Source organism: Sprattus sprattus (assembly GCF_963457725.1).
Source record: "Sprattus sprattus genome assembly, chromosome: 6".
Lineage (NCBI taxonomy): Eukaryota > Metazoa > Chordata > Actinopteri > Clupeiformes > Clupeidae > Sprattus > Sprattus sprattus.
This window is the reverse complement of record NC_137925.1, coordinates 16827650-16890149: the sequence shown is the minus strand read 5'-3', so window position 1 is coordinate 16890149 and position 62500 is coordinate 16827650. Positions and strand designations below refer to the sequence as shown.

General features: G+C 44.2%; 3 protein-coding genes across 5 annotated transcripts; 1 reads left to right on the top strand and 2 right to left on the bottom strand.

The window, feature by feature from the left end:
* Positions 1 to 8626: 8626 nt before the first annotated feature.
* On the top strand, positions 8627 to 17427 carry fgf18a (fibroblast growth factor 18a; the record flags this gene model as incomplete). The annotated part of the gene is made up of 5 exons (XM_080840747.1): positions 8627 to 8658; positions 13505 to 13544; positions 13865 to 14042; positions 15750 to 15856; positions 16812 to 17427. The coding sequence occupies 5 exons, from the start codon at positions 8627 to 8629 to the stop codon at positions 17079 to 17081; spliced, it is 627 nt and encodes a 208-aa protein (XP_080696873.1). The 3' UTR covers positions 17082 to 17427.
* A 3091-nt stretch (positions 17428 to 20518) lies between these two features.
* On the bottom strand, positions 20519 to 37476 carry fbxw11a (F-box and WD repeat domain containing 11a). Its single transcript, XM_080840745.1, has 13 exons — positions 37421 to 37476; positions 32690 to 32758; positions 32267 to 32486; positions 31424 to 31610; positions 29229 to 29319; positions 28053 to 28190; positions 27773 to 27891; positions 25561 to 25810; positions 24468 to 24586; positions 24165 to 24275; positions 23908 to 23986; positions 23327 to 23491; positions 20519 to 21804 (listed from the first exon to the last, which is right to left on the bottom strand). Exons 1-12 carry the CDS (start codon positions 37457 to 37459, stop codon positions 23330 to 23332), a joined length of 1584 nt encoding a protein of 527 aa, XP_080696871.1. The 5' UTR covers positions 37460 to 37476; the 3' UTR covers positions 20519 to 21804; positions 23327 to 23329.
* Positions 37477 to 38421: 945 nt separating this feature from the next.
* Positions 38422 to 48686, bottom strand: etf1a (eukaryotic translation termination factor 1a). Of its 3 annotated transcripts, none has more exons than XM_080840742.1 (11): positions 48544 to 48686; positions 48055 to 48157; positions 45411 to 45586; positions 44466 to 44605; positions 44156 to 44294; positions 42623 to 42813; positions 41653 to 41782; positions 41025 to 41198; positions 39629 to 39693; positions 39380 to 39527; positions 38422 to 39141 (listed from the first exon to the last, which is right to left on the bottom strand). In XM_080840742.1, the coding sequence occupies exons 2-11, from the start codon at positions 48138 to 48140 to the stop codon at positions 39059 to 39061; spliced, it is 1332 nt and encodes a 443-aa protein (XP_080696868.1). In that variant the 5' UTR covers positions 48141 to 48157; positions 48544 to 48686; the 3' UTR covers positions 38422 to 39058. The 3 variants fall into 3 exon arrangements, with proteins under 3 accessions (XP_080696868.1, XP_080696870.1, XP_080696869.1); XM_080840744.1 differs by having other exon boundaries at positions 48548 to 48622; XM_080840743.1 differs by lacking the exon at positions 48544 to 48686 and adding an exon at positions 48320 to 48346.
* Between the last annotated feature and the right edge of the window lie 13814 nt (positions 48687 to 62500).

The following is a 62500-nucleotide window of genomic DNA, read 5'->3' as shown; positions in this document are numbered from 1 at the left end:
AGAGGTAGGGAGAGCGGGAAGGCTTGGCTTTAGCCTAAGCGGGGGAACGAGGTGGGCTTTTTATGGAGGAGTAAGCCCGCTCCTTTGTAGAGTGGGGAACAGAATCAGGGCCGAGGAAGGAACTGCATTAACAGCACAGGGTGTAAGTGGGGTGAGGATTGGGAGCAAGCCTCCGATTGGGAGTTTTTGCGGAGTGGCTGCCCTAGCGTTAGCCGCTACGTGCAAAGAGAGGTACGTGCAGAAGAACAGATTTGGTTTCATGGCGAGCAGGACGGATACAGGTTTATGCCAAGGCTCTTGTGGTACAAGAGGGGAGTTCGGAAGCTTCTTTTGGCTTGCGGTGACTTTGTTTGGAAAGAGGTGAATCAAGCTCCAGTGGTACTTGTTATCATTTTGAGACTCTTATTTCAGTAAATCCCTACCTCTTAAATTTTATTATTATTTTTTCTTTACTGTCTATTGTAAATAAATTCCCCCTCTCTCTCTCTCTCTCTCTCTCGCTCTTCACCCCCCCTCTCTCTCCTCCCTATTTCATTCATCGACTGTACAGACAGGCCTTCCCGAAATAGTCTCACTGGACCAGGCGAAAGAATGCTTTTGTTTTTCCAAAAAGCAATGTGCTGTAATTGACTACCACCTGGGCAGCTGGCAGAGAGGAGAGCGAGAGTGGGAGAAAGAGAGAGGGAGGAGGGGGGGGGGGGGGGGGGGGGGGGGGGGGGTAAGGAATGGAGGCAGAGAGGGACAAAGTCATATTAAACTAAGACGAGTACGGAGAGACAACACTCACAAAAGAAAAAATGAAGGAACCTGCAAGGTGTAGGAGAGTTTGGAAAGTTTGAGAAAGATTTTTATGTCTTCCTCTCACCTTTTTAACTCCCTCTGTTTCCCTCTAACATGTCAGATTGTAAGGTGCTTTATTGGTGTGAGTAATGATTGGAGGTGTTGCCAAGGTAATTATAGCACATTAAAGACTTTCATAAACATTACAGTTCCTCTTCGGCCCGGTGGTACAGAGAGAGTTTAGGGAGCCCATGCGAAGGGGGCAGAACGACATGGATGGAGGAAGGAGAGAATGGAGGAGAGGAGAGGAGAGGAGAGAAGGAGAGGTAGAGAGACATGGAGAGGAGACGAGGGGAGCTTTTAAATGAGTACATGAACAAAAAGAAGAAGAGAGGGGGGGGGGAATCAACTAGGATTGGGATCCAATGCAAACCACATCTGTTTTTCACATCAGCAGACGTGCATCGTGCATGAAGCGCAAAACGTGTGCACTGACCTCATCCACTGTATATACAAAGCTCTGAACACAGAAGCCATGCAGATGCCACATAACATACCATACATTTGCACCAGCTCACCCATTCACCACTTGGGAAGATTTACTTAAAAAGGGCCTCGACACTGAGGCTGGTGTAAAACCCATAGCATGCTTCATGGTGCAAGACTAATACCACAGGCAATTATAGATCATGTTAATGGTTTTGCATGGGCTGAGACTATACACCCATATTGAAGGATTTAATGCATGAAGCCCTCCTAAGTGTGCCTGTACACACGTTCAGATATTCCAGAGTGGAAAATGACGAGTGTCTGTATCACAAGGATGACAATAGAGGAGTCTTGTGCAGTTCTCCGTCTAAGAAAAACATGTGAAGCACCCGTGATTGATGTGAGTGAAATGTGGAAGGTAATTCAACATTGTGCTTTGGATGTGCTGATGTGTTAGTAGCTTCCATTTGATGGAAGGGCAAATACGTGGACGGCTGAACAGTTTGAGAGACTACTGCCTCCTACACAAGACTTTTGGAACGCACCGACGCTTGGTCCTATATAAGCGCATAGATTAGGCCAGTGGTTCTCAACCTTTTTTCAGTGATGTACCCCCTGTGAAATATTTTTTCAGCCAAGTACCCCCTAACCAGCGCATAGCATTTTTGATTGAAAAGAATATGTAATTCACAGCGCTTATTAAACTGTCAACACTGAATATTGAACATGGAACATTGTTGCATTGAACTGAATGCGTTTGCAATTACATTTTAGTAAGACCCTTGTGCTTGTGCTTCACTGAAAATCTTTGTCAGTCTTGGTGGCAGGAAGGCAACTGCTGGAATCAAGCTCTTCTCCAGACACAGTCTGTTTCTCTGCTTTGTTGTGATCACAGTCATTGCAGAGAAGGAGGCCTCACATAAATATAAGGAGTAAAAGGGTAGTAGCTGCTCCAAAGCTTTCTCTCCCAGGTCAGGGTGCTCCTGCTTCTCACACATCCAAAACTGTGTAAGTGTTGATTTGGCAAACTTCCTCTGGAGGCCAGTCAGATTACAATCTCCAGGAATCTTTCCTGATTAGTGACAGGTAGCTTGCTTCCGTATGCTTTGGACAAGAGAAATGGGTATCTCACCAAATCCAGCTGTGTAGATTTCTCCTCCATGTCAGGAAAGTAAGACATTCGAACATTTAAATTTCGAATCAAATTGGTCAAATGTCCCACGATGACCAACTTGACAGGAGCTCTGTCCACATCCTCACTAGAGAGAAAATCATCCACCTGAGGAAAGCAGTTGAAATTCCCCTGTTAAATATCCCTGGCTCTTCTCCACAGCTCTGCTTTCTTCAGGAAACCTCCCACCTTGTCATACAGGTTTAAAATGCTGGTGTCCTTTCCCTGCAGACATATTCAGTTCGTTCAATTTGCTAAATATATCTGCCAGATAGCACATATTTGCAAGCCAGTCTGTGTGGCATGCATGGGGAGATTTGTGCTCAATCAGAAAGGTGTGTACTCAGATCGTAATTTCAACAGCCGGTAAAGTATTCTCCCTCGAGACAGCCATCGCATATCTGTGTGCAGCAGCAGTTGTGTGTGTTCAGCTTCCATGTTTTCGCGAACAAATCGCGCTTATTATAGGCTACAGTTACTTGCCAAAACGATAGAAGACATTCCTCTGTGATTTCCCTAAGAAAAAAATAGTTCTTGCGTAGCAACCCGCATTCTGACTTCAAGTTTCAATGACTTTCCGTTACGTTCAATTACCGGAATACTTGCGGACTGATATGAAAGATGTGAATTAGAAGCACAAAAGCCGTTGCCAATGACAGCGGATATAAACTTTTCGCAGCAGTGAAAATCAAGGAACTACAAACCTGCGAACGCAGACATTTAACCCACATAGGCTAGCTTTGGCCCATACAAATCAACTGAACATTCTGAATAGCCGTATAATAACTATTTTTAAAGGATTTTTGAATGGAGGCTAATTTGGAATATATCTTTTAAAAATCTCACGTACCCCCTGGACTACCTTCACGTACCCCCAGGGGTACGCGTACCCCCGGTTGAGAACCACTGGATTAGGCCATACATGGAAAATCCTACTCAACACGTCATGAAGTGGCTTAGGCTGCTCGCCAATGTTGGAGTTGTCACTTAGCCTCGCATTTTTGAACAAAGTCAAAGGGAAGAAAAAGCAAAGTGAGAAACTTTAAGTTATCCCTGATCCCAGCAGTCCCACTGCGGCTCCAGGACAGCTGTGACGGATTCCAAACATGGAACGAGAACTCAGTTTCGGCAGATTAATCTTTGCAAAAGGTCCCGGCAATCCGCCACCAACATCGCCTCTAATAAAAACAATATTTTATTTCTTATTCTTTCTCTCCCTCCCCCTCGTCGCTCCTTCATCTTATCATACACAAACGAACAGTCACACACTTTTAACACATATACACACGTCTATCCCTAATTAATTCCTGATCTTGCAGGTTGCAGCTGTCCGTGTTCTCATCTGCCAAAACTATACAAGTGGCTAGCAGGCTCTCATTTCAAAGCGTGGCGCAGAACACATACCGCCGCTCAAATGTTCAACGCTTCGTCGGGATCAGTCATCAAAGACACTTAATAATGTGTCTCACACACTTACACTATGGGGAACGGTTTAGATTTAGCAGATTTTATTGATAAAAGGGATTTTCATTGCAGATAACGACTTTATGATGAGATGTGACTATCTGGTTCAACAGTCGTTTTATCAAGTGGGGTTCTAATGAAAACCACAGGTCCTTCCTTGTGCAGAGCAGAAAGTGTGGTGGGCAGGCCAACCATCTGCAGTCCACAGACCACCTCTCTAGCCTCTGCTTCAGCATTGCCCAGCCTATGTTATCCAATGCAGGCCCCAGACATGATGCACCACCACAATTGCCTCAAAGCACCACTGGCAGAATCACTCTGCCTTTGGTATGGGTTGGTTCAGAACGTAGTTCACAGCACTTCTAAATCCGTTGCCCCCTAACCACGGCACCTAGGTCCACAGCCCCAACCCCCCCCCCCCCCCCCCCCCCCCCCCTTTGCCCAAACCAATAATCCTTACCGCAGTCCTAAATCCATCAGCCGTAAACCACGGCACCCTCTTGAGCTACAGTCCTCTTTGCCCAGACCAATACCCCACAAGAGCAGGCCCAAATCCTTTTGCCCTAACCACAAGCGCCCCTCCCTCCCTCCTTTCCAGCTGCAGGTCTTAAGTCCGGCGCTTTAACCATGCTGACCTTCAGTTAAGCTGCGAATGCCCTGACGTAATGACAGCACGCCTGGGGATTTGGCAGGCCCTGAGATGAAGGGGTGGACCGGTTCACACAAAAGCGCCATGGGGCCTTTGTTGCCAGAGCCCAGTATTGACCAGGGCTGATCGATGTTAATTGCAGGACAGAATAGCGGTATTGAACCGGCTTTGGAAGAGCCTGCAGGGGCTGGCCGCTTCTTTTTCCCTGAGCGCACAGACCGCCTTGCTGAAGCCAAAGACAGCAAGAGTCAGACTCAACAATCCACACCTCTGCCGATACAATGGAAGGGAGGGCAGCTGAGAGAAAGACAGAAGAGAGAGAGAGGGAGTGAGAGAGAGGATAGGGAGAAAGAATAGACTAGAGAGGGACAGATTAGAGATAATATGTACAAAGAAAGAGAACTAGAATGGGAGAAACATTTGTGATCAGTGTGTATGTGTGTGTGTGTGTATTTCAGATGTCTTTTGTCAAGAATCAATAGCCAGGAGCTGCAAAAGCAAAGACATGGGCAATCAATACGCTGTCCAGAAAACATTGCAAAGGGAGAGAAGGAGATAAAAAAGACAAGGGGAAGAATTATAGAGGGGGGGGGGGGGGGGGGGATAAAAGGGGAATGGGAAGAGATGGGAAGGAACAACAGACCCAATACAAAAAATGGATCAAGAACACATGAGGGGAAGGCTCTGTTTAAAATTAGACCACAGTATAGCAGGGTTGCTTCAGGCAATCAGCTTTCAGACATTCGTTCAGTGGCTTCAACACCCACCCACCCAAAAATACATATGCTCGATGTTTCCCCAATGTGAACAGAGAAACAACACCTTTCAGTGGCCTGAGATGATGGTGATGTGAATTACATACATATAACAGTCATAAGTCATTTACGTCCAGTAACGAATGAATGCCCAAATAAAACACATAAACAAAAAGGGGAACTGTAGGGGCATAAACTGAATCCATGTATGGCTTAATGGCAAATAGGTGTCTGCGGCTTGACAAGCTAGCCTGCCTTTGGTAAGTCTACCTGCTCACACTTGACCGCATGTTATTTTCAGTGCCCTGTGCCTAACAGCACTGCAGTGGCTATTTGCTATGATGATTTATGTGGGTACGCTCAGCCTCTTCCTTCCCTACTCCTTTCCCCTGTCATTCTTAAACAAACACCATCTCTCTATGTGCTGGCGAGTATTGTTTTTTATCGGGTGGGAAAGGTCAGTCTCAGAACAGTTTGAGTCACCATGTGGAGACTGACCCCAGGGCCCACTGGCAGATCTCAGATCAGCCTGTAACAACAAGACTCTACTAAAGGCAGGGCAATGTCATTCTGGGTGGAGGAACAACTCAATGGAAAGCAAAGCGAAGAGGCCAGATCTCTGACTAACTACTGTCCTTCCTTGATACCACTGCGCCCCCCCCCCCCCCCCCACCTCCCCTCAGTGAATAGTCTGCATACACACAAACACACACACACACACACACACACACACACACACACACACGCACACTATTCTCCGTCACAAACACACAAATACCTTAAAGCATTCTCAAACACAGTAAAATAAGCTGCTTAAAAAAAATTGTGAGTATGAGAGAGAGGAAGAAAGCACGGGGCGGGGGTGGGGGGTAAACTGGAGAGGGATAGCGAGTGTTGGCTTGGCTGACCGTCTGCGGTTCTGTCGCGGTAAGGGGGGTGGGAGGGTTGGGAGCGTAGAGCGGGCGTTGCTGCCGAATTCCCTGAGAAATGTTCGTTTTGGATCCGTCCCTATGCTTACATACCTCCCTCCCGCTTTTAAGCGAACTGTCTCCCGTTCCCTCCACTCTCCCCTCTTGAGTTTGAAGTTATGAAACGCCGAGTCAAAATACATCACTTTCAAAAGCATTTACCTCGCGCACCGATGAAGTGAAGTCCGTAACCCCCTTTCCACCGCTTGTCTCGGTGTAACGGTGTGTGGTAAAGTTAAGGATTGGAATGGTAGCCCTTCCCCTACCCCCCACCCCCGAACGTACTAACAAAGTCGGGAAACCGTCGTGTCTGTCGTTTCTCCCATTATACCAGGTGACGTTAACTATTAGAACACACACACACACACACACACACACACACACACACACTCTCTCGCTCTCTTTCTCTCACTCACACTTTCTCTCACTCAAACACACACACACACACACACACACACACACACACACACACACCTTGCTACCTACTGCGCTCAAATGGCCACAACACACTGTGACATTATGGTATTTTATTTTTGGTGAAGTGGGCAAATCTAATTTGTATCCAATACGTGTGTGGTGTGTGTATGGGAGAGGGAGAGAGAGAGTTGGGGAAAGTGAGGGACAGGGATAGAGGGGGTTGGGGAGGGAGGGTGGATTGATCTGCCGCTGTTAAAATCTTGTTCTGTTTTTTCTTGGAGTGAGATTTCTGCTCTCGCTGACTCGCCTCTCCCGTGTAGATTCTCATCAGCGCGAAGAGGAAAAACGGTTGCGGAAGGAACCCTGGGCATTTTTCAAAGAGTACATTCTCATATTTTCATCGGACGAGGCTCAGTTGGCTTTTATCTGTTTGCTTTTCCTGTAGCCTGCTCTCTTTTTCTCATGTGAGAGAAAGAAACACAGAACGGAGACGTTGAAGGTTCGATCTGTCAACCTGATAAAGTGGACCCTCTTCAAGAAGGAGAACTTCGAAATTACATACAGAGAGACCTGGAATAGAGGAGGTACTTTTCACGTATCTGTAACGTGTGTTGTCTTTAATCTATCTAGCATCTGGTCTTGTTTTGAGTGAACTACTAACTTTCACCATTTAAGAATAATTTTAAAAAGCTCGGATTGCATTTCCCCCTTCAAAGATTTTTGAGGTGATGTCATCTTCCCATGTTTTGGCTGGTATTGTGTCGGGACTTTGGATGAACGAAGCAGCCAGCGGCTAAGACGCCTGGGGAAATCCGGGAAATCAGGTGCAGAGCGCGGCTGTCATTTCTGCGCTGTCGCGGGTGGCTGGGTTCGCCCCTCAGTCACAGCTGTTCCCATTCTCTGCTGCTCTCCCCCACCCCCTCTGTCTGTCCCTCTCACCCTCTGCTTTTCATTCAACTCTTCCCCCCATCTTCTGAGCTGGACCGCTTCGGGCTCTCCTCCAGTCAAGCGGACACTGTCGGTCAGTGTCCCACAGGCCACAGACCCTTTAACCCCGTCAGGAGGTGCAGCCATGACCGAGCCTACAGTGCAGCATCCGGAGTCTGCCAAGCCGCCGCGTCCATATCGCCCTCATCACCCCGCCCAGGTATCCTGCCTCCCGCGGCGCATGACCTTGCCTCGTACGGACTAGAGCTGAAGCTCCCGCCTCCGTTCGCACTACTCCTCCCTTCTCCCCTTACCGACCCATCCCTCAGTCCATCGCTCATGCCCGTTCTTTTCCATCCAAGGGAATTTATTCGTAAAAGGACGTATTTGCGGATCAAAAGATCAACTAGTAACTAAGAAGGCTATCCTAGATGTTCCACGACGCCTGGAAAATAGGTTTTAACTGTATGATCGAGCGAAGTTAACTGCAACAGACAGTGAACAGGTTGACAGACAACGAAGTCCACCAGGATTATTTTGATAGAAATCTATTTTATCCTTGACTATTCTGTACCTCAGGACCTGCGTATCAGATCGGATTTTTGGATCTTGACAGTGGCTGAACTTCGTTTCACCTGTCCCTGCAGCTCCAAGAATACTGCTGTTGAATGACCTGACCCCCGCCCCCCTCCAGTCCTCATATTGCCCCGCCCCTGTTTGCTGCTAACCGCGCACCACCACGACCACCGTGACAGCCGCGAACGGTCACAGTGGCACTCACACCGCGGGTTCCCCCGTCCTCCCCCCGTACCCTCAGCCGCTGGGGGACGCGATGCTCACCGCCGATGCCAACGGGAGTGTCCGCTGACCCCACGACCATTCATCGGATTACAAAGACAGACATAAACCTACCATCATCACCGGCGTGTTACCGGTACGCAGAGAGCAGCTCGGAACAGCCGAGGAGACAGACTTGGAGCGACGTTTCGTCGCGGTGGGGGAAGCGATGTGGTCCCTTCTCTCCACGCTGACTGTCTTGTAAGTTTATATAACTACTATTAAATGAACTCCACCATATGTCTTCCCACTGTTTGCAAGGAGTGGATCTATACACGGAGGAGTTTTATAGAGCAGCTGCGTTTATTTGCTAATGGAATTGTTATTGTGACGTTTACTGTTAGCCTTCGTGCATTGTGACATCTCCATTGCAGGATCACCATAGAGACAGGTGCCAGTGTCTCAAGAGTAATGTCAGGTTAGGCTATCTGGCGAACTATCCAACGCAAACAAACCAGAAATATGCTCGCAGTTGACTCCCTAAGGTGTGTCTGGTTCAAAAAATGTCTGTCTTTATTTTTCTTTTCCTTTTTGTCAACCCTGGTTTGCACACATGGCAGTCATCTTGAGATAGTTATCATTCCTTTCCCAACCTGTGGATAGAGCTGTGAGAGAGATAATCCATATTCTGCCCAGACCACAGTCTCTTGCACTGGCTCACTGGCTGGGTGAAGGAGCATTATCTCAATTATCTAATAATTCTCAAGGATGTCGGAATTAATGGCCGTGAAACTGGTACTTTATCATCTGTCTGTGGTACTTGGCTCTCCTTTTAAGCAAAGGGATTCAGCTCTTTTAATACTTTAACCACTACTCCATGTTTATTAGGCCTGTATAGTGCCACCACGGTCCAAATGGCAGTAGAGTTGCTGTAGTATTCCAGTTTAGATAACACACACAAACACACTCACATACACTCACGCACACACAGGCTTGGGTTGAAGGCCCAGAGGTGTATCAAGTCAGCACTGGTAGATATTTACCTTCAACCAGCAACATTAGATTCCAGTGCCCAAACTGCTGCTCTACGCACTGCTGCAGGAAGAGGTAGTCACAGGTTGATGATGTCAGGCTACTGCTTGTTTTGGCTCCAGACCACAGAACAGTGAGAAGTTAGAGCTCCCGGCTACTTGCATTCTCTCCCTTTCTTTCCTTCCCCTCCTCTATTTCTCTCTTTACCTCCCTCCCCCATGTCCTCTTCTCTCTCTCCCTCTCTCCCTCTCTCTCACTCTCACTCTGGCAGGCTTCAGGCCCACTGTGGTTTGGGAGGGATAGGGAGAATCCAAAGCCTCAGCCCGAATCATGTTTTTTTCCCCACTCCGCGCTAAGCGTGGTGTTTGAACAGCTGAGAGTCCTCAAAGCGCCCAGACGCACTCTCACCTGTGCGGGGCTGTGTGCATAGGTACGGGGCCAGTGAGCAGCAGATGCGTTGCTGCTGCCAGAGTGAGCGCTGATACGGAGGGTGACGGCGGTGGCGGCGGCATGCACAGTCGCACAGGCGGAATGCGCCGATACTGTACGGAGGCGGCGTTCTTTGGGGCGCAGCCACTGCTTTGGCAGCCAGCAAGTGCAGATTTCCAAACCATATGTACAGATGTGTCGGGCACAGGGCACATACCCACAGGATGGGGGCATGGACGTTGAGACAGTGTACACAGAGTTGCAGGTGGTGAGCCCAGGAGGTGTTTTGGGTGTACTGCTACTGTTTGATGGTCCAGAGGCAGCGAGCCTGTGTACCCAGAACAAACCCGTGTGCACACGGCCAATGAAAGCGTTCCCCAGTTCACTTTGGCTGTGAATTCAAACCCCATTCAGGTCATTTGCATGGGAGAGGATTTTATTTGCTGGCTGCACGTGGTGTGGTGTGGAGCGTGGGTGAGTCCTCATGGCCGAGTTCACAACCGCTAATAGAGCCGTGCCGCCTCCTTCTTCCAGGGCTGAGGTACGGCGACTGATGAAGGACAGAGCCTCTCTCTCTCTCACTCCCTCACTCCCTCTCTCAGTCTTTCTTTATCATGCAGTGGTTTGAAGTTGAGTTGCGTGCATCTGTGTCTGCTTTGGACCAGCTGTCAGCTGCCGATACCTCCCCTCCCCTCTCTCTCCATCTTTCTGCTCTCTCTCTCTCGCTCCCTCTCTCCTCTCTCCCTCTCTCTCTCTCTCTGTCTCTCCCCCATATCTTTGCTGGAGACTGGGACGATGTGGGGGAGTCACCCCCTTCCCAAGACAGGGAATGAGCAGAGAAGTACAGAGACAGGGAGTGAGAAAAGCAGTTTTGACTGTTTCCACATTCTCATCCTACCCTGCGTGTGTAGTGTGTGTATGTGTGTGTGTGTGTGTGTGTGTGTGTGTGTGTGTGTGTGTGTGTGTGTGTGTGTGTGTGTGTGTGTGTGTGTGTGTGTGTGTGTGTGTGTCTGTGTGTGTTTTCACCACTCTTCTATCCCTGTCTGTCTCCTGTCTTAAAATCCATTAGGCCTGAGTGGTGGTGCCAGTGGAACTCCGACAGACTTATTTTTTTTTTCTTTCGAAAAGAGAGAGAGTTCACCAGAAATTCAACAGACTACAGACAATTACCAAATTTAGCCAGATGCATAAGGGGAAAAAAAAAGCAGGCAAGGAGCACTTCAGCTGAGAGGAAACAATAAGCTCACCACCAGACCCAGCCTGTGCACTGCACCATCATCTGGCTACAGTGTTGCGTTTGGCTTGGGGCGCTGTGGCTGGGAGCATGTGGGGAATGACTGCTCCTCCTCTTCCTCCTCCCCCTCCTCCTCCTCTTCCTACTCCCCCCCCCCTCCTCCTCATCCTCGCCATTGCGTGACTCAAATGGGACGGCCCCTGTTGTTTTGACTGCTTGTTTGGAGGATGTCTCAATTCCTCCCTCCTGGCCCCCTGAAACAAAGGGTCACGAGGTCACCCCGTTTAGAGAGGAGTGGCTTGGAGAGAGAGGGCCTGGCATCGCCGTGGGGACACACCCTGCCTCGCGATGAGCCAGCCGCCTCTCCGCCATCAAGTGTGTGTGAGTGGTCGCCCCGGCATGCAGAACACCACGAGGCCTGGGAGCGATCAAACCCCCTGTCACTCACTCCAACTGAGAGGAGAAGAAGGGAGAGGAAGGGTGAGAGAGAAGAGAAAGAGTGAGAGAGAGAGAGAAATGGAGGTAGATAGACATCTTACGTTACCAGTAAAGCTCTGTGTTCTAATGCCAAAAGCAGGGTGTAAGGATTACATGATCAGACTTCAGGTTTTTTCCCCCCTTTCTCACCCCAGCAATTTGGCAGGTTTGTGCAGATCAGTAGAGAGGGGCACACCCATGTGTAGGGCAGTAGTTGGTGTGCTGGGCTACAGACTGGGACGTTTGATTTTATTTAATACTGCGTTGTTCTGTTGGACTCTGAGGAGTGTACATATACACATACACACACAGAGACATATACACACACATGTGTGCACACACACACACACACACACACACACACACACACACACACACACACACACACACACACACACACACACACACACACACACACACACACACACACACACACACACACACTCACACATATAGACATATACATGCACTCATACACTCTCTCATTCTCTCTCTCTCTCGCTCTCTCTTTCTGACTCTTTCACACACACACAGGCATATTCACACACACATGCACACACACACATACATAGACATATACATGTACACTCTCTTTCTCTCGTGCTCTCTCACTTTCACACACACACACACACACACACACACACACACACACACACACACACACACACACACACACACACACACACACACACACACACACACACACACCACAGCAAGCTGCCAAAACATACACACTGAACTCACTGACCACACCAACATCTTTGTGGGTTGACACAGAGGTTGCCTCGAGGTGCGGCTAACAGACAGACAGACACACACACACACACACACACATAACACACCCACACACGCCCATGCGTACACACCTTGACTTCATCAAACTGGACAGTCTTGCAGCATCAGGCCTTGCGGTCAGGCTTGGGTTGAGCAGCGTGACCGTTTAAGGAGAAGTCTGGAGGGAAATGTGCTTAGCATTGCCGAGATGGGCTCGAAAAGTATTTCAGAGGAGGAAAGGTTTTTTTTTCTCTCTTCCTTTATTTTCCTCTTTCTTTCTCTCTTTCTTTGGACATTATGCTATTCTCATGGAAGAACTGCCCGCAGCCCTCCTTTCCAGAAGAATGAGAATGGGAACAGCTCAGTGGCATTGGGAGCCAGAGGGAATCCAATTTCAAGTACAATTGGAATGGAAACACAGAAGTCCTTTGCGACTGCCATGTCTACGTTTTAAGCTTCCCTTATGACATAACTGTCACTTCCTTTGTTATGTTTTCTGAAGGGTTGTATTAGTACAGACAGATTTATGTCAGGGTTTCGCTCTGGCCCACGGTCCCCTCTCTCCTGGATGCCTTGTACATGCACTGTGCAGGTGGTGGCATCGCTACTTGGTCAGGGTTCCTGCCGTAGAATTCCCACAGCTTGAAATACTTCAGATGTTGGGGTGCGGGATAACCGTGAGCCAAGAAGGACATGGGGGTTAGTCCTGAACTGCTGGCAAAAAGAGCACCACAAAAGGAAGGGGCTGATTTAAGGTCTAAGACCTGATGTTGCAGAAATCCCTACAGGAGCATAGTCAACAAAGAGGAAAGACCCCAGGAAATCATTCTCATACACCATAAGACCACAGCGTTTCTTTTTTTTGTATTCATTTGTTATTTACATTTTGAATTCCTATTCTTGTAGTTACCCATTGCATTCCTGTGCTGATTTTTACCCATTACATTCCTATTCTGAATGGAACTCTAACAGGCTCCGTATACAGCCCCCTCCAACCCTTCGTTTCACAGCACTGCCCAGAACAGCTTTCATTCTGTAAATTCCACTTAACCACCACTCAATAATATAATATCATTCGAAGCAGAGTGCAAGCAGTGCAACACTTCCATGCATCAGTATTAATTTTTTCCTCTCCCTCTTCTGCTTTCCTTCCTCCCCCAGATGTGTCCAGATGTTGCTGGTGATGTGCAATCCTTTGCAGGTGAGTTTCAGCGAGCCCAAGAGGAAAACAGAGACAGACGAGGAAGTGGTATAGTGTATAGTGTGTAGTGATAGAGCATGAGAAGGCAAGTCAATGGGAAAATGGGAAAAGTGAAAAAGAGGGATACAGAGAGAGGGGGAAAGATAGAGAGACAGATAGCCCAGGGTCAGCCGTGAAGAGAGCCAAGAGTCCTGCAGAAACCCACACAGGGAGAGAGACAGAGAGAGAGAGAGAGTCAGACAGACAGAGGGAGAGAGCAAGAGATAATACACTTCAACAGTGAAACTGACACCTCCCTCTCGCCTGCCTGGGCCCAGCAGGTGTTCGGGGTCGATGGGGTAAATTTCAGCGTGCATGTGGAGAACCAGACTCGGGTGCGAGACGCTATGAGTCGCCGGCATCACAGAGTCTACCAGCTCTACAGCAGGACCAGCGGAAAACACGTCCAAGTGCTGGGCCGCCGGATCAGTGCCCGCGGAGATGATGGAGACAAATATGGTAAGGACACACACAAACACACACACACAGACACACACACACACACTCATACACACACACACACACACACACACACACACACACACACACACACACACACACACACACAGAGGGACAGACAGACAGACAGACAGACAATGGGAAAATATGCACACCCTGAGGGAGGACATAGGCATTTGTATATGGTGATATAGGCATGGCGTGATTGTTGGCAACATGACATGGTTGACAATTTATACATCCATTCTCACACAAATGCGTCCATCCCTGTATGTAATACTCCTACAGAATCCGTGATAAATGTAGTGCAGGCAGACATCTACATGAATACAGAAAAGGGGGCAGCTGAACTTGCCTGGAGGAAACAAAGACCTCAGTGACTGCTGACACAATGATTCACAAGCAGACAGCCCGAGACAAAAGGCAGAGTGGGAGCGAGCAGTCAGGCTTGGTGTTAGACATAGTGTTAGAATCTCATCTTCCCATTGATCCAGCTATTGATTTCTCATTCACCCTGTTGTCTTCTCCTGTGGGTTCAGAATAGCCGGCTGTTTCCCTCGCCCCCTCTCTCTCGCCCCCTCTCTCTCTCTCTCTCTCTCTCTCTTTCTCTCACACACACACACACACACACACACACACACACACACACACACACACACACACACACACATATATATCTACCCACCTACCCACCCACACACAGATGCACACGTACACAGACACACACTCACACATATATACCTACCCACCCACACACACACACACACACACACATACACACACACATATATATATATTTATAGTCCTCCTCCTTCTTCTCCTCTCTCTCTGAATGGTGTCTAAGGTATTGTAAAAAAAATGTCATGAAATTTGAAACCAGAAAGCATTTTTTGTTCTGAGAACAAAAGTTCAGTATTGTTGGTTAATTACATTAATATACGATAGCAGCCACACTCTGTCCAATAGTATTGAAGCATTATCTAGTGTGCCCAGTTATATCTCCCCATAGCTCGCTGTGGGGTTAGGTTATCAAAGGAAAACAGGAGAAAAATACAGAATAAGAACACAGCTCAGAGGGGGGGATTAAAAGAAACGTATTTACACAGCAAGTAGAGGAACATGGATGGAGAGATTAGGAAGTGTGTGTGTGTGGGGGGGGGGGGATGGAGAAGAGAGTGAAAATATTGATTTTAACTGACCCTCCTGTTGACAAAGGTCACTAGGAACCATTTCAAGGGTTTATTTTTAAACAAGCATGGCCCCTTTCCTTCCAAGAGGCCTTTCACTCAGCAGAGGGTGGGTAAGCAAAGAAAGGAGATACGGCATGAATTACTAGCGGTGTAGATGGTGATCTACAGGGATAAGGGAGGACAACATCTAACACTAGTCAGAGAGAGGTAAAAAAAAAAGAGAGAGAAAACACAATTTCCTTCTTTCGATCGGCAAAGCTCACACTCTTGCCCATCAGCCGAAATGGATTGACATGGGCAAACAGGGTAGTTATCTGTTCTGTGTAATCGTTTCAAACAAAGACTTTAGTGGCAGAGGCCACACTGATCAATTCTCTTGCACAATACATAGTCTGTGTGTGTGTGTCTATCTAGATATATTGTTAGCCTTGATTTAAATAGGCTTTAAGAAAGCCTCTCCGTCCCTTGTTCATACGTTTTAATAACTCTCTCGTTCGTCTGCCTGTCCCTTCACAAGCCCAGCTCGTAGTGGAGGCCGACACCTTTGGCAGCCAGGTGCGAATCCGGGGGAAAGAGACCAACTACTACCTGTGCATGAACCGCAGGGGGAAGCTGGTGGGCAAGGTGAGTCATGTGGGCTCAACACTCATTTTCAGTTAAGGTCAGTTGATGCTGATAGGTTAAACTGACTGGTATATACGTATATTTATATATAGAGAGAGATAGAGAGACAGAGAGAGAGAGAGAAATATTCTCTCTCTGATGCATATTATCACGATATCAAATCATAAAGGAAGTTCGATTTAAACACCACCAAAAAAAAAAATCACCTTTAAATGACCATTAAGGAAGTCATATGTTGTGCATAATGGCTTCCTTCTAGATGAATCTGCAACCAAGAATAAGAGTTATGTACTTGTTATGTCTGTCAGTTTATTGCCTTGTGAGAACAATACAAGCAAGTACAGGAAAATTGAATTTAAGGGCCGTGGGGGTGAGTTTCAACCATATATCATGATCCTCCTCAGCCGAACAAAACCATTCAGATTTTAAAGAAACAGATTCTGGAGCCATTCTGAAAAAAGTTAGTCTGTTAGTCTGAGTTCTCCATCGCTGGCGTAAAGTATATGGATGTTTGGCCAGCAGACGGGAAAACATGGAAGTAAAAATAGGATGTTATTTTATTAAAATAAATGAGTTACAGACCACATTCTTACCATAAAACAATTCACAAGGCAACCATTAGCAATTCTGAGACCAAATTATATAATGGCATTTAGTAAAAAAGCCTTTTCCCCCAAGAGAATTACTAGGAGTTTCTCCAAATTGGATCTTTTATTTCTATAAACTGAATAGCTTTTCTTTTGTTGAAAACAAGTGAAAAATAAAGACATGAATGATACACGGCTAAAGATTCCTCTTCAAATCTTTGTTCCGAAGCAAAAATAGGCCTCCTCATTCCTTATCTATCACATGCTGTGTGTAAAACAATCGTTTTGTTTTGTTTTGTTGTTCTGTCTGTCTGTCACTTTGTGTCTTGTTTCTGTCCATCCATCTTTGTTTGTCTGTGTTCTCCCAGAAGGCCAGTAACCGCAGCTCAGATTGCGTCTTCGTGGAGAAGGTCCTGGAGAACAACTACACAGCGCTGATGTCGGCGAAATACAACGGGTGGTACGTGGGTTTCACCAAGAGGGGGCGCCCTCGGCGTGGCCCTCACACACTACCCAACCAGCAGGACGTGCACTTCATGAAGCGTTTCCCGCCCGGAGAGCAGCCAGATGTGACGCCTTTCCGCTTCACCACAGTCAGCAAGCGGAGCAAGCGAGTTCGAGCCGCTCGACCACGTTAACCCTGCTAACGCTCTCTCCCCATCTCCTGTAAAAGGCCACTAAAGTCCTGTTTTTTGGGACCAAGCTAAATGTTACCCCGGGACTTGCTAATCAGACTGACAGTCCCTCTCCTTTGCAGCCGTGTAAAAATGACTGGATCGTTTAAGGGAGACATGCTAACTCGGCCAAAAGCTGTTTAAAACAACTAGCCTAGCATGGGCTAATCCTGTTTAATGCTAAACTGTGCTAAAAAAAGAGGACATGTCTGACTCTGACAAAGGACTGACTTTGACTAGCAGCTGTCTGACTGAAGGACTGCCAGACATCATCTCATCAATCCTTCCAGTAGGGTCAACACTGACACACCTGCCCTTTTTTTTGGTCTGTTCTTGGATATTGAACCAGACAGACCACACAACGACAGGCTCCCTACACATATGGAGAAGCCTAGAGACTAGCCGACAGATGGTGACCCAGAAGAGGTGGGTGGAGTTGGGCCATCGCCGACCATCTTGCCCTGTGTTTGGGACCAGGTTTCTTCATGGAACTATCGCAGAGCACAACCAGCTTTAGGACTGGACTCTTGACCGGATCAGATACTGCAAACTCAGATCAGCCCCAGGCCCAGGTAGACATTGTCCTGGAACTTCAGGACAAGGCAACCAAAAAAAAAAGGACTAAATCCCAACTTGGGGGGGTAAATGTGATCCCCTGGCACCCAAAGACATGATGTTAAGGTGTGTGTGTGTCTGTGTGTGTGTGTGTGTGTGTGTGTGTGTGTGTGTGTATGTGTGTGTGTGTGTGTGTGTGTGTGTGGTGGAGTAAGAGGAGGATCTCAAAGGGAAGGACAGAACGAGTGGCAGATGTTTTGACTTGCTGTCTTTGTGATGTTCTATTCCGCTCTGTGCTTTGAGAAGTGAGCTCACGTGCAACGCTCGTGTGTAAGTGAGCGGGTTCAGTGAATGAGTGTCCACGAGGAGGTGCACCAGAGGCCACACTTGGACACTATGACAAGGACACTTTGAGGAGGACTACTGGTGGTCATCTCACCACTCATTCTCTCCCTTGAAGGACAGAAACCCTACGAGAACTGGAATGTACAAATGAATAAAAAACGGTAAGCACGCAAAATATCAGCTGCACCAAAAAATTATCCAATGACCAAAGACAACTGGAGACCAATGATGGACAAGATAGCCACACCCCCTTTTTCAACCCTGCAACCAATAGCAAGCACTCAAACACAGGGCAAAGGGGGTGGAGGCACATTCTCTTTGCATTTGCATCGCTATAGAAACGACACAGGGAACAATATTCCCAATTTTGAGACAGTATGGAATGCTGCTACCCGGACATTATGGAATAACCAAAGTCTCATACACAAATATTAAAGGGAACCCATTAAAAAACTATATAAAGATTATATATATATATAAAGAGTAAAGGCTAAATAAGCAATATTATTATGATTGCTTCTATAATTGTTGTTATTATTATGAAATGATTTCACTTATTTATTTCATCTCAGTGTATGGCAGCCTTTCTACAAGCCAGTAAATCTTCCAGAAAAACTGTGCATCAGAAAATGTCGCTCTTTTTTCCCCTTCTTCCTTCACCATCTTCACAGACACAACTACCACCCTCATCTTTCTTCTATCCTACCCTTATTTTACAACATTTATTAGAAAATCCCTAAAAAATCCACTCCCTCATGGTTCAACAGCATTAGTTCACCCAGCAGGTTCTGCGTGTACTGAATAAGTCTTTGTTACCAGCAGGGTAGACGAAAAATCCCCCATCCATTTTCCTCTACAGTTTCAGACACTTGTCTCGCGAGGAGGAGTGCTATGGCTCACCACTTAATTGTCCCCCCCCCCTCCTGTGGTGGTAACTGTAGATCTGTCACTTGAGGATGGGCCAATAGGATCTGCAAAGGGCACAAACAGCTGACTCAGTGGGAAAAAGCTGTAGGATTTTTCTCGATTCCGAAGGCAGGGATCCGGAGCAAGGGGGTTCTGGAAAGGCGGCGCTGGCGGAATGGTGGAAAGATTCTGGAGCCAAACCCAGGGTGGAAGGTGTATGGTAATGGCGTGGAGGAAGGAATTTGAAAAATGTGCGTGAGAACCGAGTAGTGACCTGAGACTTGCAGGAATTATGGGAAAAATCCCACAGACCCACAGGAAGCATACACACCCAGCAGACACATGCACTCAGAGACACACACCACACGTCTGCCTAAGAGCAGACACACACACACTAGGAGCAGACAAACACACACAAATATCTCTACAGATAGATGCCTCTGATTGGATGTGTGCATCAACCATATACATACAGACAGTCACTGATTTAGTCATACAATCTTTTATCTACAGCCTGCTACCAAAAACAATTTTGACCCTAGTGCTGACATGCTCCGAAAAACAGCTGAACACAAACTCAGCCTTGGAGCGCAAGTCCAGCGAGGAATTCCAGTGCCGTCTCAGGGTGACACAAAACTGCACTAACACAGCACAGCACAGCCTGCAAATCTTAAAATGCGCCGACTGTGCCAACTTCACAAGCAGTGCCAGTCCAACACAGGCCACTCATTCACAAAAGAGTCGAGGCAGCCAGGCTATCTCCCGCTTCAGGTCTTTATTTCAGTCATTATGGGAATTGATACAGACATCCCAAAACATATGGCTTTGGACTAAATATCTTCAAAATTCTAGATGCCCTTGAGAGTAAACAGTCCAGCTCTGTTCAGGCATGCAAGGCCTTGGTTTGACTCAACTGCTCTTAACAAGCCTCACGGATAAAACTGAGGTTCTGGCACCATCTGGTGGACAAAAAGAGAAGCACTGCAGACAGCAAGGTTCGGCCATGTATACTGAACATACATACATACATTGTATACTGCTGACAGAAATGTAGCTTCCAAAAGGTAAGCTAGGTCTACTGAAGCTTTTGGAACATTTAATCAAGAATGGCCGGTTATTGTGAAAAGGCCAGTGGTGGCTAATCATATTTGAGCAGTTATGCTGATTTACACTGATCCCCAGCACGCACGCGCGCTCACGCACAAGTTCACTCAGCTTCACAAATATGTTTACATTCATATAATTAATCCCCTCAATAATCAAAACCCCCATGGAGAAAATTAAACACAAGACAGCTTACACACCAATGTCACAGACACGCGCGCGCTCTCTCGCACGCACGCACACACACACACACACACACACACACACACACACACACACACACACACACACACACACACACACACACACACACACACACACACACACACACACACACACACACACACACAGATTATATGACAAACACTCTTTCACAGTAAAGTGTTTTATTCACAATAAGGTTTTTTTCATCTTTTAAAAAATCTTTTTAATATACAACACAGTTTTTTGACAAGACAGTTTTGTTTACAGATAAACTCAGTTTCAAGACACAGGACCCTTAGAACAAAAGAAAAAAGCAGGCAAGTACACGAGAGAGAGAGAGAAAACAATTGACACTGAATGAAGAGAGTTACAACGTCTAGCACAATCTCAGCAAGAAAGAAATAACTTGTCCAATTTTAAAAATGGGGTGAAATATGGGGAGAAAACAGTATGAAAGAAACGGAGTTAAAAAGAAAGAAGAGGCTTGGCAGAAAACAGCTTCTCCCTTTGGCCTCACATGCAGAGCAATCTCCTTGATGAAAAAACAAAACAAAAACAACAAAATAAAACAAAACAACAACACATTCACAAACATACATACATACATACAAGTGACGAGACACAGTGAAGGGCCCACCCCCACCTGACGTCAGTCACTGCAGTTCGGTGCTGCGGGCTTGTCAATCAACAAGTCTGGCTAGCACTAAGTGTGTCCTGTGCCCTGAAGAAAAGGCACCACAGGGAACAGGGAACAGGGAACTGGGAAGCCCCCCCCCCTCCGCAACCCCAAAAACAAGGGGAGGGGGGGGTGGGGGAGGCTGACGGAGAAAGACTCCCTTTCCTCCATTTCCCTACTTCCTCACTCGTTCCTCAAAATTGTCATCCCATTTATGAATCCGTCAATCAACCAACCAACCAATCAGGTCTTCATGCCCCGAGGCTTGCACAGAGTCTCTGTCTCTGATTTGCGATCATGTCGTGTGTCCGTCTGTAAGCGTCCATCGGTCCCGTCCATCAGAAAAAGAAAAAGGGATGGGAAGTGCAGCGGGAGAGAGAGAGAGAGAGAGAACGCAAAGAACGAGTGCCTCTGCAATATGGCTAGTGTCCTGTAAGTGTTAAGTAGTAGTAGACTTGGATGCTGTTTGCGTTACCGCTAGGCTTATTAGCGTATCTACAGTAGCATGTCTGTGTTTAAGACCAAACAGGCTGGACATAGAAGAAGAACCCCACCCCGAGAACTGGTCAGGGCTAGTGGTTAGGAGAGTTAGGGGGAAGAGTGCAAGTATGTGCTTTTCAGGACTTTTGTTTAAATAGAGCTGGCTTAAAAAGAACTGGATCGAGGGCTGTGCACCAACAGTGATGGGGGTGGGGGCTTTCCGGGTGAACGTGGTTGAAAGTACAGGTCAGCGTCGTAAAGTGCTGTTTCAGATTGAGGAGTCGCTGCGGGGATGAATGCACAGCAGTGAGGATGAAAATGAGGAGGAGGAGGAGGGTCCCTGGGCTCCTCTCTGGGACAGCCACAGCCAATCAGCTCTCAGCTTTTCCAGGACACACTGCCACAGAGGAGAGGCACCTGGAGGAAGAGAAGACAGACCAGATCACACACCATGCAGATTTTGTGTGTGTGTGTGTGTGTGTGTGTGTGTGTGTGTGTGTGAGAGAGAGAGTGAATAAGTGACATCTATGCCTGTATCTCCTTACTCAGTACGGGGAGAGGTTCTCTTTTCTCTGCTAGGGGTGAGCTGACTCCACTTCCCTACGCAGCAGTGCTGAACACACATGTGGATTATGCTTCAGGCAGCGAGACCACAGCTATTTTTATGGGCTGCTGGGGATGACCTTGGTTGGTCTGTGGTATCTCACCATAGACATATTTAACTGGGTGCTCCAGACCCATCTTTTGACCTCCCAAGCTCTATATGGGGTTGTAAACGGCGGTCAATTTAAGACCTCCATTATAGCAGTCCTACCGAGAACATCTCTCTTGTCATGTGTGAAGCACAGATCCCCTATGAATCCCTGTTCTACAGAAAAAAAAAAATGTAATGTGGTGCCAGAAAAGCAATACAACACTGTAGCAAATAGCGCAGCTGACAGCAAAGCTCATATTGAATGAAGACCCTTACAGGCGGTGTTGTAAGCTCAAAGCACAACCACATCTATAAAATGGGCCGGGATAACACGAATTTTCCATGTCTTTTCCAACACCACAGCATTCAAGCCAAAAGATTCACACCTACATGTAAATAGGTGTGTGTATTTTTTCCAGTTCTCCAGCCAGAGTTTAAACCATGAGGTGATTTATCAGTGTCATTTCAAATGGTATTTTGCACAGTAGCCCAGAGCTATTGCATTAGGTGGTGTAGAGTTTCAGAATGTTCCCTGCATACAGTGAGTATGCAGGGGAGCCTCAGAATGATTTTCTAAGAAGAATGTATTTTTAATGATTCGTAGCTCCCTGTATGTGGTTGGCCATGTGTAGTATACATAAAGGCAGTATGCAACACCGATGGAGGGATGTTATTGTGTTTTGACCCCAGGTTGAGTGTGGTGATACGATGTGACTACAGTGACGATTGCTGCGTTCCAATCAATGGAGGATCTTATGCTCTGAATCAGTAGAGGCGCATAGCAGAGGCCTGATGGAGTAGTCATTCCTTAAGACACTGGGGAACTCACTGCAACTGTGCAGAGCTGAAACACTCATCACCAGAGAATAACAAATGTGCTAAATGAAAGGGAGTCATTTCATGGTAAAAACATAAATGCAAAAATAAATAAATAAATAAAGTTCAAAATCATTCGTAACTCTGATACAGGAAATGGTGACAAATATGTCATGGGAATGGGTCAGCACCTGTTATGAATGGACAAACACCCAGAACTGCTTGTGAGGGAGTGGACTTATGAGTGGGCATATATGTGCTCCGTCTTGTATGCGTGTGTCTGAATACATGGCCTCACTCTTATACCTATCCGCACAATGGAGCTAGAAGTGTGTGTGTGTGTGTGTGTGTGTGTTTGTGTGTGCACGTGTCTGTGAGTGTGAGCGTGTCTGAGGGTGCACTAGCAAGCGCACCAGTATGAGGATGTACCTGCTATCTGGAGATATACGTGTAGGTGCGGGAGGGCGACCGGCCCTCTGGCTGCCCATTGGCCGACACGTTGAGGAAGTCCCAGATGAGGATGGTGTCGTCATGGGAGCTGCTGATTATCTGGAACTCGTCAAACTGGAGGCGGAACACACGCCCTGAATGTTCCTGCCAGGTCACCATGACAACAGGAATTAGTTAAAGGAACCTCGGTGTTCACACCACAACAATAGAATAGTTCTACGGTCACAGGAAGAAGCCACAGAGTTCACAATGTTTACCTCTGGGCTACATGGGACTCAGGCAGTTGGCCTGTGCTTTAAATCACCTGGCCTGTGCTTTAAATCACCTGGCTAGCTCAAAGGCAACCATCAGTTTCACTGAAACTGTTACGCAACATGATCCCTGCACAAGCATGCTCTGCCAAGGCATACTGGCACTTTAAAAATGCCTGCTTTCACCCTGCTTACTAGATGAAATTTCTTTTGCATTAGGTTTGCAGTAAAGTTACAGTATTTGTCTGAACACACACACACACACACACACACACACACACACACACACACACACAGTCAGTTACTAACCACTAGTGTGCGCAGGCAGAGGGTACTGGCTGGGGCCCGGGGATCCAGGGCAGCTTGTAAGTCCCACACTTTAATTTTACTGCAGAGAGAAAATGGACAAGACAGAACATCATGCAACTGTAAGCAAATCCTGAGTTATGTGTGTGTGAGAGAGAGAGGGAGAAAAAGACAGAGGGACATTGTGTGTGTGTGTGTGTGTGTGTGTGTGTGTGTGAGAGAGAGTGTTCCAAGACACACAGAAGGAGTGTGTTGCTGACCCATCGTATGCTCCGCTGACGATGCGCTTGTTGTCGAAGCGAATGCAGCGGACCAGCTCCTCATGGCCCTCCAGAACCCGCAAACACGCCCCACACTCTATATCCCACAGCCTAGAAAGAGAGACAGAGAGAGAGAGAGAAAGAAAGAGACAGAGAGAGAGACACACTACATGATTCAATACATAATATGCAAGTGAAGAATTCAACCATACCATCATTGTACGCTCACAGCACTTGAGAGCCCACCAAAAGCCATAGCACAAAGAGCAGTTTCCACAAAGACCTACACACACATCCACGAACCTGATGGTGTTGTCGGAGGAGCCACTGACCACGAGCCGGTCCCGGTACTGCAGACAGGCGATGCCTCGTTTGTGGCCATTCAATGTGCGCACAAACTCACACGTGCTGGTGCTCCACACCTACACACACACACACACACACACACACACCACACACACACACATACATTAATAGCCTGCACACACAATCATAACACTTCTAATTAAATCAAAACCCTAACATGACCATTATTTATGAAAAGTCCAATATCAAGGAGACCCGAACAGCTACCCGTAACGTGAGACGGATCAGGCCTCCAGCGGGTCCCTCGACCCAAAAGCCAAACAGGGGGGTGTGGGGGGGGGGGGGAAGTTGAGCCCGCAGCCCTGCCAACCAACACAGGCAGCCCTCCTTGCCTTGGCCTGGCCATCCGCTGAGTGATATTACAAGACAAACCCAGCCGGGAGACACACACAGGGAGCGTTGTTCCTGTGATGGTTTATTCATGCCGACCCGACGTGGCCCGATCAAACGCCAGAGGTTCTCATGCTCTCCGCATGGAAGACATCAAGACGGCGTGTTCTGCTCGGGATTGTTTGGAATTGTTTTCTTTTCTTGTTTTTTGTGTGTAAAAAATAATGTTCCGGATGAATTTCATCTTGGAAGATCTTCCTGTTGCATGTTATCCATGCCCCTCTTGGCATTAGGTTCATAAAAATAACATGGATAATGTTATGCTTCCCCCCCCCTTTTATTTAATTTGAATAATACTTTTAAAAACACATGTCTCTAAAGAGTTTGAGCCGTGAGAAATAACAGTAGCGAAAAAGTGCCAGTTATATCAAACATATGGCCATTTCTCACTTTTTAAAATTCCTTGTACTGTCCAATCAAAGCAAACCAGTCAAACGCATTTCATTTGGTTATTGTGTCCACAATAACTCACATCAGAACGAGTCGATTCCAACAGTGTTTCCTGTGAATTCAACGCATGGCGCTGCCACTGAAAACTACCAAAATTCTTACAGCAAACATAGACCTCTCCACAAAATTGGAGACTTTAGTGTGCCTACATTTCCCATAAACACTTCTTCCTCCGGTCACTTTAGCTCACCTTGATGGTGCGGTCGCCTGAGGCAGAGACGATGTACTTGTCGTCAAAGTCGACCACATTGACGGCGGCGCGGTGGCCCACTAGCACGCGGCGAAGGCTGATGTCGGTGGGCGAGGCCATGTCCCACACGGCAATGGAGCGGTCCTTGGAACACGTCACCATCAGGCCGTTGCAGAAGCGCAGGTGCAGCACCGCCTCGTTGTGGTGGATGAGCGTGTTGAGCACCTCGCCCGAGTTCACGTCCCACACCCTGCAGGACGAGAGGAGAAGAAGGGAGAAAGAGAATCAGTCAGTAGAAAGAACCAAACAAACAAACAAAAAAAGAAAGAGAAAGAAAGGAAAACATAAAGGGGACATATAGCAAGACCAAGTAAGAACATGAAAAGGTGACCGATGAAAAATTGGGGAGTGTGAAAAGAGAGGTAGCAAAAAGAAAGAAGGAAAGTAAGAGTGAGTAAGAGTGAGCTAAATGTTAATGCACTTCCTTCACGTCTGAGCGAGTTAGCTTAATAACCCCCTGAGAGAGGGCTTCAAAGCGGCTACTTAAGTCAGAACATGATGCTAATGGTCTTTCCATTACGGGCTGTAAACAGAAGCTTGTCTGTGCTGCCACCTAGTGTCAGCTAAGCCCTGCTGATGGGTGGATCAAATTCATTTCTAAACCTATTAACCCACAGGGAAAAATTCAAAACACAGATTTGTATTGGCACAGGGACAGCAGGGATGACACACACAGAGACATGTGCATTGACAAACACACATATTACATTAGCAAATGCATACACCACACACGCATGATCAGCAAACAAACACACACACACACACACACACACACGCACACTGGAAAACATGACACCCGGGCCATACACATCTGCCTGCCTGTCATAGCTCTGGCTCAGGAAGTGAACTCAGCCTTTCCGTGGAGATTTCCCAGTCAGGACAGAGAGCAATGTGGAGTTTTAAAGGGCTTCGGTGTCACTGCCGTTCTCTGGTGCACTTGATTGATGTTACAAGGTCTTATGCGTTCTCTTTGCCTCACACACACACTCTCCCTCCCTCCCTCTCTCTCTTCTTCACACACACACACGTCGAGAGGGTTATTAATGTTTTCTGAGGTCAGGGTCATCTCATGTTGGATTCATAAGGGTGTTTTCCAGGACAAATATTAGGATTAGTCAGAAAATGCTAAATTCATGATGTCAGCCCGAGCACACAAATACACTTACAGTCTACAGACAGCAAGGGAGGACTTTCACAAACAAACAAACAAAACAAGTGAATGAGAGACATTTGTGTGTGTGTGTGTGTGTGTGTCTGCGCGTGTGCGTGCGCGTGTGTGACTGTCTGTGTGTGTGCGTGTGTGTTTGTGTGTGTGTGTTTGTGAGAGAGAGAGAGAGAGAGTGTGTGTGTTCACAGGTTTTGTCCCAAATAAACATTTAGACACTACAGTAAGGGCCAAATTTATGAAGGGTGATTCACCAAATTACAAAGGCCAATTCTCCACTACAACGTTGTTGTAATGTTGGTCACCTTTGATTAAATGACAATGAGACGATGACGAAGTTTAGATGTCCGGGCTGTCGAATGCAGTTATAATGCTGTCTAACGGGTGTTTAACGCAGTTGTCCGGGCATTTGGCAAAATGGATGCATCTTGAAAACTCGGATCACCAGTAGGAGCAGGCCATGCTTAGAGTTTAATTATATACATTTCCTAGCGCGATCATTCCACTTCTGAACTTTCGTAAAAGTATGAAATTATCAAATTTTCACTCTGTTTCTTTTTCCAGACATGTTGGCGGCGTCTCAACACCAGGCCATGCTTTAAATTGTCCTCACACAACACGCATGTTGAGAGGTAGTAATGTACAGGGCAGGCAGCAGGTGATTCCTTTTAAAGGTAGTATGTCAGACGTGGACACCTAAGCGGGTGGTGATCATCGTATTAAGTTAGACGTGGACATCTCAATTACTCTGATCGCCACTGTTTAGCTATGCACGTACAAGCTATGTTTAACGATTGTTTAAGGCTAAGATGATGAGACAAAAGCAGACTAAATACCCTTTGTACATTTTGCCCTGAACAACTAAGGGTTTAATGTCTAAATGATAACACACACACACACTTAAAAAAAGGTCAAGGTGAAGGACAGGGTCCTATTTTCATGTGAGTGTGTATGTGAGTGTGAGCACATGTGCGCCCTACCACTAACCTGACAGTGGAGTCAGATGAACCTGTGACAATGACCCGTTCATCGTACTGCAGACACAGGACAGAACCTGTGTGGCCCGTCAGAATCTTCAGACACTCAAGAGATTGCTTATCCCAGATCTGTGGAGGAGCAATAGAGAGAGATGGAAACAGAGACAAAGATGGGAGAGAGGGAGGGAGGTCCTGCATTATAACCTCAAAAAACTATAATCGTCAAATTCGAAATTATCAACAATATTTGGGATCTTCTGGCTGAGCAACTCTCTCACACACACACAAACCTTTATGGAGTTGTCTCGAAGGCCGCTGATGATTTTTTCATCGTCATATTGAAGGCAGTACACCCCCTTACTGTTCTCCGAGCGACACTGGATCCTCTGCAGGTTGTGCCTTCCACACCGCCAGTTCGCCTCTATGGTCTGAGGACACAGAGTCAGATACATCAATAAATTGATGTTGAGAGAAGAAAAAGACAGAGAGAGAGAGAGAGAAAGGGATACATAGATAGATAAGGGTTATACAAAAATAATACATACAAAAATTAGATAACGCATATTATTCGTACTATATGATGCCCCTTGACCCCATTGGTCACTGTGCACTGCTCAGCAACGGCCATATTGGATGGACTTAGTGGCCAGGCTGCATTGTGGTAATTGTTTGTATTTCTCCCACTGTGTTTTTCTGATGTAGAGCTAGCATCAATGTTTTGGGCTGTATTGGTAGTTGGATGTTGAGTCTACAGCCTAATCTTGGAAATATTTATATACATCACCTCGTTTTCAAGTACGAGATGGAGAATTCCTGAACTTCAGAAAAGCTTTAGCAGAAACTTCTGAAAATCCCAAAAAGTAATTGTTTTCTTTCTAGTAGACCATATTTCTAACCCTAAGAGGAAACTGGTGTTTAACCGAGGCAACGCAAAGTTATGGGCTACGTGTTTTTTGGTGACATACTGTAAGTTCGCAAGCGAGCAAGATTTGCTTACATTTTTGGTTTAGCTTGCTGTTACCCGAGTTATTTAGCTCGATAGTTTAAGACAAGCTATGAGATGGGTTAATCAGAAATGTGGTCTTCATTAAATATAGATAATTGAAGTATCTGGCGTTTTCCATTAATGTGTGGTATACATCTGCTCATAAACAGCACCAAGGCTTGTTTACTTTGTCACTTCACGTCAATAGCAAATCTGACTTATCACTGCAAATTGATATTAAAGTGATAAATCTATATGAATAAATCACAAAGCATGTTATTAATTCGATTCTTTTTTCACTTTGCTTTGTGATTGATTGTCAAGTGGAAAAATAATCAAATAAATTACATGCTTTGAGATTCATTCATATAAATGTATCACGTATATCAATTTGCAGTGATAAGCTTTTAAAAATCTGTGAGATATATACATCTGTCAGATATTTATATATATATTCGTGAGTGTGTGTAGAGATTCTCACCTCTATGTCCTGGATGATTTTAGGATAAAGTGAGTGGTAGTAGGAGTTTGGCGGGACTTCTGGTGTGCGGTTCTTGAAGAGGTACTTCTCCCTGGTGACGGATAGCAGAACACAACCAATCATATTACTTCAGGCTCTTTTCTGAATAATAAAAACTTTTCTGGGTGCTTTAACAAGCCCCAAAGATTCAGCCCCTACAATAATGACTACACAAGATCTTACAATGCCTATGAGTGGTGTGACACAATGCTTATAAAGCAAACATGTACAGTCTGTGAAAAAAAAAAAATATATATATACAGTGCCACTTTAAAGTATGTGAACCCCTTGACCACTTAGGAGTTTTCTGTTGTTTTACCATGATTTTTCATTTTTTTCATCACCAATTTTCCATAGAAGGAATGTCAGGTTTATATTTATCATTTGCATGTACTTTTTTTAGAGGGAATTGTTTGAGTAGCCAAAAGACTACATGAAACATGGAATTAGTCCATTTCAAAAGTAAGTGAACCCCCAGCTGAATTGGTAAAGTCAAGCAGGTAACAGATTCTTATTTGGGTGCTTAATTAGTCAATTAAGCAAACCGATCATCTGAGACATCCTTAGGGAAAGGTTTGGGCAACACAGATTAAAAGAGGGAGGAAACCAACCAAACTACTGTAGTGCCAAGGTGTACCCACACAGATCAACAATGCCGAAAGGAAACGAGATATCCGAGAACATCAGGATGAAGGTTCTGACAGCCCATCAGTTTTGGGAAAGCTATAAGACCATCTCCAAAAGATTCCAGCTCCATCCATCCATCCAAGACAAATAATTTAGAAATGGAGGGCATTCAACATGACCGCATCTCTGCCTAGAAGTGGACGCCCATCAAGACCATCACCAAGAAGCACCAGAAGAAGAATAAATCAGGTAAAAGTCAACCCACACATCACCTCTAAAGAGTTTCAGACCTCTCTGGCAGCATCTGGGGTAAATGTACATGGGTCTACAATCAGACGAAAATTGAATAGACATGACATTCATGATCGAGTTGCTAGAAGGAAGCCTCTGCTCTCAAGAAAGAACAAAACTGCCCGTTTCAACTTTGCCCGAGAGCACTTGGATAAACCAAAGGCCTTCTGGAAGTCCCTTCTTTAAACAGATGAGTCCGAGATAGAATTATTTTGTCACGATCAAAACCAACAATTTTCGTCTGATTGTAGACCCATGTACATTTACCCCAGATGCTGCCAGAGAGGTCCGAAACTCTTTAGAGGTGATGTGTGGGTTGACTTTTACCTGATTTATTCTTCTTCTGGTGCTTCTTGGTGATGGTCTTGATGGGCGTCCACTTCTAGGCAGAGATGCGGTCATGTTGAATGCCCTCCATTTCAAAATTATTTGTCTTGGATGGATGGATGGAGCTGGAATCTTTTGGAGATGGTCTTATAGCTTTCCCAAGACTGATGGGCTGTCAGTACCTTCTTCCTGATGTTCTCGGATATCTCGTTTCCTCTCGGCATTGTTGATCTGTGTGGGTACACCTTGGCACTACAGTAGTTTGGTTGGTTTCCTCTCTCTTTTAATCTGTGTTGCCCAAACCTTTCCCTAAGGATGTCTCAGATGATCGGTTTGCTCAATTGACTAATTATTCACCCAAATAAGTTTCACTGAATCTGTTACCTGCTTGACTTTATCAATTCAGCTGGGGGTTCACTTACTTTTGAAATGGACTAATTCCATGTTTCATGTAGTTTTTCAGCTTCTCAAACAATTTCCTCTAAACAAGTACATGCAAATGATAAACATAAACCTGACATTTCATCTATGGAAAATTGGTGATAAAAAAATGAAAAATCATGGTAAAACAACAGAAAACGCTTAAGTGCTCAAGGGGTTCACATACTTTCAAGTGGCACTGTATATATTTTTGCCATTCATCAATCACATATCCTCTAAGTGTTTAAGACATCTCTAAGTTTATCTTTTTTTCCCCGACAAACAAAATGCTCACATTGCATCTCTCCCACCCACACAGTCCTGTGTGACCTGACAGCGGTGGTGACCTGTTCCTGCTCTGCTTGAAAAGCCCCGTCTCAGCACAACCCATTCAACCTCTCCTGTCTGACTCCGTGCCCTACAGAGTCAGGTTCTATTGCGGCTGGGCAGCCGGTGCACACTAACGCATTGGTGGATAGTAGTGCTCTCACCACTGGTGTCTTTCAGAGAGGCCCTTCCAGAGCGGGTCTGTGCGGACCATGCGTTCGATCAGCTTCTTCCACAGCATGCCCTCAGAGATGACCCGTTGCCACTCCTTACACACCAGCTCGGCCGAGCACAGCGAGCGCGCGTCCAGGAACGACAGGATGTTCTCCGCTATGTGGTCCAGACCTCGGGCTGGGGAGAGGGGACAGATGTGTGGTAAGTAAGATGTTTTATATACATTTGGTAACTTATATAAACATTTGGTGTGTGTTATTTTTTTCCCTCCCAAGAGGGGGTACAAATTTCTGACTTGAATGTTGAAATGGAATGCCAGTCAAAGTTGTAAAATCAAGTTGGGAGGTCAGGTTTTTAAATGAATCACTTAAACCCTTCTGTAAGGCTCACAAGTTAAGCCTAGACTGTATCGATTCAAAACATTGATGTGGTAATATCTTCTGAATGGAACTCAGCTCATCAAAGGAAAGAGGTCCATTCACGGTCCATTCACATTATACAGGGCAAGCTTGTGTGTGTGCCTTTACTCAGTGGGATTACTGGGAATGTGTCCCCACAGTTTGGGCTGACCTATGAGTGTCAGTGAGCTTCATCATCCGTGCTGCAGGGTCTACTGAGGGGGTGAGGAAGATTAGACTGTGACCCCCAAGCAGTACAGTCCACTGTTACACCCAGGTGAGGTGCTCTGGCATGGTTTGATACGGCTAGTAAGTGTGGGTGTGCGTGCGTGTGTGCGTGTGTGCGTGCGTGTGTACACAGTACAATGAAGTTTCTTTGCAGTATGGCCTTGAGGTGGAGCTGTTGCCTCCACCTGGGTGTATGTGTACGTGTACCTGGCAGCGCTGTGATGAAGTCCCTCTGGAGCATGGGCTTGAGGTAGGAGTTGATATGGCCGTGCTGGTAGTGGCACATGCGCGAGATGAGGTGCTCCACAAACTCAACCTGGTCCCCCTCCGACCACTGGTCAAACAGCTGGATGCACACGTCCTTCTCCTTCTCAAAGTTGCCCTGCGACGGCCGCTTCCGGGACCCCGACACCACTCCGTTACCGAGCTTTCCAAGGGAAGGCATAGAGAACAGGGTGTTACACAGCTGCACTGTTTTAAAGATGAATGTCCAAAAACCTTTAGAAGGTGAAATCCACAAAAGGTCAAAGTCACAATACAATGGTACATATCACACAGTTCATAGGCATGTATGCTTGCACACGCAAACACACACACACACACACACACAAACACAGATGAAACACTCACCTTGAACACTGTGGTCTTCTTTGGCGAAAGCTCATCTGAGTGATTCTGAGGCTCCATAACAGTCATATTCTGTGCAGAGAGACAGGGAGGGGGAAGATAAAAACAAAGAAACACCACCACACAGATGAGTGAGACTGGACGAGCATGTAGGGTGTCTGCAGAAGACAGAGAAAGAAAGAAAGAAAGAAAGAAAGAAAGAAAGAAAGGGGTGTCGCTACAGGCTACTGGAACACATCAGTGCATGAAGGAACTAACAGGAGACATTTAAAAGGGGCGGGGGTGGGGGACCACTACAACAGGCAAACGACAATGGACGAAAAGAAAAAAAAGAAGTGAACCACAGACACAAAGGGCATCATTGGATCCAGGGTGAGGATCACCACAGCTCACTGAACCAGGACGACATTCAGAGGAGCTGACAGGGCGAGCTGGATCCAGTCCAAGGGGGGCCCTGGAGGTCTAGAATCTGAGCTCAAAAAACCCAAGACTAGTTGTGGCATGAACACACACCTGAAAACTACCCTATGCCATCTAGTCTTGCGTAAAACCAATGGGTGACTTTGCAAATACAGTGGATAACACTAATTAACGTAGTTTGTGGATTTCCAATGGACTTCGGTGGGTGGGTCTGCCTTCTGTTCAAACAGCATGCGAGTGCAAGAGAGCTGATCTGAGAACAGTGTGACCTTGGACCAGCTCATTTGAGAGGGCTGGTAACGAGGCAGAAGAGGTCTGAGCCTCATTCATAACGACAGACTGTAATGCAGGCGTCAAGCAGAGAACACAGCAGGGGATACACTGCATGAGATGAAATGACAGCATGACCATTTGCAGAGGGTGATCTCTGTGTGTGTGTGTGTGTGTGTGTGTGTGTGTGTGTAAGTGGGAAGACTGCATGTACGCTTCTCAAAGAGGCTTAACCACATTTACTCACACTAAATCACTCGCAAAGCCATCTATCGTTTCCTGATCATGTTCATAGACTCTGAAACACTTCATTGAATGCGTTTACCCTCTCTAAAGATTTTCAAAACTGACCATGACCCAACTTTGGTTTGAACACTAAAAAAACTAAGACTACTTGCCTACCTGCATGATAAAGCCTAGGACCCTACACCAGAACAACTATTCTATTAGAACTCTAAGATTAAAATAATGCTGATCTCAAGGTTCAAAAGCTGAGAATACACTTGCAATACTTAGTTCTCTGAAGAGTGTGACCGGGAAACATCCGCCTAGACCTCAACGTCCTGAGCATCTGGCCTGGTCCAATCTGGCACAGCTCATGATTCACAAATTGGATTCTTGGGAATGACTATAATCAGATTGCATCCTGGGCTGCGTAGTGTCTGACACTAGGTGGAACATCCAAGTCCTGTTCCGGTTTCTCTCTTCCGTCCTGTGAGATACGATCTCTGCCGTGTCCCCAAAACAAACTTCCCTCTCCACCTTCAACTGCACACACACACACACACACACACGCACGTTCATACAAAACCTGTTGCTGTAGTTCCACATGGAATATAGCCTAGGGTAAACACTGTCTTATATACACACACACACATACAGCAGAACTGGCCATGTTTGCAAAAGATTATTATGGAAAAACTGGGCATTTCGAATCAACAATTTTAAAGGCCCTGTCAAGTGTTGGATGAAGGGACACTCAGGCAAACAAATACACAGACAGACAAAATCACAAGGACAGACGCAAACGTGAGGTTAAAATAAAACGCACACAAACAAGCATACAAGACAGGGCAGCAAGCACTACAGCACTGGAAGAGGCAGACGGCATCATTTGAAAGCTGGCAGGCAAGGCAAGCAGACAAGGCAGGCAGGCAGTCAGGCAGGTAACTGGTGTGGCCAGATGAACAGGCAGCGCCTCCTCAGTCACAGGCATGTGGGCCGTGCAGCACGCCGACACTCCGCCCACTCGCTTCGCCAGTGAGAAAGCATCGGGCCACACCCACAGCGCAGTGATACAGCAGGCCGCTTGATTGATTGAGCCCAAACTACAGGACTTCCAAGTAGTTTTACACTAAACGTGGCAGTTCCTGTTACTCAATTCCACTCGGGGGGTGGGAGTGGGGGGAAATATTTTTTAAATTATCAATTTGCGAGGTTACTGACATTAAATTTGTCTAAAAGATGCTGCATCGGAAGTTAATGAGTGAAGGGCTTAAGAGTTACTGCGTTCCCTCGCTCTCTCTAAAACATCGCTACACAACTCTCCTGTAGCTGACTACAGCTATGTGTTAAATAATAAATCAGATGTGGCACCCATAAAGGAGAGATGGAGAGAGAGAGAGTGCAAGAGAGATAATGCCTAAGGGACAAGCAATAGGCCCGGAACACCCATCATAACCAGGAGCCAGAGCCAGCATCCTGCAAAAAGGGGAAGAAACTGAGGTGGTGCATAGGGGTGGGGGGCAGCACATCACTAGGCACAGAGGGGATGGATAGGAGACGGAAGGGGTGGGGGGTGATTTTAAGAGGAGGAGAGCAGAACCTGGTTGTGGGCCCGGGAGGAGGGGAGGCTCTGCAGGCACCTGAGTGCACACAAACTCTCTGCCACCGAGGAGCAGCCCAGCCAGAGAGAGCGAGGCACAGAGCACTGTGTGAGAGGGAGAGAGAGAGAGAGAAAGAGAGAGAGAAAGAAAGAGAGAAAGAGGGGAGTTGGGGGGGGGGGGACAAGAGAGTAGGAAAGGGACAGGAACAAGAAGCATTTGAGTGGCCATGTGAGACAGTTGTAAGAGAAAGGGAGAGAGCGAGCAAGAGAGAGATGGGCAGAGAAGGGGTGAACCAGATTAAAAAGAAGGGGTGAGGGAGAAGTGAGTGAACAAAAGAGGGTACACGGAGTGAGACAAATATGTGGGTGCCAAGGAGGAGAAGGTGGGGAAAGGAGTTAAGTGAGGGAAAAACCAGTATTAGAGCCAAACACACACACACAAAGTTAGCGCACAAACACACACACACACTCTCGTATAATGAACAAACACACACACACACATGGACGCAGTCACAAACAGTGCAAAGGCACATACATTAAAGACAGAAGCATTGTTAAATATGGGTTGGGTAGAGTTGTGAAGAGGATGGGCACAATCAGCATGATCAAATATGAAGTGTACAGTATACTGCATCAGAGGTATTTCCACTTTGGGATTTTATCCACACACTCTTGGGCGATCAAAAGTACAAACAAAACAAACAGAATCCCACCCATGGTTTAAATCCCAGTATTTGTTGGTTTTAGTTGTATAGCATTAGGGTGTCACTTTCTTTACTAAATATTAACGACGTTTCCTGTTCATGGTTTCGTTAGGATACTTTAAAAAAAAAAAAAACATCAGAACGCAGAGGAAGGAGGGTGTGTCTAGGTAAGAGCTGCCATTTACAACTAATATGTCATGAGGATATATCCAGTTCAGCGTCAGTTGAATCACAGCGACACTGTAATCAGTTTTCAGTGAGAACACTGTGAGTGAGAACACTGGAAATAACATGGAAGATTAAATGAAACAGATACTATCTATGGAAAGATGTTCTTTTAACAGGAAAATGCTATCCATTATAAAACAGAGCGTGGTCTAAGGTCTTTGGTCTTGTCAGAACAGTAGAAAAATATGTCACTCCAGAAACAAAATTCTTTAATAAAAATCACTTTCAGGAAACAAACTCGCGTAAGTGTAAATCAAGCCACAACTTTGAACAAAGCTAATATAACGTTACAACTTGGCCAACTGTCAAGTAATGACATCTTGCTTGGGGTTTAACTTTCCTCGAAGCGTGAAACATCGAATGTGGTCAAATGTTTTAAATTCACTGACTACAAAACTCCCAGAAATAACGTGTAAGTTATCAAGCTTCTATTAACAAGTTTAACTTTTTATTAGGGCTAAGATATAACGTTACTACTCACGAATTAGCATACCTTTTAATTCGTTAAAAGGTTTAATGACACCACATAACATAGTTTGGTCATTTTAACGTGTGTTTAGATTCACTTTTCATACAATCACTGCTACACAGATAGCTATAACCTATAACGTCAAGGGGAGGGCGAGTAAAATCACCACTTCACCTAGCTAGCTAGCCATCCTACGGGTTCCTGTTAGCTGTGGACACTTCCTTCTACGCAGCAATAAAAACTCCTGCATCTCACGTCAGTCACCATACTCTCAGATAGGGCCAAACGGGACACATTTTCAAGGAAACATAGGACGTGTTAGTCATATTAGCCATGACTTGAAGCCAGTGGCTAAAGCAGCTACATGCCTATCAGTCTCGATAGACATGACGCTAATAACAGAGGTGGCTAGCTATGTAACAGCAGGGCCAAATGGCGCAGCGGCACTGCAATGACTGGACGCTGCCTCAATTTCTGACATTTTCGCTGATAATTGACAGTAGTCATGTATCTAACTCTAGACACATTCCCCTTAACATGTATAGGAAGAGCTTTTGGTGAATTTGGACAATAAACAACTGGAACAAACGAAAAATACTTTTCAAGGCCCAACACTGACGTTGACATTATTTGTCTAACGATAGCTTGATATCGCCGATTTCCCTGTCCTTTCCCCTTGCGTTTAACGTTACGGAATGACGACTGTTTTGTCGTTCACTGAAATCCTTTGATAATACACTGAATAGTGATACTTCTACACCAATCGAAAAACAAGCCAGGTGTTTTCTAAGGTTTCCAACATTGAGCCGACCGCTTACCATTAGCTCCAGCGTTTTGTCTTCCATCTCCGGCTCCATATTGTTGTTCCGCCCGAAACTCGAAGCGAAAATGGAAACCCAGCCTTGCGTCGCTGCCCGCAACTGAGTATACGTCACAATCCACGGCAGGGAGTGTTTTGTGCTTGTGACCTGACAAAAACGGCACTCAGACGCCCTCTCATGAATTACAACTATGTGATTGGACATACGGTGATGGAGGGAGTGTTTTTGTAAAGCATGGTTCAATGTGATTGGACTACACAACCACTACGGCTTTCCCCAACACTGTTGCCATTTTTTTCTACCTTCAGAAAGACCTTGCAAAAACATCGCGTTCGTGACACTTAAACAATCTATAAAGGTAGCTCTTTTTATAAAGGCAATTCTGAAGATTACTCTATTGCTCTTAAGAGGGCAACAAATGCCAAATATTTTTGTATATCTGGAGTGGACATGCGTATATATTACTTGTAGATGCACGACTGTATAAAATTGAAAGCGCCAGGTCTTTGCATCGCAGTATTGTGATTAGGCTGTACCTCATGTTGACGTTTCGACTTCCCAACAGACATAGAGCAAAAAATTACAGCTCAATCAAATTTGAATTGATGTTCGCACAAATGGTATATAACAGCCACACAGTATGACTCACCTCCAATACATAGCTCATATTAGCATAAAACAGCCATATACAAGTCATATCTGAATTATTTTATAGAACCCTTACAACTTCAAAATGAAAACAGCAAAAAGTCAAAGGGTCTTATTCAGGGAACAGGACACTAAAATGCATTTCATCGAAACATAGTTGATTCCCCATATTTTTCGCTGGCTACATATGAATATTCACATAATGGCTTCTCTCTGAATGTGCTCTCAGGATTGTCAACACAGACTGCTCGTTGGACAGGGAAAATCTTGCTTTTCCATCTCATTTGGTCATGCAGCATTGCTGGCAAGACATCCAGAAGAGAAAAAAGAGGACAGTTGAAAAACAGGAGTGGATGAAGGACCAATTTTTTTTTTTTTTTTTAAGCAGTTCAAATTTAATACTTTTGTCCCCCATTCGCTACAGAAACCCAGGTAAAAAAAAAAAAGAAAAGCCAAATGGTCATAAAATACAGCAGCATCAGTTGCCTGTTTTAAAATAAAAAAAAGAATGAAATAGGAAATAGCAATGCAAAAACAGACCCGTGGGGAACAGAAGAATGTTGGGGGGAGGGATATAAAGAAAAATATATAATATTTATATATATTTCTGTAGAAGAGGAGTGAGTCCAAAGTTTTCTTCAGATGGGACCATGAATAACTTGGACACGTTCTGTTGTATTACAAAAACGAAAGAAAAAATGAAAAGAAATAAAAAGGGAAAAACAAACTAAAAAAGGCAAGTTCAATCCTATCAGAGTATTCTAAGGCTGGGGCGTCATTTTGTTACTCATGAAGGGTCCTCTCCTTTTGATTGCCAGACAGTCACTCCTCTTCAGCATATGTATTTGTATATGTATCTGTGTGAGTGTTTGCAGTTGATAAGGGGTCCATGTTCTCTCACTACAGGAGAGATTCTTTTTCATTCCTTTCTTCAATTACTTCATCCGTTCTTTCTTCTCATTTATCTCCCCATTAGTCACCGACTACCTAGTAGTCATCCAAATCGAATAATTCGTCGTCATCTCCCTGGTAGTCCATGCCTGTGAAGTCCACCCTGTACCTCAAGATTCCTAGAGAGAAGAGAAGAGAGGAAAAGACAGAGAAGGAGGATGAGAAACAAACCACCACACAGAGGACTGGTAGAGTTTGAACATCATTGACAACAGTCTCACCCCCAATGCCACCATAGAGTTTGAACATCATTAACAACAGTCTCACCCCCAATGCCACCATAGAGTTTGAACATCATTAACAACAGTCTCACCCCCAATGCCACCATATAGTTTGAACATCATTAACAAGTCTCACCCCCAATGCCACCAAAGCCTTTGACAAACTGTGATCCCTCCTGGCTCTTGTCTGTGACTATCTCCAGCGTGGCTCCAAACGTCTTGTAGTTATTGGCAAACCATTCCAGCAAAGGCATACACTCTAAGAGCTCGTGCTCCTGTCCTGTCTGCACACACACACAGTAGCAAAATATGGTCATTTCAAAAGGTCCTGTTATCATTGACATTTATGTCAAACATAACACAGAAATGTAGTATTCGCACTAACCTCTTTGTCTGTGAAATGAGATTTGTCCTTCTCCTGTTCTGGCGTCAAATAAATGGTCTTCTCATCTATATAAAATAAGAAGTGTAGAAAAGGCTGTGAACAAGTGAACAACAGCTGTGAATTCCGGCTCCACATGTTCTGTGTTATGCTACCATCAATAAGTAGGCTTAGGGATGTGACGGTTTGGTATGTACAGCAGAGAAAACAAACAAAACGGAAAAAAAATAAAAATGCGGAAATTTAGTGTTTCATGTTTTTTTCAACAATAGCTCATTGGCCATGAATCTTAACTGTAAATGTTAAGGCACTTACTAGCAATGATGAGCATATTATCAATAGGAAAAAACTAAATAAGAAAAATAAATAACACAAATATCAGTTATGCTCCATTAGAAGGCTCGGCCTGTTGATCATTTCTGAACTGCAGCTTGTGCTTGTTTATGCAGAGCAGGCACAAGGAACTGACTAAAATGCACACATGAAGGCACATTGTAGTGGGTCTGTTTTTGTCTTGTTCTGCTAATCAACACTTTCAGGTGATCAAATCAAAAATGAAATGTTTTAAGTGTATCCACAGAAATATACGACTTAGGTTGAATAATGTCGGCAGGTTGACGCCAAATCATTGTCCACCGAGTGTGACTAATCCAGCTATCCGGAAACAAAGCGCCTAGCATGCTAAAGCTGTTAGACAACGACTGGTGCACAGCCAACTTTCCAGGTGAAATATTTTATAGAATTTTAGTTTCTAGTGTGCAAGTATAAACGTTGACCATAAAAAGTGGAAGAAACGATATGCAATATCCTTGTAGATTTTGTTAGATGTCCCACTCTGAAGTGGTGGCAGCATGTTGGGGTTGGACTTCAAATTGCAAAATTGTCTGAAAGATACAGGGTTTGGCAGGAACTGATACTCCAGCAAACACGGGACTTTCAACTCACTCTTCCTGCGTATCAATGACCAGGCAACAATCATGCCATAATCACTTTCCATACAGGGTATCAGACACTTAAAGGTATGTTTAGTCTGACAAAGACAGATTTTTAAAGTTTAAAAGTGATGAGTATGAGAAAGCCATAAAGGATAATAGCAAGTGATGAATTAAGTAGCTATACTGAACACTTAGAGCCCTAGTTTGGCGGTGGAAACTCAGACAAAATTAGCTTGCTCTTTCCGAGAGAGTTGTCTTAAACTCTGGCGATAAATTAATTCCACTGAGGTATGGATTTTGGATATAGGCATGGCAACATATCTTCTCCAACTTAAAACAGTTGAATGGTCTGGGGGGAACGGTGACTGAATCGTGACCGTGGAAGGTTGTATTGCAGTTTCAGAACAGTTACACCCCTAGTAAGGATGACATACTTGTAGAGTGATATGTAATTGTCTATGTACCATTCTCCATATCGAGGAGCTCTGCACCATGGACTCTCAGGATGTATCTCATAGTGTCTAGGTTCTCAAACACAATAAGGATCTCCACAGCTCCCATCTCCAGGGCTTTGAGGGTGTCCTCCACGCCATAGCAGTACTTCCCCGTGTCCTGGCTGATCTCGTCAAAATACCGCCCTTTTGAGAAACAAACAAGAGTGTGAAAAGAATATCACCACTATCCTCACTACTGGAGCAGCAAACTGTTATGGCTTTGCTCCCAGTCACAAAGGTTATTCTCCATAACAAAAACCTTAATCTTAAATAAAGTCGTGAGGACGGTGACATGAGAGCAAAAGGCAAACACACAGACACACGCCCTTTCATACAAAACCTGTTGCTGTAGTTCCACATGGAACATAGCCTAGGGTAAACACTGTAGTTCTTATATACACACACACACACACACACACACACACACACACACACACACACACACACACAGAGAAGAACTGGCCATGTTTGCAAACGATTATTATGGAAAAACTGGGTATTTAGAATTAACAGTTAAATAACAAAGGCCCTGTCAAGTGTTGGATGAGGGGACACTCAGGCAAACAAATACACAGACAGACAAATCACAAGGACAGACCTATGAGTTTCTTCTCCTGGATAAACTTGACGTTCATCAGCACTTCCGCAGAGAGTTCTATAGCTTGATTGAATCCATTCTCTCCTCCGTATGAGATATCTACCAGCTTCAACACTTTAGCTTGTAACCTCTGTGGAAGGGTAACACACCAAAGACAGCACACATAACAGTTATTATGAGGATCATTGAACACTGGCAACTGACATTATTTCTAATAAAAATAACAAGAAATGGCCAATAACTAAACACCCATCAAAGATCTAGTGCATGTCAAGTTGTAGACAAATGACATTGGGGTTGGACTTCAAATTGCAAAATTGTCTGAAAGATACAGGGTTTGGCAGGAACTGATACTCCAGCAAACACGGGACTTTCAATTCACTCTTCCTGCGTATCAATGACCAGGCAACAATCATGCCACAATCACTTTCGATACAGGGTATCAAACACTTAAAAGGTATGTATAGTCTGACAAAAAGAGATCTTTTAAGTTTAAAAGTGATAATAAATGTGTGAGAAAGCCATAAAGGATAATAGCAAGTGATACATTTAGTAGCTGTACTGAACCCTAAGAACCCTAGTTTGGTGGTGGAAACTCAATGCTTTTTTTAACACACTGGTCTTTGCAGAACAGTGGTTTAGCTTTTGCTTCCATAAACATGTGCAAAAGGAGCTTTCTCAAGCTGTTAAGAGCTACACCAACATTTTTAGGCCCTGCTTGTTAGAGTACCACTGTGTGTGTCTGACCGCAACCACGTTATTTCAACAATGAATTCACAGACTAGTTGAAACTGCGTTCAACGAAGTTCAACTTTGCTTAACGGAAAGTAAATGTTCAGTTAGTTTGACAGAACTAATGTTAGTATTAATTATTGTATACTATGATATAAATACATAATAGCACAACTTTATTTAAAATAAAACTGAAAAGGTGCTATCAGTGAGCGCCATGCCAAACAGATAAACATACCGGGTCGAACATATCCGACTGACTCAGTTCGGTTTTGAAGTCAGCTGAACCAGCCAGGACCATGCCGGCCACGTTGACCTTGTCGTTGGAGACGAAGAGCGTGACCGCTGTCTCAGCCACCTTCCTCACGTAGTTGTGCCTCTTCTCCATCCTCAGACGGGCGAAACGCAAAGCAGACTGTCCTCCTCTGCCTGAGTTGTGGAAGAAAGCAGACACCTTATTAATCCAGAGGCTTTTAAAACACTGTTTCAAAACCATTGTTTTCTCTTTCTGCAGTAGCAAGACAAATGAGTCAACCAGGACACAAACCACAAGTGTTTAGACCCTGGTAGTCAGGTTTACTGGTTGCTGCTTTAAGAACCATGCCAGGATGGAACAAATGCCCAACCTGGTTATAAAGACATTGTGGTATTCCTGAAAAACACACCTGATTAAACATACCGATCTGCAGACCAGAACACAGCTCATTTACTGGAGGAAGCTACAGCTGTCGCAACACTTTTCCCTCAAGCATACAGACCACTGCATCTCATTTTACGTTTGAGTCTACACATTTCATGGATTCAATTCTAGCTTTAAACAGTGTGTGCTCTGACCAGCACTGAAACTTATCACACCAACGCCTGGCCGAAATTACAAAGTGTAAAATTGTCTGAAAGATACAGGGTTTAGCAGGAACTGATAATCCAGCAAACACGGGACTTTCAACTCACTCTTCCTGCGTATCAATGACCAGGCAACAATCATGCCACAATCACTTTCGATACAGGGTATCAGACACTTAAAAGGTATGTCTGACAGACAGTTTTTCAATGTTTAAAAGTGATAATAAGTGTGTGAGAAAGCCATAAAAGATAATAGCAAGTGATGAATTAAGTAGCTATATTGAACACTAAGAGCCCTAGTTTGGCGGTGGAACCTCAGACGAAAAATGGCCTTTTCTTTTCGAGTGTGTTGTCTTTGCGATAAATAAAAAAATTCCACTGAGGTATGGATTTTGGATAAAGGCATGGCAACATATCTTCTCTAACTTAAAACAGTTGAATGCGTCAATTATAAACCATCACTGCCCGTGTCAAGGAATGTCACTGCTTGTTCATTTAGAACAACAGAAGATTTACTACAGCTTATTCCTTTTAAAAGCACTCCTGGCGAACACTGTCCAGAACGCGTTGTAATCTCGTCTGATGCATTCAGGGTAAAGGGATTGTCTAGCGATGCTATAGGACAGCTTTAACCAAGCCTTTCAAATATTAACTTCGTCCTGGCTCTGCCTACTTGGAGCCTTTGACCACACTTTGACCTCACGCTCTAAAGCATTCATTTTTTGTGCCATGTTGCACATTTGCTGCCGTTTCCGCTCTCAAACTAGGACCCTAAGGCACTCAGGCCAAGACACTTACTGTCCAGAGTTTATTAAAACATAATCTACAAAATTTCGTATTTGTATAAATATACAACATTTTGACTAGGGTATTTGGTCACTAATGGTGTGTTCCCATGTTGGTGATGATGATGGACGGAAGACTTTACCATGCTTCTTGGGGAGATCCACGGTGAATTTGTGTAGAACTTCCCTGGTGTTCCCTTGCAGAGTCCCGAACAAAGCGCCACTCCCGTCAATCACAATGAAACCGAACTTACTGTCGTCGGACAGCAAGGCTGTCAGCGCCTATGGGATGAGAGACACGAGAGATGGCAAGATTAACACAGCTTTGCTTGTAATAACGGACAAGGAGATGAACTCAAGGAGGAATGTCAACAGCTGCTACAGCAGGCAGACACAAACACACGCACACGCTCAATCCATATGCACACGGCACACAAACACTGCCTTTCGCACCTCGGTGTGGAACTTGTTGTCGCAGAGATAGAGAGAGGTGTTGATGGGTTTAAAAGGCTCAAAGTCAATGTTGACTTTCTTCTCCTTGCCCTCCTCGGTGACGATGGTACCACAGTACACCACTAAGCCATTAGGGGGGACTGCAAAATAAGGAAGAGGAAGGCTGCATGAGTCAACCATAAACTACCAGGTCAAGGACTTTCTGACCATTAGCACATTGCTGGATTTCGAAATAAGTACATGTCATTACTGTTTGCTTCAATGAAAATTATAAAATATTATTCAATTTTCTTTATGCAAGTGAAGTGTGAATTGCTTGACACTTGTTTCTGTGTTTTTGTTCAATTCTAGCTTTAAACAGTGTGCGCTCTTGACCAGCACTGAAACTCATCACACCAACACCTGGCCGAAATTACAAAGTGTAAAATTGTCTGAAAGATACAGGGTTTGGCAGGAACTGATACTCCAGCAAACACGGGACTTTCAACTCACTCTTCCTGCGTATCAATGACCAGGCAACAATCATGCCACAATCACTTTCGATACAGGGTATCTGACACTTAAAAGGTATGTCTGACAGACAGTTTTTGAATGTTTAAAAGTGATGATAAATGTGTGAGAAAGCCATAAAGGATAATAGCAAGTGATCAATTAAGTAGCTATACTGAACACTAAGAGCCCTAGTTTTCTGGATTGCTGGATTTCGAAATAAGTACATGTCATTACTGTTTGCTTCAATGAAAATTATAAATATTATTCTGTTTTCTTTATGCAGGTGAATTGTGTGAATTGCTTGACACTTGTCTGTGTGTTCTTTATAAAAACAAAACTGATTAAAATCTAAATAATTACAAAAACACTACTGGATTTCAATCAGCCAAGTTAACATGAAAGACAAGCCAGGACAAAACCAACAGCAAGACACCTTCCCAGCTGGGCAGTCACCTTTGTTGTAGAGTTTGAGTCTCTGCTGTACGGAGGTGATGGCGCCAAGCACAGACAGCCTGTTGACTCTGCTCTTGATGTTGGAGGCGGTGCCGAATTCATCAGCCAGCATCTTGGACACTCTGGAAATCTGATCCTTGGGAGGGATGATGAGGGAGATCATACTGGTGCCATTCCTGAAGAATAAGAGGAAAAAAAGACTTTACACCTACAACTTTAAAACTACTAATCTAGTAATTAGGGTAAATGGTTTGACCTTCAAGAAACATGCTATTTACTACTGGAAAACAAACTTCCTTGGTCTTACAGAAGGTATGCTAGTATGTAGTACTGAGAATCCATAATGACTAGTAAACAGAGAAAAGCAGGAAGTGGTCGAGGGTAACAATCTGTTCTTTGCACACACACTGACCCTATATCAATTAAGTGATTTGTAAGACTGTTGGGTGACTGGAATTTTAGGAACGACATGACAGACATTATAACGGTCTGTTCAAGTACTCAAAAGTGGATACTTGTGCCATTACGATGGAGTGCTTACATTGAGAACAAATACATATTTAAACCATGTACAGCCATTAACAATCATACATCAAGACAGTCATAATACCAACTTGAAGTGTTAGGTTGCGAGAGCAGTTATGCAAGAGCTACAACTTCTGTTATTACTTCTGAAAAGAAAAAACACTAACGCCTGGCCGAAATTACAAAGTGTAAAATTGTCTGAAAGATACAGGGTTTGGCAGGAACTGATACTCCAGCAAACACGGGACTTTCAACTCACTCTTCCTGCGTATCAATGACCAGGCAACAATCATGCCACAATCACTTTCGATACAGGGTATCAGACACTTAAAAAGGTAGGTATAGTCTGACAAAGACAGATCTTTAATGTTTAAAAATGATAATGAATGTGTGAGAAAGCCATAAAGGATAATGGCAAGTGATGAATTAAGTAGCTATACTGAGCACTAAGAGCCCTAGTTTGGCGGATGAAAAAAAAAAACTCAGCCTGATCCAATGACACATTTACACATATACACTATTGTTTGTATTGAGAACTAATAACAAGGTTATATATGAGCCTATTTACACTGCACTGGTTTATTTATTATTATTTTAAAGTATGACTTTGGACAAGCTGACTTCAAAACATATATAAAGACACCTCATGGTAAGTGAACCCATCCACACCAAAACAACTACACACTACTACAAAACATGACGCACGCACAGTACCAGGAGGCGCTCTTGCATGAAGGACTTAACCATAATGACACATTGTGTGTTCTCTCACACATGCGACTGTCAAAAAAGAAGGTGAAATGCTGGTCGCGCTGACGTTGCATTTACGCAGCAGGGAAAACTGACCAGTCAATGTCGGGCAGCAGGGACTGTATGTAATGTGGCGAGTGTGGCAGTAATTCCATCACCTAAAGCCCTGGTCACAATGTGCAATGGAACAGAACTAGTGTAAAACAATAAGTTCACCAAGTTTGTGTTAACTGTTTCGATTAAGAGGGCCAAGCTTTCATGTTTATAATAATATAGTCGTGATACCCACATCTAGACCGTGTCGGTGACAAAGCGCTTTCGTCAAACTTGCAGTCACTACCTCCATTATAAACTATGGGCTTGTGTCTCACTTTAATAACGTAAGTCGAACAAAACTAAACTTTCTGCCAAACTACTCGTTTTGTTCTGTGAAATCGGTTTTATTCATAGAATTGCCGAAAGCGATGGTCTACGAGTGAAACTCACCATAACAGCTGTGCATGGGTACTGTTAGTTATCTTTGCCTAAGGTACCACACTGACGGTCGAAAGTAACACACTATTCCACTATACAATAACGCTACCAATTAATCAGTTACGGCGTTTGAGAGGGTTTAATGTTGTCTGGACACAGGGCTACTGTGGAATATACAGAGTCTATAGGCCCTGAAGTACTGAGCTGGAAATAACTTGGCACAAATCAAAGAAACATTGATTAAGAAAAAACACCTCCATTCAATTGCTATTGTGTGCCTGGTATACAATTATGGAGTGAGCCAAGGCCACCATACGACCAGGTTTGGCCGGTCTTATATAGTGAAGCGTGAAACATGCGACAATATTGTCATCAGGTTCTGAAGCCAGTTCTGCCTATAAGCTAACGTCAGCTACGCTAACACGGTGCAATTCGTCGTCCATCAGAGCCATGTTCTGCTTTTCCAGGGATAAGTGATTTAGTCAAAACTACAACATGACGGCTTGCAACTCTTAAAATGTACTTTTCGCGCTGACGGGATGGAACCTATTAATTAAAACGCTACAGCGTGCCATGAATCGCGTGAGAGAGGCCTGCATCGCGGCCTCTAATACTTAAGAATCTTCCATTCAACAAAACAATCGCACAACAGAGATCAAAGTAAACACTTCAAATACCTAATTTCTATAGAAAAAAACACCACCATCCTAAACCAAAATCTATGGCACGAAGTCTCGTGGCTGCACCGAACTCGCCGGTTGCCTGCTCCTCCCAAATCCCCGGCCTTCTCTACAACAGCTGGCTTCCAGCGGTCTACACATACTTGGGCTTTAACCTTGCGCCCACGTTGAAACAACGAAACCGACTTAAGTATATAAAAATGTTGTTTACATACCCTCTTGCTGCTTCCAAACTTTTAATCAGCTTCTTGATTTTCCATATTTCCACGTTCCTGTCCGCCGCGCTCGGGTCGTCCGCCATCTTTCCTGTTGTAATCGCTTAGGAAAGAGCAAAAAACTGGATGTAAAAACAGCAAAGACACTCCCGCTTACATGTAACAAGAATAACACCTACAGTGACTATATCATCGATTTTACAGTGTACAACAACAGGCTGCGGTGTTGCCCCAATACTGTTATGTATTTCCGCTCAGGTCTCACCTGGCGTAGGCAACCACCCGAGATAGAAAGACCCGACACCGGCTGACGGTGTCAGTAAAGTGCGCGGGCAAAACTAGGCCCTCTTTCTCCCCAGGCCCTAGAGTCCACCCTGTTACCTACCACATACGTTGTCTTACAATAGTTTTCGTTGTACCCTCTCTTACCGAAACGTATTATTGAAATGATGAATCCATTTCTCAGAGGAAGAAATACTTTTATTTTACCTGCCTCGGGCTCCGCCGCACCACTCGGGGTCTTTCTGCGCTACGACCGCCGCGATTTTTGTTTCGTTCGTCTGCTATGTGACGTTGCCTCTCCTCGCCGGTTCCGTCTTCCACGAGCTACGCGTGGTGCGAAGAGGTTCACATGTGGGAGGTGGATCTCAGATTTTCTACTTCCTAGAAACCCGCATAGAAACGCTACGATAGACTACTCTAATTGGCCAGGCTGTAAGCTTGTCAGGGGACAATAATCATAACGCCTCATGGGAGTTGTAGTGCTTCGAAACTGAGCCACAGTCTTAAAAACGTTTTCTTTTTTTTTTTTTTTACATAATCTAGTTCTTGCATCTGTGTAGGATGTGAAACATTATGGATCCTTACTTAATTCATGATCGAAAATCAATAGGGCCACAAACAGAGTAGCCTGGCCTATTGGAGAAAAACCTTAGTAAGCCTACTTTGCCTAAATGTTCCTTTCATCACTAGATATTTGGGTTGGCATTTATCTCTATGAATCTACAATAGAGCAGGCTCATCAATAAAGCCATTCTTCATTACGGCCTTTGACACTTGACCTGTATGCATTTGAGGAGACTGCTGTGAATTAATGCATTTCATGGGAAGCGGGGAGATGGTTAATGAGATGTGACCCCAGAATCAAAGTAGGCCTAGACTATCCGAGACAGTTAAAAGACATGCCTCACAACAGTTGAAACAGGGTTGAGTACAGAAATTAGAATGTCTTCTAGTGGAAATGGAACCTAAATCTATTTAACATAGGCTGATGCTAAGTAATTTAATATTGCATGTAGCCAAGACAATTTGTCTTGCAAGGATGGCAGTTTTGCACAAGGTCGGTAGAAGCACAGTTCGACCCTTCTTATCTCCTCTGGTCTAAACATGCTCTTGTACATATGCAGAAAAAGTGGCACCTAATATTCGAAGTTACTCATACGCACAGAAAAGCCATGTTCCTGCTTTCATAAGCACATAATTCATATAAGGTAAATAATAATACAAGGCACTTGATTCTTATATTCTTAAGTCATTAATAGTGAAATAATCTCCATCAGCATTGACATGTCTCTCTAGCAATTTAAACATTATCGTCATTGCAGCAATAATGTCGAGCAGGATTTTGATCCACCAGAAGGAAATGGTAGTTAATACATATTTTGTACATAAATTGTTCCTACTGTAATATATCACATTCTAAGTGTAAAATATGAGTGTGTGAATTCATGCTGTAAAATATATTAATATCGATGAGGTCAAGGTCATATTCATCTTTGATGGCCTGGATGAGTGTCGGCACTGGATTTCCTCAATTATCCAAGATTTGCAAACATAAACAAGCCAACATCAGTGGAAATCCTGCTCACAAATATCACTGTGGATAACATCTCGACCTGCAGTCGTCAATCATTTGCCACCTGAATGTGTCCAAAGGGTCACAGAAATGAGAGGTATTTACGATGTACAAAAGGATCCCTGACAGAACTCATGCTGAAAAAGTTATTAAGCAAATGAAGACATCACGGAGCGGAGGAAAATTGGCTTTCCAGAACCTGGAGAAGAGACAGCTGGTTTTCTATGAGGAAAAGTTGACAGAGTGTGGCATTGACTTTGATGCACAAAATAGACTCTTTGCGCAGATGTTCAGGTAAGAGTCTGGGAACTTTGAAGAAAAGGTCTACTACTTGTTCACCTCAGCATTCAGGAGTACTTTGTGGCTCTATACACTGTTATCGTGCACAAGAGAGAAAGTCAATTTTCTGACAACTGATGAATCACAAAGCCACACGGCTAATGCATGCATGTCTCCAACAGAAAAGAAGCCAAGTCTTTATAAAAAATATCTTTGGTTTTCTTTGTGTGGGGCAGCAGTGGGCAAAGCATTGGAGAAAGAGAATGGAGAATTAGAATTAGGCCTGTTTCTTCGTTTCCTGCTTGGTCGCTCGTCAGAGGCTAGTCAGAAGATTCTGGGCAGCCATTTCTCCAGGACAGGAATCAGCCCAGGCACTCTAGAACAGTGGTTCTTAACTTTATTGGAGGTACTGAACCCTGCAAGCTTCATCAGTGCATTCACCGAACCCTTCGTAATTGGAAACATAGAATATGATTTCTTCAAAACATAGGTATATAAAAACAACCCGACATTACTAGTGTGAACCGGGCTATGCTGTGTGTGTGTCTTGCCCCATGCCGAACCCCTGATAGTGACTCAACGAACCCCTGGGGTTTGATCAAACCCAGGTTAAGAACCACTGGTCTAGAAGAAAAATAAGATGTAGGACATGTCTGATATGAAACATACAACACACAAGAAATGGGTATTCATCGACTGATAGCTGTGGTCAAGTCTTGCCACAAAAGTAGGCTAGGACTACAGATAAAATCTTTCTCAATTACATAATACCCTTGCAAAATTGGAATTGTATCCTTTCATGTGTCAACGCAGCCTTGATGCTTGTAATCTCAGTGAACCATCTTGTGATATCATAGTGTTAGCTCTCCATACTGCCAACGCCAACACCTGGTTCAATTGGATCTGAGCTACAATGACTTACAGGATTTGACTAAGGCTTTTATACTCTGGGCTCAAAAGCGAAAACCACACACTGAAAAAACTAATGTGGGTGTATGAGTATCCGTGAACGATTCAAAGTTCAAAGATAAACTCAGTAAACCAACAAAGCTTCCGGTTTATACTTCAACTGCATGCAATTCCTTTTCAGTTACATATTGTCATTCAGTGTCCACACTCTCACCTACTAGAAAGGGATTTGGGTGGAAATGCTTTTGCAGAATTAAAGTATTCAGCAGCTCTGCATTGCAATTCTGAGTAAAAAAAAAAAATATTCGTACAATAAAATTGATTAATTTAATGTACAAATGTTTTAATAACAAGACGTGGCAGTGGGTCGTATTGGAAAATGCTGCCTTGCGTATGTTTTCTTTTACTTTGTTCTACTGTACTGTATGCTGTTCTGCTCTTTCTTCTACTCTCTCTTGTACTCTGTTCAACAGGCATGGTGTCTGCAGTCCCATGGGAGTAGTTTTGCATACCTGAGGTCTGTCCTTGAGTCGCCTCACTTCAAAATAAGACGCTTGTTTTGGATAGCAATGATCTTCAGAATTGGAGAGTGGAAATACTCTCCAGTGCACTGCAACAGCTACACTGTAAACTGGAAAATCTTGGGTAGAAAATGAAAATGCAGCTGACACAAGAAAGTAAATGAGAAATATCAAAATACATCAAAAGAAACTTCTTGACAGGCTGTGGAGTCACAAAAGAGGTTTGTTCCGGTCTAGCTAAGGCTCTAAAAACACTGCAACTCTGCAAAACGCTGTAAAAACACATCAACTCTCCAATCTCTAGAGATTTATCTCCTCTTTGCTTTACTGGAAGATCCTAACAACAATTTACAAACTCTAAGGTCAGTGCTGACCCTCACAGGAGACGTATATCATTTTATGTTTACAGGGTTTTTGGCTCTCATCCTTACTTTTCACCTTCTTTTCTTTTAGTTTGGATTGTGGCGACCAGAACAGAGACAAATCTGGACTGAGGAAATGTGTAAATGGTGTAAACACAGTATCCCAGTTACAATTGTACTTCTATGTACAAGTCAAACGGTGTGATCAGAGTTATTCATATGAATACAATCATATCAATAATTACATTTATAAGAGTGTATTGTTTTGTTTAACCAGAAAAAAAAAGTAGCTTACTGATTATTGCCTTATGGATACCACTATAATCATAATCATTATTATCGCTGTTGTTGTCAGTTGTAGTATTCATTTCAGTGCACTGTTATTCTAGATGCTGTGAAGCTCATTTTTGACCCAGACTCCACTGACCACAGCATCTCTCTGTCTCATGGGGAGTCCTGCGCCACTAAAAGGCCAAAAGACCATCCATCATCTCACTCCTGGCAGAAACATGGCACAGCCCTCTGTGGGGAAGGACTGACAGATCGATGCCAGTGGGAAATTGAGTTGGTTGGCAACGCTCAGTCAGAAATCTCTGTGGGACTGATGACTGCAGGCGACGGGGAAATAGAGAAAAAGCACAGGAGTCTTAAGAGCACTGCGATCGGCACTAGTTCTATACACAGTCGGCATCATGGATCTCAGAAAAGCGAGATCGACCCTCCCCCCGTTCTTAAGGTTAGGGGTATTTCTAGATTGGTCGGCTGGTATAGTGTCTCTCTACAGTCCTGATGTGAATGGTTTGCAGTCTCTTCTTTATGCTTTGTACACAACCTTCACAGAAACATTCTCTCCTCTCTTCAGATTCAAAGGACCCCATTGCTCTGTCTCCCTCTATGAAATGGAATGACAAGCACATTTCAAAAGCACGTTTAACTGTGTGCTCTATTGTGAATGCATTGTTTGACACAAGTTAATTCAAAAGCAGCCTCAGGTATGCAAGAGATCACTTCAGTACTTGAAACGTGTTGCAGTCATTCTAAGGAGCTTCTCACCAAAACGAACGGCATGTTATACATTGGCAAAATTGTGCCTATGTATTAAAATGTGAGCAGATCAAACTCTCTGCAGTAAATAAAACCGGGTGTTGTGCTGCGCTGAAGTTGAGAGGGGACATGTGTCGTCTAAATCCTCTCTCTGCTTCTCAGCCCATGGCTCTGAGCCAGGGATATCAGTCTCGCCTAAACCCTGCTTCACTACAAATCAAGGCAATTTCATGTCAAGGAACAGAACCAATATCCAAATATTAATGAAACAATTTCCATTAGTTCTGAAATGACAAAATGTTGAGGTCTGATGATAAAACTGAAAACTAATTACACACGCCCGTGGAGACACGCTTGTTCTCGTCTTCCGTCATTGACACACATATTATACTAAGGAAACTGACATGGAATATATGGAATTAATGGAAAAAAGATGATAGAATGCCAAGATAACCCTCTATATCCAATTAGGTCCGCTTGGTGTCATTCTGAGTACAGAGAAAATGCAGCTAAAAGATTGGCTCCTAGTCTGTCCAAAGGTGTTGAACGAGACTGCCAAAACACCAACACCTTAAAGTTTAGACTCGAAATGCAAGTGCTTTCAAGCTGAGATGATCAACAGTGATCAGTAGTTTTATCTTGTGTCCAAGATGTCAAGTCAAGTGTAGAAAAACAGCACATCAGATGAGACAAACATAAAATCCATGGTCAATCTGAGGAGACTATTTGTATGCTTGCTTGATGAGATACAAATGTCGAACAGTGATGACTGAACCAATCAGCTTGTCCTTATTCTGCAACTCCAAGCCTAATGGTAACATCACTTACCTCACAAACGAGGCTGATGTTAATTCAACAGGGTTTCTGAACTCATGAACTCTCATTCTATATCAAGGTACCTGAAAGGTTTTGATATATCAATAGTAGAACAATCTGAATAATTTAAAAAAAGCATAAATTCTACAGAATTTACATCAGCTAATTTCTCAAAGACCAAAGAAAAAGTGAGACAGCCGTGGGCTAAAGGGGTTATTTTGATCACACTCAATAAATTAAGTAAGATATCATGCATAGCCTTAGGCAAAGTCTATCCTTTGACCATGTGTGTGTTTGTGTTTAAAATAAGGCAGTATTAAAATATAATTTCTAAAATATAGTGGACATTGGTTGTGATAAAAGATGAGATTGGCCAGTAAAATGTTAGATGATAAACATGTATAACATTTAAATATCTTTACACCATTTTGTTTAGAGTAATGAGACTGCCTGTATCTTTTTTTGCATATTGTGGATAAAAAGCATAGGGAAAAAATAAGCTCATTTTGAATGCATTTGGTGTAAACTAAGGTACACTGATTGAAATTGCATGTGACTTATTTTTTAAATTGGTTCACTGTTATTTATGATGCATATTTCAAAACTATAGATAGCTCTTATGTAGAGAAATTGCATTCTCCACCATTTTAGACAATTGATAAATGAGAGAACAAATAGACACATTAAAAACATCAAAATCCTCAGAGCATATCTCCACTAGGTGGCACCATTATAATGCGCAGTTGAAGGAGTAAGCGTGTTGAATTGGCCATTCCAACCTTCGGTCTTGGACCCAATTTAAAAGGTAAGAGTGACAGAGATAGTGTTTATCCTTTCCCACCCAGTCCATTTAGTCTTGTCTCAGCTTAAAATAAAAAACCCAGAGGTATAAGCAGTCACTTATAAACGTTCTTTGGTTAAAACAACGAACCTACACCGATTGTGTTCAGATGATGTGTTAGACAACTGTTGTATATTACTGCATTGACATTACAGTATTAAAACTGTCAGTGCATCAGTAATATTGAGATCAAATTTACAAATTCAGAATAGAAAGTGATACTCAGTTGGCTCAGCAGAACAGTTGTTTTTGTCAGTCCAGACAGATGTGATATAATGTGACTGTAGGGGGAAGGGGGCACGATGAAGCTCAGAAATCTGCTTAATGTAAGGCTGCAGCAGTTTGGACTACTGATAGTGTGGCTGGAATAGTAAAGGGAGAAGCTACACTGTGACTGTCTTGGAGGTGTTCTACTTTCAGCCCATGCCAGCCAGGCTTGGCAGGTGTGAGGGCCTGCATTGAGGTTGGAGGCTGGAACAGCTCCTGGATCATCAGTTTCGGGCAAACAGAGGGGCGGCTGTGTTTTTCCTTATGACTGCCCGTCTCTCAGCGACTGCACTGACTACACAGGTGTGCACACAAATATGGAAAACACACACAGTCGCAGACACACACACCACACACACACACAAACACACACACACACACACACACACACACACACACACACACATACAAGCATTACATACAGGTATATGAATAGACAAACAGTGTGCAAGAGACAGGTGAACAAACAGCAGACAGACAGACAGAAAAGCAGACAGACAGACAGACAGACAGACAGACAGACAGACAGATGAACAAACAGAAGACAGATAGTAAAAGAGTGAATTTCCCTTCAGATATGCACTATTTGCTGTGCAAAGAGAAGAAATGACACAGCACTTTTTTTGTGACATGCCCGTCTTTCTGAAAGATCGTCTCCAATACACACCGCAATCCATCATTCTGTGGTGGTGATAACAGCCCTTATCTTACTCGAGGAGTGGTGTCTAGTCCCCCGTCCGACGGCAAAAAGCTGATCAGCTTCTCGATCGGAGAACACTTAAGGTCCTGATCAAGTCAGACCTGCCTGTCAGACTCTCTATTTACCCAGAGTGGCAGGTAAAGACAGGTGAGTCCAGGGCAATAATAAACCTCTCTTCAAACCCCCAGTTGTCCGGTGCTTTGATATAGGGCGGCGCAAAAGAGGAGAAGAAGGTAGGGCTCTGAGAGTGGTGCAGTTACTGGATTATTTCTTGCTCAGTTATCTGGATGTCATGTTCTGTGTAATGGCAGTGGAGTCTGTGGAATGGGGAGGGAGACGACGTGGGAGAAATGCAGTGTGGAATCTGACATCTGCTAGGGTGCAGCTCACAAGGCGGTAATTGCAGAAGCCATCATACACTCCCACCCTCACCCCACCCGACCATTAACACACACACACACACACACACACACACACACACACACACACACACACACACACACACACACACACACACACACACACACACACACACACACACACACACACACACACACACACACACACACACACACAAACACACACACACACACACACACACACACACACAGATGCCATCAGGTCCACTCTCCTCCATTCTCCATCTGTGGCCATCTGCTGGGGCTGTGCTTTCATGTTTTCAAGGGCAGCCCTGCCTTCACCATCACTGACCATCATCAGAAAAGCTGTGTGTGTGTGTGTGTGTGTGTGTGTGTGTGTGTGTGTGTGTGTGTGTGTGTGTGTGTGTGTGTGTGTGTGTGTGGTCAATACAGCTACCGGATATACCTCTGCGTTTTTTTTTCATCAGAGACTACCTCAATGCCATTTTTAAAAACAGACTGTCACAAATGCAAGCACACATACACACACACAGTTCGGGACTCCTTCCAATTTGGATATCTCCATTCCATTTTGCCATAGTCTGCTCCCTGTACCATTCACCCTGTGCTGTCCAGTCAAGCTGCAGTTATATGCCAGATGACAGTAGACCAGTGGAAAGACATCAAACACGTGTGCACTTATCCCCAGTACGACAGACTCTTCCTGGAATGGGTGGCAGCTATTTTTGCCGTATCCTTGAATCAAAGCACAGAAGTAGGTGACATCGTTAAGCCAGTCAGCTTCTGCTATCAGCTCTTAGGGGAGGCAGGATTCTTGCCATCTTTTTTTGTCTCAGCAAAGAGAATCTAACTGAACATAAATCTCCCAAAACTCTCGCTCCAGTAAAGGGAGGTGTGTGTGTGTGTGTGTGTGTGTGTGTGTGTGTGTGTGTGTGTGTGTGTGTGTGTGTGTGTGTGTGTGTGTGTGTGTGTGAGTGTGAGTGTGAGGGTGTGTGAGTGTGAACAGGATGGCGACAAATGTGTGTGTTACCCCCACCCCCAAGAAATGCTGGAGCTGAAGTTTGTTGAATGTCTACGGTCAATCCGTTCCTTCCCCGCTTCCTTTCAGTTTGTTCTCTGCTTAATCTCCACGCCGGCATTCCTGTCACATCTCTCTCCCTTCTCGTCTCTCTCTCATCCCTTCTCCCTCGGTGAGTCACAGTGAAGATTTATGCTCCTGCCCTGAAATATTAAGTGGATTAATGAAGAATTTAAGAGCTGCAGTGTCATAAATATAAATTAGAGTCTTGGAGGCAGGGGTCGAGTCTCCATCCTGTCCGGAGTATGTACCTATTCAGAGTTTATTAGCACATGGGATTAGACTAAATTGCCGCTATTTAAAAGAGGTGGAAGTCCCTATCCGTCTGAATGATTCATGCTACGGAGGTCACACACGGCAGGAAAAGCCTCTTGGAGTACAAAGTTTCGCTCTGTCAGAAAAACGTGGAAGATCAAAAGAGCTCAGGGACGTATGCCAGATCAGTTTTTTTTTTATTTTAATTGTTGAAAAGAGTCTGTGCTGCACTGGGTGGTGTACATTTCAAGGGCAATATCAACACCCACAGTTAGCTGTTCATATGCCAGCTATCCCACAATGCATCTGACTGTGCACCTAAATATCCCTTAGAGGTTGCATTGGAATATTTCAGGGAAAGCCTTTTCTGCTTAGTGTTTAGTAACATGCAATATAAGACCATACAGAAATGTCAGACATCTTGAAAACCTCCCAAGTTGGACCAGGTCACACATCAGTCAATGTACAGTCTTTAGCTCGGGAATTGAATAAAGCCAAAAGAAATAATACGATTTGTTTTTGTGAAAGATATTCCCATAAAAAAAAAACTCAGCTGTTTTTGTACTCTTGAAGCCTTGCTGTGTTGCAGTGACTAATAATACCACTTCACTCCAGACGGACACTAATTGTTGTGTACGTCCTCTGGGGAAAACACAAGTGTTAGCATATGTCAAATCCATCCACGCGATCCCCCACAGGACACTAGGACATCTCTCTTCTTGGCAGAGTCATGGAGGAAATATGACATGTTGCAGTCAGCCATTTCAAACCGTCCAGATGGATAATATCTCCTAGAGACCTGCTGCAAACAGACTCACAACTGGTCATATCTGCATTTGGAGGCTAGCCGCTGACTTATGCATATTTCATGTGACAAGGCAAAAAATTCCCATGGCAACCCTCTTTCATCACGTTTGACATGGTGCGAAAAACAAACTGTAAGCTATAGAGTGGAAAAAAAAGATCTTCTGAGACAAACACAAGACATAAGGCTATATAGTGAGAGCCAGGAGTTCTGAGAAAATGAAAAAGAAAAAGGAAAGGAAAGGGGAAAAAAAGAGAACATTGGTAATATCCTGGGGGTAGGGAGTAGAGAAGAGGAGGGTGAGAAGTAATGAGAGAGAGGAAGAGTGATGGACAAACAGCCTTGCAGGAGCGGAGCAACAGAAAATGACAAGAAAAAAATAATTGATTTCTCCCCCTGGGCCTCGTGAATCATACAGAATAAAGCAGGTCTTATGAAATCGATGGCTGAATAAAGCATATTAAACGAAGACAAAAGGATAATGTCGCTGGCGTCTGTTCGAGGGAGTTAATGTAGACCGATGGCTGAGAACAGGCTAAATAGCAAGTGATGGGAGACATCAACAAGGGCTATACATTTCCAGGGTGACCTCTCATCGTGGAAAAGGTTAAAGGCAAGCGTACACATGGCCCCTGGAGAACATCAATACGTGCCATTATGAGGTGATCTTTTATGGCTCACAGCTGCCGGTGTGTGGAAAGGGTGTGTGTAGGCGGTGTCAGCTGTTCAAACAGTGTCACTCACGTACTCTCTGATGGGGTGTTAACAGAGGTAACTTACCTGACCGCATAGCTCCAGAATCACTCAAACACACACACACACACACACACACACACACACACACACACACACACACACACACACACACACACACAGTTGTGTTAACACTGGCTATATTTATGGTCATCCATCAGGTGTTGTTCATTTAGGGAAGGCGGCAGGGACCCAAGACATGTTGGTGACACTTAAAGCCCCATTTTTGATTTTTTGCTACTTAGCTCCCCTTAAATTTAGCTCAATTTTACACCACAGTCATAAATACAAATCACAATGACAAGGTAGAGTAATATCACAAATATGCGTGGTTTATTTATTGTGACATTGGAGATTAATGCTAACATAACCAAAGAATAACAAAACAGTTTTCTAAGCATTTGAATGTGTAGTATTCGTTATCTAATACAATGTTATTGGCAACATACTTAGTATACATTGGACAGTGTTATTTATTACAAGCTAGCTGAGTTAGGGTTTTCAAGGTTGCAAACTTCCAAGGCTTACAGGCGTGAGATTGATGTAGACTGATCAAACTTTGTGACGTGTGATGAATTTATTTGGATGCTAGCGAGACAGGACAGGTCGATGACTTTGGGCAGCTTAAAAAACGACACATCTCCGTGAGACAGGGATGACACAATAAGGTTACAGCCTACGTCAAATTCTTTCATTAATAACATTGGCAGGGATGTTTATGATGAAAAGAAGTGAATCGACAACTTTCCTAACATAGCCAAACATCAAGCAAGCGCAACACAAGACATAGCAAGACAACTAATAAGTTATTACTGACTAGTCCCACAGAAAGAAGGCCAGCTCAGCATCTGACTTACTTGGTTACTTGTTCCGTCTCTTGCTCAGTTACTCTCTTTTTTTCTCTTCCTATCCTCCGACAGCGTTTTCCTCGGTTTCTTTGTTGCCTCTGAGGTGGTGCCATAAAGCATTACGTAGTTCTTGCAAGAGGTCTGCTGCCCTGTACCCCAAAGTTATATAGTGCAATACCAGGCGCACCAGGCATGCTGGGGCAGTGGCACATATGCCATTCTCCGAATTACAAGTCAGTGTATCACCAAAATGATTTCGAAGAAGTTATTTTAAGGTAAAATAGTTGCATAATGTTAAGACTGACATATGTTATCATTATCAGTGGTTGTCATGACAGCTCTCTACATTTCATATGCCAACAGGTTAATGTCACATGTTTTTAAACTGTTGTAGCATCATATAGGCATGTCCAATTATGGTTACATAAATACCGTTTATGGTGACATGACACTTACATTACTGGACACTGATTGTTAACTACTTGACAGGATATGACATCAGCCATGAAATTATGACATGGTTTTGTTAGTCTTATGAAGCAGGGTTCAGGTAAAGTGGTTATGAAGCAGGGTTCAGGTAACGTGTTTCTAAAATACCTGCTAGTAGTTACACAAGTGAATCTGGGTGATAAATGGAGGGGAGAGATGAAGATGGAGGGAGGGGAGTGATGAAGATGTTCCCATCACATCGGCTGTGAGTGACTGCTATTATATCAAATGACATCAGTGAGCCGTGTCATGTTTAATTACCTAAACCATGTACAACACTACTATGAAGTGCTCCTTTCCTGACAGCCATCAAGACAATAGCCATCCACAATTATGTTCAGCTTCACTGACAGTGTATATTGGCATTACAATACTTTGCCGGGAGTAAAAGGAGTAAGAATTAGTTAGAAGTTTGTGTTGGCATCAAAGACTAGACCGAATAGCCAGTGTCACTGTGTCTGCTGTGTACCTCGGCCTTCTCCAGTGCCACTTTGATGAGCAGGCTAGGCTCCAAGGTTTGGTTGTTCTTTTTCCATGTGACCAGCTCCCTTATGAAGCTGTTGAACAAACAGATACATGCGTAACCTGTGTTGTGTAGAAAGTGCAGTCCCTCAACAGAGTCAAACATATCAAGTTAAGACATGGTAGGCGGGCTTGCTAGCATGGAGGCTAAAACCAATGGGTGGTAGCATCTGTAGCTTGCACGTCTCTTAAGGTATCAGGGAGTGGAGTGCGGTTAACTCCTAATCTGGGTCATGGCACCAATGTAACCTGTGTTTTGGGGACAAGAACAGCCTGCACCAGACTCAAACTCGCAACCTCAGACATGTTAGGCGTGCATGCTATCAAGGCTCATGGGTGTTAGCATTTGTCGCTAGCATATCTCTTTATGTGTCAGGTTACTCGCTGCAAAGCTCTATGGCTACCATAACACTGGCACTGCATTTCAATATACATCTTTAACAGGAGAAAAAAAGCACATCAGACACGAAGGAGAACAGGACAGGACAGACTCGAGTTTTATTTCAGACAAACATCGTTTTCATATCTCGTTATGGAATTTGTTTTTTCTTTACAGTTAAAATCAGAACAAAAAGTAATCAGCCCAGCACATCAACATTCCGTTTGGACTCGAGAGGACGGAGGAGGTGGGAGAGGGGGGAGCAGGAGAGAAAAGACAATTTTTGAAAATAAAGAAAACCCTCACTACACTACAGAAAAAGCAGGGAAGAGGAGCGAGGGAGGGGGGAGAGGAGGGGTCTATAACTACAATCAGGACTACAGATTTATACACACTCAGTCTCTGCAATGCAAATGGACAAAGCCACACAACTGCATATTATATTACATCTCACGGTCAAGTAGGTACTTTTTTCTTATTCTTTACAAAGTAAAAAATATATAGAATAAACAAAGGAAACTCTTGCAAATATGGCCATTTACTGTTTACATGTGCCTGTCAAGAGAGTGGTGGTAACATTAGTAGTGCATCTGTAGGGTGTGTGTATGATTTGTACTTGTCTGTATAGATGACCTCTGAACTAAGGTCATGACCACACCATAAATTCAAATAAATAAAAGAACGAAGCAATGATATGAGTCAGGGCACATTAGGACAGGATAAAGATACTCAGCTTTCATTGATGTCGTGCAGGCTACAAGCACAATATAGGGCAGACGACAATACATCTGTTATCACACTGTTAGTGTGAAGGGATAGAAAGATCAGGTGTGTGTGTGTGTGTGTGTGTGTGTGTGTGTGTGTGTGTGTGTGTGTGTGTGAGAGAGAGAGAGAGAGAGAGAGAGAGAGAGACAGATACGGAACAGAACCCATGTGAATGTGTGACTTTGTCCGCTGTAACAGCTACACAACATTAATAAATAACCAGCGAGTTCATTTTGGAAAGAGGGGATCAATCACAAAAAAAGTCCATAGTGTGATTTAACATTAGCACACGACTGATGGGGGAAGCAGGAACCGCAAGACAGATGGTTCTCATTATGCTTGCTGTTGAAGTTTCAGAGGCTTCACACGTGACAACATTCAACTGTGTACGATGAGTAGGCTCTGACTCTGACTGACTCTGTGTGTGTGTGTGTGTGTGTGTGTGTGTGTTGTGTGTGTGTGAGAGAGAGGGAGAGAGAATGTTTATGTGTGCAGATGTCAAAGAGGAGAGATAACAGGGGAAATGAAGGCTTTTGACAGGGAAGAGGAAGAGAGCAATAATGTGACAGCAACAGTAA

Coding starts and splice junctions, on each gene's coding strand:
- fbxw11a (XM_080840745.1), bottom strand. CDS start 37,459: ATGGAGCCGGAGATGGAAGACAAAACGCTGGAGCTAATG. Junction 32,487..32,689: donor AGAAGACCACAGTGTTCAAG/GTGAGTGTTTCA, acceptor TCCCTTGGAAAG/CTCGGTAACGGAGTGGTGTC. Junction 23,987..24,164: donor GTCAGCGGAGCATACGATGG/GTCAGCAACACA, acceptor TTCTCTCTGCAG/TAAAATTAAAGTGTGGGACT.
- etf1a (XM_080840742.1), bottom strand. CDS start 48,140: ATGGCGGACGACCCGAGCGCGGCGGACAGGAACGTGGAAATATGGAAA. Junction 44,295..44,465: donor ACAACAAGTTCCACACCGAG/GTGCGAAAGGCA, acceptor CTCATCCCATAG/GCGCTGACAGCCTTGCTGTC. Junction 41,199..41,652: donor CCAGGAGAAGAAACTCATAG/GTCTGTCCTTGT, acceptor GTTTCTCAAAAG/GGCGGTATTTTGACGAGATC.